Consider the following 71,356-nt stretch of genomic DNA (forward strand, 5'->3'; position numbering starts at 1 on the left):
CCTTCAGCCCTCAGCAAACGGCTGTGAATTCCCATCAGACTTTCTGAGTCTTTTAGTCTCCGTCCCAAATGGAACCCTATTCCCTATCGAGTACACTACTATAGACCAGAGTCCTATTCCCTGTATAGTGCACTACTATAGACCAGAGTCCTATTCCCTGTATAGTGCACTACTATAGACCAGAGTCCTATTCCCTATATAGTGCACTACTATAGACCAGAGCCCTATTCCCTATATAGTGGTACTACTATAGACCAGAGTCCTATTCCCTATATAGTGGTACTACTATAGACCAGAGTCCTATTCCCTATATAGTGCACTACTATAGACCAGAGCCCTATTCCCTGTATAGTGCACTACTATAGACCAGAGCCCTATTCCCTATATAGTGGTACTACTATAGACCAGAGCCCTATTCCCTGTATAGTGCACTACTATAGACCAGAGTCCTATTCCCTATATAGTGTACTACTATAGACCAGAGCCCTATTCCCTATATAGTGGTACTACTATAGACCAGAGTCCTATTCCCTATATAGTGGTACTACTATAGACCAGAGTCCTATTCCCTGTATAGTGCACTACTATAGACCAGAGCCCTATTCCCTATATAGTGGTACTACTATAGACCAGAGCCCTATTCCCTATATAGTGCACTACTATAGACCAGACTCCTATTCCCTGTATAGTGGTACTACTATAGACCAGAGTCCTATTCCCTGTATAGTGCACTACTATAGACCAGAGTCCTATTCCCTGTATAGTGCACTACTATAGACCAGAGCCCTATTCCCTATATAGTGGTACTGCTATAGACCAGAGTCCTATTCCCTGTATAGTGCACTACTATAGACCAGAGTCCTATTCCCTGTATAGTGCACTACTATAGACCAGAGTCCTATTCCCTATATAGTACAATACTATAGACCAGAGCCCTATTCCCTATATAGTGGTACTACTATAGACCAGAGCCCTATTCCCTATATAGTGGTACTACTATAGACCAGAGTCCTATTCCCTATATAGTGGTACTACCATAGACCAGAGTCCTATTCCCTATATAGTGCACTACTATAGACCAGAGCCCTATTCCCTGTATAGTGCACTACTATAGACCAGAGCCCTATTCCCTATATAGTGGTACTACTATAGACCAGAGCCCTATTCCCTGTATAGTGCACTACTATAGACCAGAGTCCTATTCCCTATATAGTGGTACTACTATAGACCAGAGCCCTATTCCCTATATAGTGGTACTACTATAGACCAGAGCCCTATTCCCTGTATAGTGCACTACTATAGACCAGAGTCCTATTCCCTGTATAGTGCACTACTATAGACCAGAGTCCTATTCCCTGTATAGTGCACTACTATAGACCAGAGCCCTATTCCCTATATAGTGGTACTACTATAGACCAGAGTCCTATTCCCTGTATAGTGCACTACTATAGACCAGAGCCCTATTCCCTGTATAGTGCACTACTATAGACCAGAGTCCTATTCCCTGTATAGTGCACTACTATAGACCAGAGCCCTATTCCCTGTATAGTGCACTACTATAGACCAGAGTCCTATTCCCTGTATAGTGGTACTACTATAGACCAGAGTCCTATTCCCTGTATAGTGCACTACTATAGACCAGAGTCCTACTCCCTGTATAGTGCACTACTATAGACCAGAGTCCTATTCCCTGTATAGTGCACTACTATAGACCAGAGTCCTATTCCCTATATAGTGGTACTACTATAGACCAGAGTCCTATTCCCTGTATAGTGCACTACTATAGACCAGAGTCCTATTCCCTGTATAGTGCACTACTATAGACCAGAGCCCTATTCCCTGTATAGTGCACTACTATAGACCAGAGCCCTATTCCCTATATAGTGGTACTACTATAGACCAGAATCCTATTCCCTGTATAGTGCACTACTATAGACCAGAGTCCTATTCCCTGTATAGTGCACTACTATAGACCAGAGCCCTATTCCCTATATAGTGGTACTACTATAGACCAGAGCCCTATTCCCTATATAGTGGTACTACTATAGACCAGGGCCCTATTCCCTATATAGTGGTACTACTATAGACCAGAGTCCTATTCCCTGTATAGTGCACTACTATAGACCAGAGTCCTATTCCCTGTATAGTGCACTACTATAGACCAGAGCCCTATTCCCTGTATAGTGCACTACTATAGACCAGAGCCCTATTCCCTATATAGTGGTACTACTATAGACCAGAGTCCTATTCCCTGTATAGTGCACTACTATAGACCAGAGTCCTATTCCCTGTATAGTGCACTACTATAGACCAGAGCCCTATTCCCTATATAGTGGTACTACTATAGACCAGAGTCCTATTCCCTGTATAGTGCACTACTATAGACCAGAGCCCTATTCCCTGTATAGTGCACTACTATAGACCAGAGCCCTATTCCCTATATAGTGGTACTACTATAGACCAGAGCCCTATTCCCTGTATAGTGCACTACTATAGACCAGAGCCCTATTCCCTGTATAGTGCACTACTATAGACCAGAGTCCTATTCCCTGTATAGTGCACTACTATAGACCAGAGCCCTATTCCCTGTATAGTGGTACTACTATAGACCAGAGCCCTGTTCCCTATATAGTGCACTACTATAGACCAGAGTCCTATTCCCTGTATAGTGCACTACTATAGACCAGAGTCCTATTCCCTGTATAGTGCACTACTATAGACCAGAGTCCTATTCCCTGTATAGTGCACTACTATAGACCAGAGCCCTATTCCCTGTATAGTGCACTAATATAGACCAGAGCCCTATTCCCTATATAGTGGTACTACTATAGACCAGAGCCCTATTCCCTGTATAGTGCACTACTATAGACCAGAGTCCTATTCCCTGTATAGTGCACTACTATAGACCAGAGCCCTATTCCCTATATAGTGGTACTACTATAGACCAGAGTCCTATTCCCTGTATAGTGCACTACTATAGACCAGAGCCCTATTCCCTGTATAGTGCACTACTATAGACCAGAGTCCTATTCCCTGTATAGTGGTACTACTATAGACCAGAGCCCTATTCCCTATATAGTGGTACTACTATAGACCAGAGCCCTATTCCCTATATAGTGGTACTACTATAGACCAGAGCCCTATTCCCTATATAGTGGTACTACTATAGACCAGAGCCCTATTCCCTATATAGTGGTACTACTATAGACCAGAGCCCTATTCCCTATATAGTGGTACTACTATAGACCAGAGCCCTATTCCCTATATAGTGGTACTACTATAGACCAGAGCCCTATTCCCTATATAGTGGTACTACTATAGACCAGAGCCCTATTCCCTATATAGTGGTACTACTATAGACCAGAGTCCTATTCCCTATATAGTGGTACTACTATAGACCAGAGTCCTATTCCCTGTATAGTGCACTACTATAGACCAGAGCCCTATTCCCTGTATAGTGGTACTACTATAGACCAGAGTCCTATTCCCTGTATAGTGCACTACTATAGACCAGAGTCCTATTCCCTGTATAGTGCACTACTATAGACCAGAGTCCTATTCCCTATATAGTGGTACTACTATAGACCAGAGCCCTATTCCCTATATAGTGGTACTACTATAGACCAGAGCCCTATTCCCTGTATAGTGCACTACTATAGACCAGAGTCCTATTCCCTGTATAGTGCACTACTATAGACCAGAGTCCTATTCCCTGTATAGTGCACTACTATAGACCAGAGTCCTATTCCCTGTATAGTGCACTACTATAGACCAGAGTCCTATTCCCTGTATAGTGCACTACTATAGACCAGAGCCCTATTCCCTGTATAGTGCACTACTATAGACCAGAGCCCTATTCCCTATATAGTGGTACTACTATAGACCAGAGTCCTATTCCCTGTATAGTGCACTACTATAGACCAGAGTCCTATTCCCTGTATAGTGCACTACTATAGACCAGAGCCCTATTCCCTATATAGTGGTACTACTATAGACCAGAGTCCTATTCCCTGTATAGTGCACTACTATAGACCAGAGTCCTATTCCCTGTATAGTGCACTACTATAGACCAGAGTCCTATTCCCTATATAGTGGTACTACTATAGACCAGAGTCCTATTCCCTGTATAGTGCACTACTATAGACCAGAGCCCTATTCCCTGTATAGTGGTACTACTATAGACCAGAGTCCTATTCCCTATATAGTGCACTACTATAGACCAGAGTCCTATTCCCTGTATAGTGCACTACTATAGACCAGAGCCCTATTCCCTGTATAGTGCACTACTATAGACCAGAGCCCTATTCCCTGTATAGTGGTACTACTATAGACCAGAGCCCTATTCCCTATATAGTGGTACTACTATAGACCAGAGCCCTATTCCCTGTATAGTGGTACTACTATAGACCAGAGCCCTATTCCCTGTATAGTGCACTACTATAGACCAGAGTCCTATTCCCTATATAGTGGTACTACTATAGACCAGAGCCCTATTCCCTATATAGTGGTACTACTATAGACCAGAGTCCCTATATCCCTGTATAGTGGCACTACTATAGACCAGAGTCCTATTCCCTGTATAGTGCACTACTATAGACCAGAGTCCTATTCCCTGTATAGTGCACTACTATAGACCAGAGTCCTATTCCCTGTATAGTGCACTACTATAGACCAGAGTCCTATTCCCTGTATAGTGGTACTACTATAGACCAGAGCCCTATTCCCTATATAGTGGTACTACTATAGACCAGAGTCCTATTCCCTGTATAGTGCACTACTATAGACCAGAGTCCTATTCCCTGTATAGTGCACTACTATAGACCAGAGCCCTATTCCCTATATAGTGGTACTACTATAGACCAGAGTCCTATTCCCTATATAGTGGTACTACTATAGACCAGACTCCTATTCCCTATATAGTGCACTACTATAGACCAGAGCCCTATTCCCTGTATAGTGCACTACTATAGACCAGAGCCCTATTCCCTATATAGTGGTACTACTATAGACCAGAGCCCTATTCCCTGTATAGTGCACTACTATAGACCAGAGTCCTATTCCCTATATAGTGGTACTACTATAGACCAGAGCCCTATTCCCTGTATAGTGCACTACTATAGACCAGAGTCCTATTCCCTGTATAGTGCACTACTATAGACCAGAGCCCTATTCCCTATATAGTGGTACTACTATAGACCAGAGCCCTATTCCTTGTATAGTGCACTACTATAGACCAGAGTCCTATTCCCTGTATAGTGCACTACTATAGACCAGAGTCCTATTCCCTGTATAGTGCACTACTATAGACCAGAGTCCTATTCCCTGTATAGTGCACTACTATAGACCAGAGTCCTATTCCCTGTATAGTGCACTACTATAGACCAGAGTCCTATTCCCTATATAGTGGTACTACTATAGACCAGAGCCCTATTCCCTATATAGTGGTACTACTATAGACCAGAGTCCTATTCCCTATATAGTGGTACTACTATAGACCAGAGTCCTATTCCCTATATAGTGCACTACTATAGACCAGAGCCCTATTCCCTGTATAGTGCACTACTATAGACCAGAGCCCTATTCCCTATATAGTGGTACTACTATAGACCAGAGCCCTATTCCCTGTATAGTGCACTACTATAGACCAGAGTCCTATTCCCTATATAGTGGTACTACTATAGACCAGAGCCCTATTCCCTATATAGTGGTACTACTATAGACCAGAGCCCTATTCCCTGTATAGTGCACTACTATAGACCAGAGTCCTATTCCCTGTATAGTGCACTACTATAGACCAGAGCCCTATTCCCTGTATAGTGGTACTACTATAGACCAGAGCCCTATTCCCTATATAGTGGTACTACTATAGACCAGAGCCCTATTCCCTATATAGTGGTACTACTATAGACCAGAGTCCTATTCCCTGTATAGTGCACTACTATAGACCAGAGTCCTATTCCCTGTATAGTGCACTACTATAGACCAGAGCCCTATTCCCTATATAGTGGTACTACTATAGACCAGAGTCCTATTCCCTGTATAGTGCACTACTATAGACCAGAGTCCTATTCCCTGTATAGTGCACTACTATAGACCAGAGCCCTATTCCCTATATAGTGGTACTACTATAGACCAGAGTCCTATTCCCTGTATAGTGCACTACTATAGACCAGAGTCCTATTCCCTGTATAGTGCACTACTATAGACCAGAGTCCTATTCCCTATATAGTGTACTACTATAGACCAGAGCCCTATTCCCTATATAGTGGTACTACTACAGACCTGAGTCCTATTCCCTGTATAGTGCACTACTATAGACCAGAGCCCTATTCCCTGTATAGTGCACTACTATAGACCAGAGCCCTATTCCCTGTATAGTGCACTACTATAGACCAGAGCCCTATTCCCTATATAGTGCACTACTATAGACCAGAGCCCTATTCCCTGTATAGTGCACTACTATAGACCAGAGCCCTATTCCCTATATAGTGGTACTACTTTAGACCAGAGCCCTATTCCCTATATAGTGGTACTACTATAGACCAGAGTCCTATTCCCTATATAGTGGTACTACTATAGACCAGAGCCCTATTCCCTGTATACTGCACTACTATAGACCAGAGCCCTATTCCCTGTATAGTGCACTACTATAGACCAGAGCCCTATTCCCTATATAGTGGTACTACTATAGACCAGAGCCCTATTCCCTGTATAGTGCACTACTATAGACCAGAGCCCTATTCCCTGTATAGTGCACTACTATAGACCAGAGCCCTATTCCCTGTATAGTGCACTACTATAGACCAGAGCCCTATTCCCTATATAGTGGTACTACTATAGACCAGAGCCCTATTCCCTGTATAGTGCACTACTATAGACCAGAGCCCTATTCCCTATATAGTGTACTACTATAGACCAGAGCCCTATTCCCTATATAGTGGTACTACTATAGACCAGAGCCCTATTCCCTGTATAGTGCACTACTATAGACCAGAGCCCTATTCCCTGTATAGTGCACTACTATAGACCAGAGCCCTATTCCCTATATAGTGGTACTACTATAGACCAGAGCCCTATTCCCTGTATAGTGCACTACTATAGACCAGAGCCCTATTCCCTACCTAGTGCACTACTATAGACCAGGGCTTTTATTGTCCACAAACTGGCCTAGTTTCTTACCTTTACAAAATGAAACACCTAAACATTGAGAAGTAGTTTGAGCCAGTTGTGGCCGTCTGGCCGAGCTCCCAGAATGCCAGCTAGATAAGGAATGCCACTCAGTATTAGTGGTCTAACACCAGCAGAAGTGCCTTTTGAAATAGTTCAGAAACAGGACGACACAGCAGGGGGCTATCCTGGACACCTGTGAGAAGACATCAAACAAGTGTTTTAGAAGCAGCTTAGCTCAGAGGCAGCTGCCAATGGTTAAGTCCCAAAATGGCACCCTATTCCCTGCATAGTGCACTACTTTTGACAAGATCCCTATGGGTCCTGGCCACAAGTAGTGCACTACATAGGGAATAGGGTGCCATTTGGGACAAAAACCAATTGGAATACAGCACTGTCTCTGATACACACACGCACGCACACACACGCACACACACACCACACACACACACACACACACACACACACACACACACACACACACACACACACACACACAGGGAGAATATTCTAGCAATGCTTAACCACTATTTTGAGTTCCACCTTCATGCTCTGGTCATAGACACTATAAGCAGTACATTAGCTTGATGTGGGAACAGTATCAAGTGTTACATTAAATACATTGAGACAACCATTACAATGCCACATGAAAACAACCAGTGTTGAAATCTACCACAATTTGAAAGCTTGGACAAACACATGGATCAGCTTGAGAGTCATTTGGCTCTCAAATGAACCAATGAACCCCATTCGCCCCTCAGGCCCTATCAGACCTTGTTTAACAAGCGGTTTCTCCTCCTCCAGAGGCCTAAGCCTTCTTAGCAGTGTCTGAAGGAACAGACATAGCACCCTTCTCAGCCAGAACCCTTAGCCGTTAGCCTGCTGCGTGCCAAGGCCTTGTGAGACCTTCATCATCTAATCCACAAAGCAGAAAAGCTTAGGCTCTCCATCCTACCCTCCCCCTGCCCTATCCTTCCTCCCTCCCCCTCCCCCTCTCCTTCCTTCCCCCTCTCCTCTCTCCTTCCCCCTCTCCTTAATCTCCTCCCTCCCCCTCTCCTTCCTCCCCTCTCCCTCCTGTCCTCCCTCCCTCCCCCTCCTCCCTCCCCTTCCTCCCTCCCTCCCTTCTCCTCCCTCCCTCTCCTTCCCCCTCTCCTCCCTCCCCCTCTCCTTCCTCTCTCCTCCCTCTCCCACTCCTCCCTCCCTTTCCCTCTCCTCCCTTCCTCCCCCTCTCCTTCCTCTCCTCCCTCTCTCTCTCCTTCTTCTCTTATTGTATGAGCTGGCTCACAGTTTGAGATTATGGAACTCAGAACCCCTCTAACCAAACAACCCTCCTTTTGTCCTGAGTTGGAGAGAGTACACTGCTTTCTTCTTCAATGAGGAGAGAAAATGATGCTGCAGGAAAATGAACTAATTGATGTGTTTGATGTTTTACGGGAACCCAAAACGTAGATGTCTGACCCGGTTCCATTCATTAAAACAGCAGAGACAGCGGTAGATGTTCTGACCCAGTTCCATTCATTAAAACAGCAGAGACAGCGGTAGACGTTCTAGCTGCTTCTTTCCGTTGTCTGCTAGTAGTAGACCATTAAATACCCAACTAGTAAACCATGGACTAAGGAGGGCTCAGATAGGCTCTTTACAGCCGCTATATTCTGGATGTAATAAATAATGACAGTTAATATTGCAGAAACCTCAGAAACAACGCTAACAGGATGCCATCATTTTCAGTGCAAAAATAAGTGAGTGTTTCAGAACCTTTCTCTCACGTATAAACTGTTAAACATTCTCTCTCTCCCCTTGCCCTGAGACCAATCCCCACAGCACAAAGCTAGCCCCTGTTAGAATAAGAGACTTTCAACCAGTGATTTTTCATCATATTAAAAGCTAAGCTCTTTGAGTAACAGGCAGTGTGAAGCGAGCAGGTTAAACCACGTTGCAGCACAGTCGTGACGTATTTCTCAATCTCACTGAGAGATCTGGTCAGCTGGAACATGTTGATTTCAGAACTGTTTTTCTGAGCTGTTGTTCAATGTTGCCCGTCAGATAGAGCAACACAGGTACAGCCTTAGGTTGCCCGTCAGATAGAGCAACACAGGTACAGCCTTAGGTTGCCCGTCAGATAGAGCAACACAGGTACAGCCTTAGGTTGCCCGTCAGATAGAGCAACACAGGTACAGCCTTAGGTTGCCCGTCAGATAGAGCAACACAGGTACAGCCTTAGGTTGCCCGTCAGATAGAGCAACACAGGTACAGCTTTAGGTTGTCCGATGAATTTATATCAACTTTATATTTATATCAACTTTATATTAACTTTATAATTATATAAACTTTATATTTATATAAACTTTATATTTATATTAAGTTTATATTTATATTAACTTTATATTTATATCAACTTGTCACGTCCTGACCAGTAAAGGGGTTATTTGTTATTATAGTTTGGTCAGGACGTGGCAGGGGGTGTTTGTTTAGAGTGTTTCGGGGTTTGTTGGTCTATGTGCTTATGTAAGAGGGGTGTTTGTTTTAAGTGTTCCGGGGTTTTTGGTTAATGTTCTATGTTAATATATTTCTATGTTCTAGTCTAGTCTTTCAATTTCTATGTTTAGGGTTTTTGACTGACCTTCAATTGGAGGCAGCTGTTCCTCGTTGCCTCTGATTGAAGGTCCTATGTATAGGGGTGTTTTTGTAATGGGGTTTGTGGGTAGTTGTTTCCTGTTTTGTGTCTGTGCACCTGACAGGACTGTTTAGTGGCGTTCGTCGTTTTGTATACGTGATTTGTTTGTTTTTCCTTCTTTTAAATTAATAAAGAAGATGAGTTTACACGTTCCCGCTGCACCTTGGTCCAATCCTTACGACAACCGTTACACAACTTTATATTAACTTTATATTTACATCAACTTTATATTAAGTTTATATTTATATTAACTTTATATTTATATTAACTTTATATTTATGTAAACTTTATATTTATGTTGACTTTATATAAAGTGAACTATCATTCATCATTATGACAGGAAGTACAGGACATGTCTTCCTGCTGCAGGAGGACCAACCTCCACTAAAACAACACCAACCCTGACGGAAACATTATCATTGGCTCCCTACTTCAATCATGAAACTGAGGTCACTAGAGGTCAAAAGGGTTTTCACCTTCATCCCTCTCGCCATCCTTCTCACACCCCTTGGCCCTGGTCTCCCTCCCTCCTGTCTTTGTGTGCTGTAGTAATCTGGGGTGTTATGTGGTTAGTGTGTGTGTGTGGAATGTATTGGGGTAAGGGTGCATGTTAGACTCTGTTGGGCTGTGTACTAAACTCCTACAGCAGGGACAACACAATTGGACACCTGACCAGAGGTCTCTCTCTCTGTACCTCAGACGCTGCACAACCTGAACTCTAAGCTACCCAACACACAGTGGAGAAAGCTACAACTCTCAATACAATTACAAATGGTCAATATTTATTGATTGGGAAGTGGTGCGCTGCGTTGGGACATAGCTGCGTTGGAGAGACGGTTGATGATCGAGAGGGGCTAGGTAGATTTCCTCTGGTTTTCACCCGTCAACGTGGACTATAGCAACAGAGACGAGGTCAAAATGAACCAGACCAAGGTGGTAGAAGAGGAACCTTATAACTACTATGACTACTCAGACTGGTACTCAAACAATATGGAACCCACCAGACCTCCAAAAGAGTAAGTATGGGGGTCAGTAAATAGTGTACTATTTAACCGAACGCTTTTTTATCCAAAGCGACTTACAGTAATACATACATTTTCGTATAGGTGGCCACAGCACAGCGGGAATCACATCTTTCAATCCTGATGTTGCATTATCATGCTCTACCAACTGAGCCACACAGGATCAGTGCAATGAATTATGGGGGACTGTGTCATAATGTTATTTTGATTTAATTTAGTCTAAGCTCCGGGTTTCTCAATCACTGACCTGCATGGGCCAAAGTATAGCTGGTTTTCAATTCTTCCAGTTTTTCCCATCTATGATTGAATTATCTATTACAAATGGCATATATCCAGTTCTTAGGTGAAACTCTTGTCAGATTCGCTACTGAGAGCACAGTCAAGATGAACAGGATTTCTAGGGAGTTTGTTTTTGCTCTGCGCAAATGGTTTCTGACGGTCATTGCTCAGCTTGTGTTACATGACTGTTTCAGAGTTATTCTCCCATGTGACCCCACAGCGGACGACCAGCTGTTTCACATATGTATCGCTTCAGTATCTGTAAGTATCGGGCCTACTGACTATTTTCAATATTTACACCGGGTGAAAACATTTTATTGAACTTTGAACAGGAAGTCATGTTGAGACCAAGGTCTCTTTTACTAAGGAGCCATGTAATTACAGAGATACACATCCAGTACACATTTACCAACAACAATAGGGGTCACAGGTCAAATTAATATCAAATATGAATGTTTGGAATGAATGAAGACAGTGAATGTTTATATAGGCCATGTTCTAAAGGGGATGTTCAGTCAGTACATTGGTGCTACTCTCTATGACCTCAGAAAGCCATCTCCCTCAACATCCTCAGTGATACATGCCATCGTTAGGCCTTGTCCAATTTGTGGTAGAGTGCTCGCTCCACTTTTCTGAGGAGACCAATGGCATGAATCATAATTGAACTGACATACTGTAGGACTATTCACTTTGTGATTCTGTCAAAATAGAGGACACTCAGAGCACTATGTAGGGTCAACCTGGACTCAGGGGTACACGTAACATAGTAAATGTAAATCCGTGACACTCAAATTGGTATGAAATGTTAAGTTTGGTATGGTATGTATTCATTTGTGGCTGTCCATCATCCATTTTGTATGATATGTTCCGAATTACAATTCGCACGATATCTTACAAATTCCAATTTGTTTTGGCTAACGCTAGCTAGGTGGCTAATTGGGGGAAGGGAAGGGTTAGCTAACATGCTATATAGTTGCAAAGTAGCTAAAAAGTAGTAAGTAGTTCCAATGTTGCTAATCAGATAAAATGCAAAAGTTGTCTGTGATGAAATTCAAACACGCAATATTTTGGATGCTAGACATTCGTGTTCAAATCAAATTAAAATCAAATCAAATGTTAACCATACACATGGTTAGCAGATGTTATTGGTCACATACACATGGTTAGCAGATGTTATTGGTCACATACACATGGTTAACAGATGATAATGCGAGTGTAGCGAAATGCTTGTGCTTCTAGTTCCAACAGTGCAGTAATATCTAACAAGTAATCTAACAATTCCCCAACTACTACCTAATACACACAATCTAAAGGGGTGAATGAGAATATGTACATATAAGTATATGGATGAGCGATGGCCGTGCGGCATAGAACAGGTGCAGTAGATGGTATAAAATACATTATATACTGTACATGTGATGTGAGTAATGTAAGATATGTAAGCATTATTTAACGTGGCTAGTGATCCATTTATTAAAGTGTCCATTGATTGGGTCTCAATGTAGGCAGCAGCCTCTCTGAGTTAGTGATGGCTATTTAACAGTCTGATGGCCTTGAGATAGAAGCTGTTTTTCAATCTCTTGGTCCCAGCCTTGATGCACCTGTACTGACCTCGCCTTCTGGATGATAGCGGTGTGAACAGGCAGTGGCTCGGGTGGTTGTTGCCCTTGATGATCTTTTTGGCCTTCCTGTGACATCGGGTGCCGTAGATGTCATGGAGGGCAGGTAGTTTGCCCCTGGTGATGCGTTGTGCAGACCTCACTACCCTCTGGAGAGCCTTGCGGCTGGGGGCGGTGCAGTTGCCGTACCAGGCGGTGATACAGCCCAACAGGATGCTCTCGATTGTGCATCTGTAAAAGTTTTTCAGGGTTTTAGGTGACAGGCCAAATTTCTTCAGCCTCCTGAGGTTGAAGAGGCGCTGTTGCGCCTTCTTCACCACACTGTCTGTGTTGGTGGACCATTTCAGTTTGTCTGTGATGTGTACGCCCACGTTATATGCCCATGTTATACATCCAAACACCCTCCTTTTCTTCTTGCTGTAAGCAACCTTCTGTCCTACGTAACCATACCAAACGTAACATATCATACTAATTTGAGTGTGGCAGGTTTTTTAAGGTTTCCTATGTTACGTGTAGTCTATGAGACCAGGCTGGAAGGGTGGGTCAGCGTCTCCACTTACCAGGGCTCATCAAAAATAACAAGACAATGTTGAGGTAGCATTCATAAGGTCCTTTCCTATGAGTATCCCCGCCATATTATTTCATGCCCTCTGGCTTGACAACAAGGTACATTAGATGATTATTTTAGTTGTACTGTAGTTAAGGAGAGGAATTAGAGTTCCTATTGTATCACTTTATGGAATATCTTGTCTCCTAGCTCGTTGTGGTGCTGATTCTAGCAGTCCTGAAGAGGAGAAAGACTCTATGTGAGAGTTTTGCCAGTGGATCAACTGGTATCTCAAGGTAAAGTGCAGGTTCATTTACCAAACATATCAACATGAAGCAACCAGGAACTCTTGTCAACATGTGACAACCCAGTGGGCAAATACTGGTTGAATCAGCGTTGTTTCCATGTAATTTTAACACCAAAATGAAATGTAATGACATTGAATCAACGTGGAAAACTAATTGGATTTGAAAAAATAAAGGGAACGTGGGGGAATTTCCTATTTTTTTCACCCAAACTTTAACCTAAAATCCAATGACATGGTGAAATTCTTTGGTGATTTCATGTTGAATTCATGTTAGTTGACAACTCAACTAAATGTAAATCAGAACTAGACGTTGAACTGATGTCTGTGCCCAGTGGGAAACCTCACAAAACACCACTGTTACAAGAACAACTCAGGCTGCCTCATCGCTGTAACATACTATGAGACAATTTATAACAATGAAAAATGTTACCATTGATTTGCGGGTGTTTGGTTGGTCTTATCTCTGGTCTCTTCCCGCTGTGTGCCCCCACCAGTCCAGTGAACTTCCTGGACCAGACGCAGCACAAAGCCCTAGCAGTAACTGTGTTTGGGCTGGTCTTCAGCAAGCTGTCTGTATTGGTCCTGGCTCCAGATCCCCTGCCCTTCTCCAAAGACACCCCCCAGGAAATCAAAGGTGAGCAGCTGTGTCCCTGTCCCATTAAAACCTCTTGAATGTAAAGTCCCCATATTTGGTGACCCTTTTTTAAAATGTTTTATTCAATTCAGTCTGGTATGAGAAAGGTAGCCCCTATCTGCAAAGGCTGGGTGTCTGCAGTCAGCTGAGTATCTTGGCTGTTGATCGGTGCCTTCAAATCTTCGGTGTGACTTACTACCATATATGGGCATACGAATTTATAAGCGCAGGTCGAGCCGATGACCTCATTTCAAGATGGCTGCTACCTACATGTCGGTTAGCGTTGTAAAGCATAAACGACTTAATCACGGAATACGTCGATAGACACCGAAAGCAGGGATCATGAGGATGTCTTATTTGTCTGCCTGTGACCTACCGTTATCGATCACCAGCCTATTGCCATGTTATCTGATGATGTATGACTTAAGGGCAACATCCAATGTCCACCGAGTGACTAGATATATGATGTTGCCTGCTTACGCTCTGTAGGCATCCATTACACAGGGGATTGGCTACTATGGCACCTTGATAGTATTGTAGCCAATGAGATAAGCTTTCCAGAGATATGCAGTTGACCTGAGTGGGACAAAGCAATGCCTAGAACCTTTAAACATCCAACGTGCAAAAACAGTGTAATTACCCCATTCTGACACTTTGGAGAGGTTGAAAGGACACTTAAAGTATCCATAACACCACCACAATGTTGGAGTGAGGTTGATATGGAAGAAACTGTGTTTTCATTCTGAACAAATAGCATTTAGGGATTGCAAATATGTAATAGCACTGGAATGATCTAATTTACAGGCATATGTCACTTTGGAGAGGTTTAGGGACACTTGGAAACGTCCCGTGACCACACCTGACACCACTTACTAAAAACATCTGCCCATTTCTTGTTGTTAGATCTATCAATCCCATTTTCCCCCTGATGTTGTCCACATGTTGTGGAAGCCATGTGTTTCCAGGTCATCAATCATTCACTTCTAGCTTGTCAATGAACGATGACTTTGTAAAAAACTAAAAACCAAAACGGTTATTGTGTGTGTGTGTTTGATCTTGTGTATTCTGAACTATAACTCCTATCTATCTTCTGATCATTTCTTCAGATGTCTTCTTTCCAAATATACCCAAGTTCTTGCATGTCAGAATAATGTAATTACAGATGAATAGCAGTTACTTTTGGGTATGTCTATTTTGGCGGAAATCTACATTTTGCCATTACATTTCAGAGGTTTTAAACAGTGACCCTCTTTATTGGCCTTTTTATTTCTCTATGCACACTGTTGCCCTACACACTCACACACACTTTCACTCCAACACACACACAAACACTCACTCCATCATCTGCTCACTCACACACAACATGCACATACGTTGGTACTGACTCTACACACGTGCACACCCACTCATATACAAGCTGCTGATACTTAAAAACATTTTTTTATCCTGTTGCCTAGTTACCTTACTCCTATACATACAGTGACAGTCAAAAGTTTGGACACACCTACTCATTCAAGGTTTTTTCTTTATTTTTTACTATTTTCTACATTGTAGAATAATAGTGAAGACATCAACACTATGAAATAACACATATGGAATCATGTAGTAACCAAAAAAAGTGTTAAATCAAAATATATTTTCTATTGATTCTTCAAAGTAGCCACACTTTGCCTTGATGACAGCTTTGCACACTGTTGTCATTCTCTCAACCAGCTTCATGAGGAATGCTTTTTCAACAGTCTTGAAGGAGTTCCCACATATGCTGAGCACTTGTTGGCTGCTTTTCCTTCACTCTGCGATTTAACTCATGTAATACATTGAGGGGAAAAAGTATTTGATCCCCTGCTGATTTTGTACATTTGCCCACTGACAAAGAAATGATCAGTCTATAATTTTAATGGTAGGTTTATTTGAACAGTGCGAGACAGAATAACAACAAAAAAATCCAGAAAAACGCATGTCAAAAATGTTATAAATTGATTTGCATTTTAATGAGGGAAATAAGTATTTGACCCCTCTGCAAAACATGACTTAGTACTTGGTGGCAAAACCCTTGTTGGCAATCACAGAGGTCAGACGTTTCTTGTAGTTGGCCACCAGGTTTGCACACATCTCAGGAGGGATTTTGTCCCACTCCTCGTTGCAGATCTTCTCCAAGTCATTAAGGTTTCGAGGCTGACGTTTGGCAACTCGAACCTTCAGCTCCCTCCACAGATTTTCTATGGGATCAAGGTCTGGAGACTGGCTAGGCCACTCCAGGACCTTAACCTTTTAAGGACAGACGTTCCGCTAGCGGAACGCCTCACCAATATCCAATGGTAGAAATACAAATACCTTAAAAATGCTATAACTTCAATTTCTCAAACATATGACTATTTTACACCATTTTAAAGACAAGACTCTCGTTAATCTAACCACATTGTCCGATTTCAAAAAGGCTTTAAAGCAAAAGCAAAACATTAGATTATGTCAGGAGAGTACCCTGCCAAAAATAATCACACAGCCATTTTCAAAGCAAGCATATATGTCACAAAAACCAAAACCACAGCTAAATGCAGCACTAACCTTTGATGATCTTTATCAGATGACACTCCTAGGACATGATGTTATACAATACATGCATGTTTTGTTCAATCAAGTTCATATTTATATCAAAAACCAGCTTTTTACATTAGCATGTGATGTTCAGAACTAGCATACCCACCGCAAACTTCTGGTGAATTTACTACATTACTCACGATAAACGTTCACAAAATACATAACAATTATTTTAAGAATTATAGATACAGAACTCCTTTATGCAATCGCGGTGTCAGATTTAAAAATAGCTTTTCGGCGAAAGCACATTTTGCAATATTCTGAGTAGATAGCTCGGCCATCACAGGCTAGCTAATTTGACACCCACCAAGTTTGGGACAACCTAAACTCAGAATTTATATTAGAAAAATTGGGTTACCTTTGCTGTTCTTCGTCAGAATGCACTCCCAGGACTTATACTTCAACAACAAATGCTGTTTTGGTTCCAAATAATCCATAGTTATATTGAAATAGCTCCGTTTTGTTCGTGTGTTCAGGTCACTATTCGAAGGGTGACGCGCGAGCGTATTTCGTGACAAAAAATGTCAAAATATTCCATTACCGTACTTCGAAGCATGTCAAACGCTGTTTAAAATCAATTTTTAATAATATTCCAACCGGGCGACGTTGTATTCATTCAAAGGCTGAAAGAAAAAATTGAGAATTCTCATGAATGCGCATCTCCAGTGTCACTGTTCCCAGGCTGACCAGTAACAAAATCTCCTGCTGTTCCTTGCCCAGAGACAGCAGACACCTCATTCCACTTTCTGGTACCTTCTGAGAGCCATTGGAAGCCTTAGAAATTGTCACATTACAGCACAGATGCTGTATTTTCGATAGAGATGCAACAGAAGGAAAACAAATTGTCAGACAGGGCACTTTCTGTATGGAATCTGCTCAGGTTTTGGCCTGCCATATGAATTCTGTTATACTCACAGACACCATTCAAACAGTTTTAGAAACTTTAGAGTGTTGTCTATCCAAATCTACTAATTATATGCAGGAGGGCAGGAGTAGTAACCAGATCAAATCGGGTACGATTTTTATCCGTCTGTTTTTTATCCACTCCCTTTAATAAGAGTGTGCTCCTAATCTCAGCTCGTTACCTGTATAAAAGACACCTGGGAGCCAGAAATCTTTCTGATTGAGAGGGGGTCAAATACTTATTTCCCCCATTAAAATGCAAATCAATTTATAACATTTTTTACATGCTTTTTTCTGGATTTTTTTGTTGTTATTCTGTCTCTCACTGTTCAAATAAACCTACCATTAAAATTGTAGACTGATCATTTCTTTGTAAGTGGGCAAATGTACAAAATCAGCAGGGGATCAAATACTTTTTTCCCTCACTGTAACTTCTGGAACAGTAAAAACACATTGAAGGATGAACTGGTGTGATACTAAATACAGACTGTGTGTGTTCCTACTGCTTCCAGAGTACATGAAGCTCATCGCCATCTTCTACTGGCCTGCCCTGTACTACCCACTCCTGGCCTGTGGTACGCTCCACAGTAAACTGGGCTATGTGCTGGGCAGTCTATTCTCCTGGACCCACTTCGCTGTCCTCGTCTGGCAGAAGATTGACTGTCCCAAAACACCAGAGGTAATATCATCTGATATTTAAAGTGGGGAAAAAAAGGGGGCACATCTTTTTTTTGTTGCGTCATATTTAACAGAATTCATATCTCAAGCTTGAAATGTTCTATAATACATTATCTTAAAATGTTGTATCTACCATAACAAACTGGTAAAAAAATCTGTACGTTTTGTATTGATATGTTTTCCATTCTCTTGTCTCCACAGCTGTATAAGTACTATTCGCTGCTGGCCAGTCTCCCACAGATAGGCTGTCTGGGATTCCTCTGTATCAAGTACCCAATACTGTTTCTCAAAGGTGCTAAGGCTAATGGTTCTGAGGTGAGGGAAGACTGCTTTTTGACCAATGAGTGTATAGTCATGAACCTACCATCCGTTGTAGTCTCTCTTTAAGGTTTTGATAAGAACAATATCAAAGTTTCATGATCCCTGCCTGCATTTAGGTAGTCAAAACGCTGGGGTTACTGTCCTGCTCGTCAAATATCTGGATGAGAACTGCCTGTATTTAGGTTGTCAAAACGCTGGGGTTACTGTCCTGCTCGTCAAATATCTGGATGAGAACTGCCCCTTGATGCTTATGGGATATCTATGTAAAAAACTAAACGTAGCCCTTCAAGAGATTTTAAAGTTATGAAACTACATCAACCACGTAACTTGTAACCAAAGGTCTGATTACGTAAACAGCTTGGATGGAATTGATTTAGTATAATATCCCAGCACAGATTATGACCCAGGAATGTTATTTCTCTCAAGGTTTACACAATGCAGTGTTTATTTCACTGTAATCTGTGGATTGTCACGCTGTAAACTGTCGGTGACAGTGAGATCATGTGAGGTGTTTAATCTGACCGTGTTGTAATCACATTTACAGTTCTAACGACATCACACATTCTTTTAATGTGAATTTTCTGCATCCAAATGATTGATTCTATACAGTGTTGCAGGTGGCCAGTGTTGCAGGTGGCCAGTGTTGCAGGTGGCCAGTGTTGCAGGTGGTCAGTGTTGCAGGTGGTCAGTGTTGCAGGTGGCCAGTGTTGTCACATCATGCAACCATAATGTTTATGTGTTAATTAAACCGTTTGATTCTGATATAATTTGGCTTCAGGACCTGGACAGCAGCTACTACACAGACTACGTGAAATTAATTCTAAAGAAGAAAAAGTCAAACATCAGGTGGGGTTTATGAGGAAAAACAAGATACTAAAACTGAATGACCAGACTGTTTTATTATGAGAGAAACAAGATACTAAACTGAATGACCAGACTGTTTTATTATGAGAGAAACAAGATACTAAAACTGAATGACCAGACTGTTTTATTATGAGAGAAACAAGATACTAAACTGAATGACCAGACTGTTTTATTATGAGAGAAACAAGATACTAAACTGAATGACCAGACTGTTTTATTATGAGAGAAACAAGATACTAAACTGAATGACCAGACTGTTTTATTATGAGAGAAACAAGATACTAAAACTGAATGACCAGACTGTTTTATTATGAGAGAAACAAGATACTAAACTGAATGACCAGACTGTTTTATTATGAGAGAAACAAGATACTAAACTGAATGACCAAACTGTTTTATTATGAGAGAAACAAGATACTAAACTGAATGACCAGACTGTTTTATTATGAGAGAAACAAGATACTAAACTGAATGACCAGACTGTTTTATTATGAGAGAAACAAGATACTAAACTGAATGACCAAACTGTTTTATTATGAGAGAAACAAGATACTAAAACTGAATGACCAGACTGTTTAATTATGAGAGAAACAAGATACTAAACTGAATGACCAGACTGTGTTTTATTCTATGACAAAAACTAAGTAATGATGGCTGCGGCGTGCAGTTATTGACATCATTGTGTTTTTGTTCAGTACCTCTATCAGATCAGATAAACCCAAACTGTTGGAGACAGTAAAAGACACAGTCAAGTCCTATATCTACACACCACAGAAAGGTAAGCCTGGAGGGTTTTGACAATTTGTCTCCTAATCTTTTTTTTTTTTACAAAATATCCTAATGATACCATTGTTTCACCATGATTTTTTTGTAGTATTCCGGTTTCCACTAAAGCTGGCGATCTCAGCATTTGTGTCCTGCATAGCAGTTTATCAGGTAAAAAATACTGCAGTTAATTAGGAATCCATCACATTTCAGCAAAACATAACAATAATCAAAGGAACATAACAACAATCCACATCAAAGGATGGTTGTGAACATGGCTGCTTTCAGATAACTTGACAAGATGCCAGTTTTTTTTTAAATAGAAATAACTCTAACAGCCATGTGGTCATCCATCCTCTAGGTGGCGCTGCTGCTGGTAATACTGGTGATCCCCACCCTCCATATAGTCCGTGCTGGTATAGATGACAAGTTCCCCTTCCTTCTGGAGAGCTTTGGTATCGTCCTATCAGAGGACAGGATGGAGGTGGTCCAGATAGTTATTCACTATACCTGGTGTCTGGAAGGTGGGTGTCTGTCCTGTATTTACTGAGATGAGCTGCAGCATCGGGTGATAAGACAGTTTCCTGTGTGGGTTGATCCTGACCTGTTCGCTATGTTGTGTAGTGTGTTACCTGTGTGGGTTGACCCTGGCCTGTTCGTTATGTTGTGTAGTGTGTTACCTGTGTGGGTTGACCCTGGCCTGTTCGTTATGTTTTGTAGTGTGTTACCTGTGTGGGTTGACCCTGGCCTGTTCGTTATGTTGTGTAGTGTGTTACCTGTGTGGGTTGATCCTGGCCTGTTCGTTATGTTTTGTAGTGTGTTACCTGTGTGGGTTGACCCTGGCCTGTTCGTTATGTTGTGTAGTGTGTTACCTGTGTGGGTTGACCCTGGCCTGTTCGTTATGTTTTGTAGTGTGTTACCTGTGTGGGTTGATCCTGGCCTGTTCGTTATGTTTTGTAGTGTGTTACCTGTGTGGATTGACCCTGGCCTGTTCGCTCACCCTGATCATGCTCATGAGGTCCATGATCCTTCACAGGTAAAAACTTTTGATCAGCCAACACAGTAACACAGTAACACAGTATCACACTAACACAGTATCACACTAACACAGTATCACACTAACACACTAACACAGTAACACACTAACACAGTAACACACAAACACAGTATCACACTAACACAGTATCACACTAACACAGTATCACACTAACACACTAACACACTAACACAGTATCACAGTAACACACTAACACAGTAACACACTAACACACTAACACAGTAACACACTAACACACTAACACAGTCTCACACTAACACAGTATCACACTAACACAGTAACACACTAACACAGTAACACACTAACACAGTAACACACTAACACAGTAACACAGTAACACACTAACACAGTAACACACTAACACAGTATCACACTAACACAGTATCACACTAACACACTAACACAGTATCACACTAACACAGTAACACAGTATCACAGTATCACAGTAACACAGTATCACACTAACACAGTATCACACTAACACAGTATCACACTAACACAGTATCACAGTAACACAGTAACACAGTAACACAGTATCACACTAACACACTAACACACTAACACAGTATCACACTAACACAGTAGCACAGTAACACAGTATCACACTAACACAGTATCACACTTACACACTAACACAGTATCACACTAACACAGTATCACACTAACACAGCATCACACTAACACAGTATCACACTAACACAGTAACACACTAACACAGTAACACACTAACACACTAACACAGTATCACACTAACACAGTAACACACTAACACAGTATCACACTAACACAGTATCACACTAACACAGTAACACACTAACACAGTAACACACTAACACAGTAACACACTAACACAGTATCACACTAACACAGTAACACAGTATCACAGTAACACAGTATCACAGTAACACACTATCACAGTAACACACTATCACAGTAACACACTATCACACTAACACACTATCACACTAACACACTATCACACTAACACAGTATCACAGTATCACACTAACACAGTATCACACTAACACAGTATCACAGTAACACAGAATCACACTAACACAGAATCACACTAACACACTAACACAGTATCACACTAACACAGTAGCACAGTAACACAGTATCACACTAACACAGTATCACACTTACACACGAACACAGTATCACACGAACACAGTATCACACAACACAGTATCACACTAACACAGTATCACACTAACACAGTATCACACTAACACACTATCACAGTAACACATATCACACTAACACATACACAGTAACACAGTAACACACTAACACAGTAACACACTAACACAGTAACACACTAACACAGTATCACACTACCAGTAACACACTAACACAGTACACACTAACACAGTACACATAACACAGTATCACACTAACACAGTATCACACTAACACAGTATCACATAACACAGTATCACACTAACACAGTAGCACAGTAACACAGTATCACACTAACACAGTATCACACTAACACAGTACACACTAACACAGTATCACACTAACACAGTATCACACTAACACAGTATCACACTAACACAGTAACACAGTAACACAGTATCACACTAACACAGTATCACACTAACACAGTATCACACTAACACAGTATCACACTAACACAGTATCACAGTATCACACTAACACAGTATCACAGTATCACAGTAACACAGTATCACAGTAACACAGCATCACACTAACACAGTAGCACAGTAACACAGTATCACACTAACACAGTATCACACTTACACACTAACACAGTATCACACTTACACACTAACACAGTATCACAGTATCACACTAACACAGTAACTATATAAGTGCACCAAACATTGTTTTCTTTTGTACGTTCAAGAAACAATGGCAAAATACAATACATGCATAAGTAATTCTGTTTCTTCATGTTTCTACCATCAGATGGAACCTTCAGGGCTTGTACAGAGGAGATATTTACAACGTGTATAATTGCCAGAAGAGCATCCGTCCGTCTCAGACAGGCCTAGTGTGTTGGATGGGCTTCACTGGATATCAGGCTGCTGTCATCTCTTTAGGTAGGCTGACCTGACAGAGTGGTTTTAATTCCTAATTAAATTATTATCCAATTACCATTTTACCCTATAGTTCTTCAGTATATACTTGGTCATTTCTGTGTGCTACCAACCTCAATTCCTTTTAAAACTTACTTTTAAAATGAATTTTATGAAAGAGGGCAGTTATATTCTTATTCTAGATTCCTCTCTTACTATTTCATATTATTTGGTCAGGAATGGTCCTCCAGACTCTGGTCTTCTTCATCTGTTTTGTGTGGTTGGTGTTCCTCATCATCATCCCCATCTTGTACGGCCAGAACCTCATACTTTTCCAGGTCGCTGCCAAGGCCTGGTGAGTGCATCTTAAATTTAACAAAATTTGGTTCTGCCTGCTTATATGGAATCATACTCTTGCCATGAAGCCTTTATCTGATTTTCAAGCACCATCTTACAGAAATATTTTGACCAGCTAGCTCATCACCACAATACACTTTGAATTGATTAAGATATTCAACAGTTGATAAGAGCCTATTCTTTTCATATTGTGTGGATTATTTTCATATTGTGTGGATTATTTTCCCATTGTGGTATCTGATCTCACCAGGCCTGTGTGGGTGACGTTGATACTGACTATTACTCTACAACACGTGACAGCCAGGTTTGCTTTCATCAAAAAGGATGCTGGGACTAGAGACTTGAACAACAGGTACTAAAATTCTAGAACTCTATAAATTATTTACTTTATGTATTTGTTTATTTTTAACTTTTTTTCTCAGAACTAGTGACATCATAGATTACACCAGGGTTTCCCAAACTCAGACTTCGTGACCCCAAGGGGTGCACGTTTTGGTTTTTGCCCTAGGAATACACAGCTGATTCAAATAATCAAGCGTTGATCATTTGAATCAGCTGTGTAGTGTTAGGGCAAAAACCAAAACGTGCACCCCTTGGGGTCCCGAGGACCAATTTTGAGGAATAACTGGATTACACACTTCTTGAGTTGAAAGAGGGGTTTCTTTTCTTTTTGGTATATTTCATGTTAACATGAAAAATGACAAAAAATTCAGATGAGGTTTTTTTTCAAGGGGGACATGCCCCCGGACCCCCTGTACTTTCTTAACACCATTGATCCATCCAAAGTAGAACTAACTAGATGTATATTGGCTGTGTTGTTCCAGAGGCAGTCTGTTCCTGCTTACCTACCTGCTCTTCCTGATCAACATTGTGGTGGGGTTGATAGCTGCCATCTGGAGGATAGTCATCACTGCCCTCTATAACATAATCCACATGGGGCGCATGGACATCAGCCTCCTCAACCGCGCTGCTGAAACTTACGACCCGGGTATGTCAACATACAGTTCAGGGAATTATATAGTAACTGTTTTGAAAGGCCTGCCACTGGTAGATTTGTTACAAAACGGATATTGTCTAGGGGTCCTAGGCCTAGTTACATTGTCTGTAACCTGAATGAATGTGTGCGTTTCTGTGAGAAATAAGGGTTTGAGGACCTTGTTGGCTGGACATATGCCTAGGGAGACAGCAACCTTACCTTGGTCCAGTGCCAGCCAGCCCTGTCTCTCTTGACCTCTTGGTTGGCCAGTCCAAGCAGATTATTTGTTCAGATGGTGATGAAACATAAATATGTAAAAAATTGAAAAATACCAAAGGCATGCCCAAACTAAAGACTCCAAAAACCCACAAAAGGCATCATGGCCACCAAACAAAACCAGCAGCCTCACAGTTTGCCAGCTGGGACACTGACTGACCATCACCCTAATTGGCAGCACCTGGTGTGCTTATCAACCAGGCTCAGCACTTAAACAAGGTTGCTACTGCCCCCTGGGGGATGTAGTGTGGAAGTGGTAGTGACTTGTTGTGGGCTGTCTAAACTACCTAACCTATTCCATAACAAATTAATGTGAAGTATTCTCACGTATGGTGACCACGTTCATTAGCAATCATCTAACAATAACCCATGTAATTGAAAAACATTTCTGAAAGATGTCCCTGATGCAATTCCATCAATGTTTTACCTGCTCTGAAATACACAGGTGAACAGGTTAAACCTAACACATTGGTTTATGAATATGAGCCCTCAATATGTCTGATTCCCTGACCTCTGACCTTCATACAGCTTATTGTTACTACACCCACTACCTGAAGGTAGAGGTCAGCCAATCCCACCCTGTGATGAAGGCCTTCTGTGGGCTGGCACTGCAGGCTGCCTCGGCTGGAGGTGCTGGGCAGAAGATGCGAGATGCGGAGGAAGGTTGTTATAGACATACACACTCATACACGGATTTGCACAAAGGGTGTGGCCTTTTATGTCCCTCGCAGACACTTCCCAGACATGACATTGACTGAACCTACTACTACACAATGTGGAATTTATATGACCAAATAATTCCATCCATCCATCCAGTGTCAGTCTCTTTCTCTGCCCTGACAGCCTGCTCCTCCTCATTCTCCATGCCTTCAGGGATCCAGCTGGTGAATCAGGAGAAGAGACAGGACAAGGTGGTTAACAGCAGGAGGGTGCGGGCACGCTGGCAGTTACTCTACACACTGGTCAACAACCCATCTCTACTGGGGTCCAGAAAACACTACCAGCTGCAGGTCAGTCGCCAAAATAGAGAGTAGAAAAGAAGGCCAGCAACCTGTGTGTGTTTGTGTGTGTGACAATTTCCTGTACTCTACAAGACAAAGTATTTTTTATTCTCCAGCCCTCTGACAGCTTCGTGAATGGAACGAACCGTAGCGCCGCGGCAGGAAGCAAGAAAGACGCCAGCAGCAAAGACGCCAGCAGCAAACCCACCGCTGCTGAGGCAGGCGCTGCCACACCCGCTGCCACCGACGCTGCTGCTGCTGCTAACTGAGACCATGACACACGGTCATGACTGATGTCATGTGGTTTACGGGGTACTGACGGGTAGCAGTTGACTGTAGAGGCCTGTATTTCTGTGGGTTGCAGTCAAGTGCCTTGGCTTGTTCAGCTCCACATGAAGTGAATCTCTATGTATGTTGCTTTCTGTGTCATATTGTTGTCTGCAATGTCGATTTCAAAATTTTCTGGTCTATTATTTAGTTTTTGTAAAGGTCGTTATGGTGAAATAGTACAAAATCTCAACGGTTGCATGTGTTTGGTTATGATGCACAGAATACATCCTGTTTTAGCATCCACTATCCACCCCTTCATTTAATGTATTGCCCTTTATCAGTTGTTTCGGTAAGTTTTCAGAGGTTGAGATATTTGCTTTCAAAATATATGCAAGAACAATGATACAACATTTACACAAAAAATAAATGTAACTGACATCACAATCCAGTGTGAAAAAATCTACTGTTTTTCTCCTAGGTTGGAGTATGTGATTAAAACTCTTATTTTGAAAGAGAGACTTCTTTTCTAACAAATAAAACAGTTTCAAAGTAAATACAGGGGAACAACAAACGTGTAAGCATGTTTTAAAGAACCATGATGACTGCGTATGGAAACCCATTTTACAGAAGCCAACATTCAGACAGTTCATTCGTTATACAACAACCCCTTTTTTTGGCATTTCACTATAGATGGAATAACACGCCATGTCAGGAAGCTGCAAATCAATAATGAACAAGCATTCCTTGTCAATACTTTATTACTTCAGGCACATATAGCAGAGGATGAACACTGAGGCAATTTACACATCTTAACACTTAAATTTAATCATACGCTATCAAAATGTAACACTTATCTTACTGTCAAAATGTAAGAGTTGCGTAACAGTGGGGGTTTTAATGGATATGAGATAGAGACATACGGATCATATATATTATTGACACAATACCAGGTTAAAGGTTACTGTGAAATGACTTACAACAATAGCTTGTGACACACAGCTTAAGGGTTTGTTGGCAACAGTGAAGTGGACATTCACTCTAGATTTAAAAACAACAAATAGTGTGCACAGCTGTCATCATGGCAAAGGGGGGGGGGGGCTACTTTGAAGAATCTAAAATCTAAAATATATTTTAAATTGGTTAATTGTTTTTTTTGGTTACTACATGATTCAATATGTGTTATTTCATAGTTTTGATGTCCTCACTATTATTCTACAATGTAGAAAATAGTTTAAAAAATAAATAAAGACCTACTCATTCAAGGGTTTTTGTGTCCAAACTTTTGTCTGGTACTGTATATTATTGACACAATAGCAGATTAAAGGTTACTGTAAAATGACTTCGAACAATAGCTTGTGACACACAGCTTAAGGGTTTGTTGGCAACAGTAAAGCGGACATTCACTCTAGATAAAAAATAGCATTGATAGCCTACAATAGATTAACACAGACATTCATAAGTGCATCTGTTACTTTAAGAAGAGACATTTTAGATACAGTTAAAAGCTTCTCGCCTTCTTGCCTGTGACAGACTACACTGAATAACTGTCACAAGTCTCAGGAAACGTCACAGTTAAGAGCACACCGGAGGGGTCTATTTTTAGAATAGGCTTACATATTTTACTACAGAGATGTTTTTTTTTAACTTAATCTTCACAGCATACATAAACTACCTTCTTTACTTTTCCATTCAAAAGCGGAAGCACCTATGACTTTGTCTACACTGTATCCAGGCCATTGATATGGCAGCCATTTTGAAAAACGACAGGTCACAGATTCTTCTCTCATGGATCGATAAACAGTTACTGTGAGACTTACATGTGATCATGACTGAAGATGACTAGAACCTGTCTAGTCAAGACAATCTATCAAATACTAACAACAACAACAACAGGATCAGTGGTGTGGCTCTTTGAAATGCCCAGAGATATTAACAGCCTCCGCCCCTAGTGGTAACCTATCGCTGAACTCTGACCCCATCTCACACTCATCCAGATTCCCTCTGTACTGAGACAGAGTGAACGACTCGGTCACCACACTCCCCTCCACGTCCTCCTCTCTCTCTCCCGCACTCTCCGATTCCCCGTCCTCTCCCTCCCCCATCTCGCTGGCTGTGATCTGCGTCTGTGACTCGGCGTACGAGTTCCTCAGGTTGAAGTTGACCACTAGGTTCCTCTCCATGTGATGCTGGTGGTCTTTAGCCTTCATGATGAGCTTGTAGGTCTTGTTCCTGTATTTGTAGACCAGGTGGAAGCAGGTGGCCCCCAGCAGGGGCACGGTGGAGACGGTGAGGAGACAGATACTGACGACTATAATGATCAACAGGTTAGGAACTCTCTTCCTGGTGGTGAAGAGGACCTGCACCTCACAGTCCTCTCCTCTGTAGGTGAGACAGAGGGAGTAGTTGGCGCCGGGGCGTAGGTCCTGGAACAGATAGGTGTTGATGCCATCCTCCATCCTGGACCACTGGATGGCTGAGTGTCTGTGGTCTGAGGTGACACACAGATACAGCCCTGAGTCCACCTGGGCTCTCCTGGTTACCTCTGATTGGTTGGGAGGCTCTTTGTTGATGGAATGGAACCCTTCTGAGGTGCTGAGACGGATGTCTGTGTTGTCTTTAGGAAGGAGGAGAGGATTGAGTCTAACTTTAGCCTCAGTCTCTGACACCCCTAAGGCTATGACTCCAAAGTCAAAGGTATACTGCCTGACATCTTCCAGGCTTATATTGACGGCCTGGTTGGAGATGTACTGTGTCTCACTGGTCAAGGTACATTTGCTAGTTGCACGGGACGGATATTTGGGCACTTGCTCCGTACGCTCAGTGTCAACTTCAATGGGAGGAAGGGTTGGGAAGATATTGTACTTTCCTTCCAAATGGGGAATATTGAATGGTTTGAAAGGGTTTTTAATGGAGGTTTTGATCACAGGTTGAAGTACTGAGGGGATTTTCTCCCCATTAATAATAACTGGTGGGTCAGTCACTTTTCCAACAGGTCGAGGTGGTGGTGGTTTTGGTACTACCACTACTATTGATAGTGAATCGTCATCTTCACCAAACTCATTGGTGGCGGTACAGCTGTAGTTGCCATTGTCCTTTTTACTAAGGCGCGGTATGACTAGAGTGCCGTTATGGAACATTTCAAATGGATTGTCTGCCGTTTTAGAATCCTCATTAGATTCATTGGATTCTGCTAATTCTTTATCTTTGGTGGACAGAGGGTACTCTACACTTTGACGGTTTGTGTGGATTTTCCAGATAACCTCTGGCTTTGGGTTCCCTTTGATCTCACAGTTCAGGATCAACACTGTGCCTTCATAGAGTGTTGTGTTCTCAAGGTTAGGCTCAGCCGTTATGCTAACATTAGGGGCCATGCACTTTGACTCAGACAGTTTCACGATCACCACTCCTCTCAACTGCTCTGGACTGTCACAGACAATCGAGTTCTGTTCTGGGACCGATATGGTGGTCTTTAGAATCCAGTCCCTCAGCCAGTCCATCCTACAGTGGCATGTGAATGGGTTGTTATAGAGCTGTAGATGAGACAGGGAGATCAGGCTGTCGAAAGTCCCCTCCGCTATAGTGGTGAACCTGTTGTTGTTGAGGCGGAGAGACCTCAGGTCCTTGAGGTTAGAGAAGGAGTCTTTAGGCAGACTGACCATCTCATTGTGGTTCATCTTCAGCAGCTGCAGGGCTGTGAGGTGATGGAGATCCTCCCAAGGGAAGTCCACCATCTTGTTGTGACTGACATCAAAGTTCCGCAGCTGGACCAGGGGAGCCAGGGTGCCCGGTTCGATGGTGACTATCTCGTTATTGGCCATCCATAAGGACGTGACATGGGTCACATTGTCGAAGCTGCCCGACTCCACCAAAGATATCTTGTTGGCAGAGAGACTCAGAGTGGTCACGTTGGGAGGCAACCTTTCAGGGATGTCAACCAAGTCTTTGTAGGAACATTCAGCGAAGTGGCGTCCGTACTTGTCGGAGCAGTCGCATAGTTCAGGGCAGCCGTGTCCGACTCCAATAACAGAGCTCCACAAGGAGAGGAAGAACACGTAGGAACGAGACATTTTCTCTTCCTGCAAAACAAATGTCACTGTGTCACTAGATATCTGTTTTAATTGTAAATGTCAAAGCTGTTTACAATTCACATTGCACACTCCCAGTCACCATTCATAAACAGTACCTGGAGAAAAGATACCTCAACATTCTCTTGAGTGTAAATGCAGCAATGAAAATATGAATATTGATGAATAGGCTAATAAATATTGCAACTGCCAACCCCTGACTTTGAAATCCATTTACAGGATTTCCATATTAACTGTAATACTTTATATTTGTCCGATAGCCTACCATGCGTTAGGAATTCTGCTTAAATTAGAACAAAAATATTGATGGTTACATTTTTTACCAGAATTATTCGTTTCGATATCCATTGACAATAATAATGTACTGTTATAAAAATATAGAAAGATTGTATTATTAAATTCGAAATTTCAACAAAACTGATCAGTTCAACTAAACCAGAGAGCTTGTGAAAAAGGTTGCCACCTTTTTGGAGCGCCTGCAATTTGTTTTTAAACTACGCCACAGCGACTGTGCCCGAGCCCTGTCCTTGGTGCTGAGACCGACAGCACCCGCACCGCTTATGATGTTGTTAACCGCGGAATCAGTACATGCGTGCAGCTGGTGTAGAATGCTATGGTCATGCATCAATCAAGGCGACATTTCACTGCAAAAAAACACAACTAAATGTAAAACCTTTAGGAAGTAAATGTTAGTTATATTTCACGATGACTCAGGTGTCCTTAGAGGTCAAAACGCAATTAAAAGAGCAATTTTACATTCTACAAATTCCAATTTCTAAGCAAACATAAACACATTCAACCTCGCCATCAAAAGCAACATAACACATCTTACCAGTGTGATGTTTTCCCCAGCGCAATGGAAGCAACGGATATTCTTGCTATTGATAGGAGTGGTCTCTTATTAGAACCCCATAAAGCTGGCTACATGATGAGTTGGGAGCAAGTTTTTAAAGGTGTGCACGTATGGCATTGCTCTTACATGATTGCTGAAACATATGTGGGTCCCTTTCCTGGTCGGATGCTGATATGTCTGTGCGTTGCGATGGGATTTTGCAGAGAGTCACAGCACACGCCAGCCTCTGGAAAGTAGACGTTGCAAAAATTAAAGTGACGCGCCCTCCCTCTTCCATGGCTTCTGTTATCTTCCATGACAACAGTGTAGGAAACCCACCCAGCCAATTATTGATGGACTGTTAATAACTGTTATGTAGGCCTAGATGTGACAAGCTGGAAAAGTGCCCGGTTCCAGGGTGTGGATTGAGCAGGCAGAGTGATGCAGAGGCAGACAACAAAAAGGACCGTTTTTTTTTACAGTTATTTTAATAAGGCAGGTTTTCAATCGTCACCGTTTCAGTAATCAAGTTAACACTTTGTCATTTCCTCTTCACAATTCAGTTAAAATGTTTTATGTCTGTATACCAATTGCTTCTTTACTTTTAACTTAAAAACCATGCTACTAAAAAAACAAACAAACATACAAACCAAAGGAACAAAGTGGCGCAGGAAGCGGACCAAGGCCAACAGACAGCTGTCCATATTTTCGCGCAGGTTAGCGTTTATTGTCATGAATGTTGTTCTGGAGGCAGCACTGCAAAGTGGTCACTAGCTGGCACAGCCACAAAGTCATAAAATCACATTTTAAACGTAACCCTAACCTTAACCACACTGCTAACCCGAATGCCTAACTATAACCTTAAATTAATTAAACATTTTACAATAGAGCTAATTTTGACTTTGCAGCTGGCCCATCTAGCAGAAATCGCCCAGTTCTGCCTCAAGGAAAAGACTCATCCCTATAAACGTCGACATGTTATTTTTTTTTTACTTCATACCAGAGAGGAAAAGGTGAAGCAAGAGGTTTTACTCCGTCCAAAATCTGTGTAGATCATCAACGATTAAGCAAGTGAAGAGTTTTGTATGGTGGGAAATGAGAGACTGTCGAATTTAGTAAAGATACAAATGAATTGCCATTTTGATACAAGAGGCTTATTTGATCGAATAGAAGTTTGGTAATGCTTAGGCTGTTAGGAGTGTACTGATATAAGTGTGATGCACGTGAAACCCCGGCAACTTTGAGAAAAAAACACTTTATATTGGAGTTGTCCCTGTTGAAATTCAAGATGGTCTAGGTGTATTCATGAGGCTAGCATAGCAGCTCACACTCCATTGAATATAGGCGGTTGACATCAACACCCCTTATCGAATTGGCTATTTTAAGAAGTATTCAAATAACAAGATGTATCCACCAATCCAAAGAAAGGAATAGGCAGGAGATTGACAGCCCGCCGTTCCGCTCTGTGGACAACGAATCTCCTTGTTAGGGCAGAGACACAAGCATCTCATCATTGTATGCGGTGTCTCTGGTCATACAACAAAGTCCATTTGCCATGTGCTCTCATCAAACATTTCAGCCATAAGGTATATTGCAACAAGGCTCCACCATGCCTCTGGACAGAATCCCTTCCTGTGGGCAGCTGCCTGGAACACACGCAATATTACGTTTCACACACTGGTTAGCAAAAGCAAATATTTCACACAAAAATAAATAAACCCCCTATATTTACTAAAAACAAACAACAAAGTCCCCTTGAACAGAAAGTTCTTCAATACCTGCTAGCTAGCAGCTCTCCCACACGGTGTCCTGAGGCAGCCAGCTAGCTAGCAGCTCTCCCACACGGTGTCCTGAGGCAGCCAGCTAGCTAGCAGCTCTCCCACACGGTGTCCTGAGGCAGCCAGCTAGCTAGCAGCTCTCCCACACGGTGTCCTGAGGCAGCCGGCTAGCTAGCAGCTCTTCCACACGGTGTCTTGAGGCAGCCAGCTAGCTAGCAGCTCTTCCACACGGTGTCCTGAGGCAGCTAGCTAGCTAGCAGCTCTCCCACAGCTCTCCCACGCGGTGTCCTGAGGCAGCCAGCTAGCTAGCAGCTCTTCCACACGGTGTCCTGAGGCAGCCAGCAGCTCTCCCACAGCTCTCCCACGCGGTGTCCTGAGGCAGCCAGCAAGCTAGCAGCTCTCCCACACGGTGTCCTGAGGCAGCCAGCTAGCTAGAAGCTCTTCCACACGGTGTCCTGAGGCAGCCAGCTAGCTAGCAGCTCTCCCACACGGTGTCCTGAGACAGCCAGCTAGCTAGCAGCTCTTCCACACGGTGTCCTGAGGCAGCTAGCTAGCCAGCAGCTCTCCCACACGGTGTCCTGAGGCAGCCAGCTAGCTAGCAGCTCTCCCACACGGTGTCCTGAGGCAGCCAGCTAGCCAGCAGCTCTCCCACACGGTGTCCTGAGACAGCCAGCTAGCTAGCAGCTCTCCCACACGCTGTCCTGAGGCAGCCAGGGCCATTCTGTTAGTGTTCTCTATCCCCTGCTTCCTGTCTCCTGGTCGACCTGGGGTATCAGGTTTCTGGTGACCAGACTTCGCTGGGCCGACGTCCTGACTGCCAGGCAACGACGGGTGTAACATCCAGCACTCCGCCCGTTTCCAGTCACCTCAGCCCCGTCGCTCATCCACTTTGAGTGGACCACTCCATCCGGCTGTCTGCGGGCTGCCATGGCAGTATTGGCCTACGCAAAGTGTCACAAGATGGAGAAGTGTCAGGTTTAAGGGTTGAGCAGGCAGAATGAAGCAGAGACAGACAAGATGGAGAAGTGTCAGGTTTAAGGGTTGAGCAGGCAGAGTGAAGCAGAGACAGACAAGATGGAGAAGTGTCAGGTTTAAGGGTTGAGCAGGCAGAGTGAAGCAGAGGCAGACAAGATGGAGAAGTGTCAGGTTTAAGGGTTGAGCAGGCAGAGTGAAGCAGAGACAGACAAGATGGAGAAGTGTCAGGTTTAAGGGTCTGGGTTGAGCAGGCAGAGTGAAGCAGAGGCAGACAAGATGGAGAAGTGTCAGGTTTAAGGGTCTGGGTTGAGCAGGTAGAGTGAAGCAGAGACAGACAAGATGGAGAAGTGTCAGGTTTAAGGGTCTGGGTTGAGCTGGCAGAATGATGCAGAGGCAGACAAGATGGAGTTAGTGTCAGGTTTAAGGGTCTGGGTTGAGCAGGCAGAATGATGCAGAGGCAGACAAGATGGAGAAGTGTCAGGTTTAAGGGTTGAGCAGGCAGAATGAAGCAGAGGCAGACAAGATGGAGAAGTGTCAGGTTTAAGGGTTGAGCAGGCAGAATGAAGCAGAGACAGACAAGATGGAGAAGTGTCAGGTTTAAGGCTTGAGCAGGCAGAGTGAATCAGAGGCCGACAAGATGGAGAAGTGTCAGGTTTAAGGGTTGAGCAGGCAGAATGAAGCAGAGACAAACAAGATGGAGAAGTGTCAGGTTTAAGGGTTGAGCAGGCAGAGTGAAGCAAAGGCAGACAAGATGGAGAAGTGTCAGGTTTAAAGTTTGAGCAGGCAGAGTGAAGCAGAGACAGACAAGATGGAGAAGTGTCAGGTTTAAGGTTTGAGCAGGCAGAATGAATCAGAGGCAGACAAGATGGAGAAGTGTCAGGTTTAAGGGTTGAGCAGGCAGAGTGAATCAGAGGCAGACAAGATGGAGAAGTGTCAGGTTTAAGGGTTGAGCAGGCAGAATGAAGCAGAGACAAACAAGATGGAGAAGTGTCAGGTTTAAGGGTTGAGCAGGCAGAGTGAAGCAAAGGCAGACAAGATGGAGAAGTGTCAGGTTTAAGGTTTGAGCAGGCAGAGTGAAGCAGAGACAGACTAAAAAAGGGTCAGTTTTCAACATTTATTTTCATGTTGCTATGGTTTCAATTGTCACCATTTCAGTAATGACATTAACACATTCTTAATTAGTTTTCACAATTCAGTTAGAGTAACTGTCCAGTGAAAATCTCACTTTTACAAGTTCATTTTCTGTTAACTCATAATGCTGCTGACTCGTCCTATAGTCCTATTTGTGGCCAAAGTATAAATTGGAAGGAAAAAGCCCTGTTAAAAATCTCACCTCAAATCTCAAACAGGGGTACACCCTCACCACTCTGTTGTTAGGGTACGCCCACACCATTCTGTTGTTGGGGTACACCCTCACCATTCTGTTGTTGGGGTACAACCTCACCATTCTGTTGTTGGGGTACACCCTCACCATTCTGTTGTTGGGGTACAACCTCACCATTCTGTTGTTGGGGTACACCCTCACCATTCTGTTGTTGGGGTACACCCTCACCATTCTGTTGTTGGGGTACACCCTCACCACTCTGTTGTTGGGGTACACCCTCACCATTCTGTTGTTGGGGTACACCCTCACCATTCTGTTGTTGGGGTACAACCTCACCATTCTGTTGTTAGGGATCGCCCACACCATTCTGTTGTTGGGGTTCGCCCTCATCATTCTGTTGTTAGGGTACACCCTCACCATTCTGTTGTTGGGGTACACCCTCACCATTCTGTTGTTGGGGTACACCCTCACCATTCTGTTGTTGGGGTACAACCTCACCATTCTGTTGTTGGGGTACAACCTCACCATTCTGTTGTTGGGGTACACCCTCACCATTCTGTTGTTGGGGTACACCCTCACCATTCTGTTGTTGGGGTACACCCTCACCATTCTGTTGTTGGGGTACACCCTCACCATTCTGTTGTTGGGGTACACCCTCACCATTCTGTTGTTGGGGTACACCCTCACCATTCTGTTGTTGGGGTTCGCCCTCACCATTCTGTTGTTAGGGTACACCCTCACCATTCCACCATTCTGTTGTTGGGGTTCGCCCTCACCATTCTGTTGTTAGGGTACACCCTCACCATTCTGTTGTTGGGGTACAACCTCACCATTCTGTTGTTGGGGTACACCCTCACCATTCTGTTGTTGGGTACACCCTCACCATTCTGTTGTTGGGGTACAACCTCACCATTCTGTTGTTGGGTACACCCTCACCATTCTGTTGTTGGGGTACACCCTCACCATTCTGTTGTTGGGGTACACCCTCACCATTCTGTTGTTGGGGTACACCCTCACCATTCTGTTGTTGGGGTACACCCTCACCATTCTGTTGTTGGGGTACACCCTCACCATTCTGTTGTTGGGGTACAACCTCACCATTCTGTTGTTGGGGTACACCCTCACCATTCTGTTGTTGGGGTACACCCTCACCATTCTGTTGTTGGGGTACACCCTCACCATTCTGTTGTTGGGGTACACCCTCACCATTCTGTTGTTGGGGTACACCCTCACCATTCTGTTGTTGGGGTACACCCTCACCATTCTGTTGTTGGGGTACACCCTCACCATTCTGTTGTTGGGGTACACCCTCACCATTCTGTTGTTGGGGTACACCCTCACCATTCTGTTGTTGGGGTACACCCTCACCATTCTGTTGTTGGGGTACGCCCTCACCATTCTGTTGTTGGGGTACACCCTCACCATTCTGTTGTTGGGGTTCGCCCTCACCATTCTGTTGTTAGGGGTACACCCTCACCATTCTGTTGTTGGGGTACAACCTCACCATTCTGTTGTTGGGGTACACCCTCACCATTCTGTTGTTGGGGTACACCCTCACCATTCTGTTGTTGGGGTACACCCTCACCATTCTGTTGTTGGGGTACACCAGTGCTTAGTGGGCAAAATTAAACCTGTCATCTAACTGGAAAGGTTTGGATTTTTTATTAGGCTATTTTTTATTAGGCTAACTCAAGCTAGAATAATTGTCTGAAATGTTTTCAAATTGATGTAAATGGTCTCTCTCAACAGCTAAACATATATAAAGAAAATACTTTCCCTGGTGGAATAATTAATTAGCTGTGAGAGAGAGACATGAAAGAGAGAGAGAGAGATAGAGAGATAGAGAGATAGATAAATAGATAGAGACATCAAAGAGAGAGAGAGATAGAGAGATAGAGACATCAAAGAGAGAGAGAGAGAGAGAGAGAGAGAGATCAAAGAGAGAGAGAGACGTCAAGAGAGAGAGAGAGAGAGAGAGAGAGAGAGAGAGAGAGAGAGAGAGAGAGAGAGACAGAGAGAGAGAGAGAGAGAGAGAGAGATCAAAGATGATAGGGCTGTACATGTCATAGAGATCATCTAATTCTATTTAATGCGGTGCATATAGTCTGGGCTGATGTAACAGATGTTAGAGATAGAAAACATGTGTTAAAATTTCACTCCACAATGATATATTAGTTGAAAATACAAAATACAGATTTAAAAGCCACATTGTGGAACCACTCAAATAGAGTTGACACACTGCATGAAGTCATAGGCAAAACATAGTACATGATGTCATTTGGAATCAGCAGATGTGATCTTATGTATCTTGCTAATCTAGCCAGGCACTGAATGGTTTCTGTTACTCAGAGGTGGCTGTGACAGATGCACCATGACACATCATCTTGGCTTTAATGAACAGGGATCATTTACAGACACAACAGCTGGTTGCTTCAGTCTTTATCTGGTAGAGAACAAATAGTGACCTCTGCTGTTAAATGTTGGTCAAACAGCTGTTCAAAAAAAATGCATCAAATATTTGTATTTAAATACACACGATAAGCCTACAATTTGACAAAGAAACCCAACCAATTTGATAAACTACATTGTTGGTTAAGGGCTTGTGAGTAAGCATTTCACGGTAATGCGCCGAATACCATCTGTTGTATTCGGCACGTGTGACAAAATGCAATTTGATTTGAATTTTGATTTGAGAGTGGATTGATAACGTTGGTTAATACTATCCCAGAAAGTAATGCCGTATGAAGATTGTAGATGTCGCTGTTGGGAGATTGAGCTTTGAGTCAAAGATAGTGAGGAAACGAGAAAGCCGACCTATTTATTTCTCTAAATTCGATAACGGCACAGTCATAAATAATACTATTTTCATAAATCACACGTATACAACTAACGTATGAATAGCTATATTTAGAATTTAGGTGCATCGTCTTGTCTGAAATCATTTATCATTGTCTGAAAGCAATTGCTGAATATTGGCTATGCGGGAATTTCTGTCGTTCGTCGAATATCTTTGCTCTTGCGGTCACGTGTCTACAAACAATTAAAACAGGAAGCGACACTGTAGCATCAAGGAACCCACAATAAAATAGACAACAATGAGATTATATAGATAGCTTCAGGCTTCAGTTGTAAAGAAGCATCCAAGCTCTCGGGAAAGATACACTCTTTCGGTCATTGAAGAGAAGAAGGGCCCTGCGGTGGAGGTTTTGTTAACAGGCTAACTTGAGTCGAAGTCGGACCAAGCCCCAAAATGACTGCATCTGTGTTCTTCGGGTGTACATTCATCGCTTTCGGCCCTGCCATTGCACTGTTCTTGTTTACTATTGCCAGGGACCCACTCCGAGTGATCTTTCTTATCGCTGGGTAAGTAGCTAGCGTAACGTTAACTAAATAAATAACAAGCAAACCATCTAGATTTGGATAGTGTAGCCATCTAGCTAACAGCAGTCAGCCGTATATGATAACCGATAACTAGTTAGCCCAAAGGCTAACGCTAAATCACAAACAAAACCTCTTTCGTATTGGTCACACATTTTCGGACATGTGCTTTTGCTGTATTGTAATTATTGACTCAGTTAAGTGTCTGCAAATGTTAAACCCAAACCACTGTTAGTTGGACAGCTACTGGTTGCGCAAGGTTTTGTTCCAGCCCAGCACTAAACCTAAATAGTCGCACATGCGCGACTACAGGTACCCCCTGTTTTTCTTTTACATTTTGTGGAGCACCCGTAGAATGTTTTATTTCACAGTACAGTAATTAATGCATGTACTAATGAGCCCAGACAGTTCGTCAAATATTTATGTGGCTATATGAGAAGTGTACAATGTGTATGACAGGGGTACCTTGCTATGTATGTATTATGTTGAGTGTGTATTGACCAGTGTCTATTTTGTATACAGCAGTACTATGTGTCTAAGACATCCTCTTTGGAGACAAGTTCATCCTAAACTCTGTCCATTTTAGTGTGTGTGACTGAACCTTATTTTATTTGAGTGTTTCTATACCTAGTGTTAAACTCGTGTGTTTCTTTTTCTCTCCCAGAGCGTTCTTCTGGTTGTGTTCTCTGCTGCTGTCTTCACTAGTGTGGTTCATCACAGTTCAGATCAGTAACAAAGAGAGTTCCTCCCAGCAGAAAGGACTGCTCATATTCGGGGTGGTTCTCTCCGTGCTGCTGCAGGAGACTTTCCGCTTTGGCTACTACAAGCTGCTAAAGTAAGTAGCAGACCTGGGCTCAAAAACTAGTAGTCATTTGCTTTAGCCTGTGTGGAGTGCTACATAGTCAGCGATGGCAGTTAAGGTCATCTATTGGTCAATTAAGCCCGACACGCTCAAGTCAAACCCAGATAAAGTATTTGAAATTATTTCAAATAGTAATTGAACCCAGTAGTAAGCCTATCCCATGACCTGCTCAGCGCTGCTGCTGCTCTACATTCTGGTCTTGTATCACTCAGGGGTTTTCCAGACTGTAACAGAGAAGAAGTACATTGTTGAGAGGAATATCAGTGCTTTCAGAAAGTATTCATACCCTTTGAATTATTCCACATTTTGTTTTAAAATGGATAACATTTATATTATTTGTCACTGGCCTTGTGGAGATGTGGATTTATGCCCACTCGTCACGAATGCGCACACTAAACTTCTGTTAGAATGCGCTATTTTATATAGGGCCTATTTCCCTTATGCATTCTGCCATTTCTTCCTAGAAGCATTATACTGCACGGCTATATTAATCTATAGCTCCTGTGTTAGCAGTTAGCATTATACTGCAGCACTATATTATTCTATAGCTCCTGTGTTAGCAGTTAGCATTATACTGCAGCACTATATTATTCTATAGCTCCTGTGTTAGCAGTTAGCATTATACTGCAGCACTATATTATTCTATAGCTCTTGTGTTAGCAGTTAGCATTAACAAGCTCCCTCACGACGCCAGGACAGCGATAGAACTGAGGATGGATCAACAACATTGTAGTTACTCCACAATACTAATCTAATTGACAGAGTGAAAAGAAGGAAGCCTGTACAGAATAATAAATATTCCAAAACATGCATCCTGTTTGCAACAAGGCACTAAAGTAATACTGCAAAAAATGTGGCAAAACGCTGAACTTTTTGTCCTGAAAACAAAGTGTTATGTTTGGGGCAAATACAACACATTACAGAGTACCACTCTCCATGTTTTCAAGCATAGTGGTGGCTGCATCATGTTATGGGTATGGCTTGTAATTGTTAAGGACTGGAGTTTTTCAGGGTAAAAAAGAAATGGAATGGCACTAAGCACAGGCAAAATCCTAGAGGAAAACCTGGTTCAGTCTGCTTTCCACCAGACACTGGGAGATGAATTCACCTTTCAGCAGGACAATAACCTTAAACACAAGGCCAAATCTACACTGGAGTTGCTTACCAAGAAGACGGTGAATGTTCCTGAATGGCCAGTTACAGTTTTGACTTAAGTCCACTTTGAAAATCTATGACCTTAAAAGACCTGAAAATGAGTGGTTATGTAGCAATGATCAACAACCAATTTGACAGAGCTTGGAAGCATTTTGAAAATAATAATGGGCACAGGTGCGTAAAGCTCTTAGAGAATTACCCAGAAAGACTCACAGCTGTAGATCACTGCCAAAGGTGCTTCTACAAAGTATTGACTCAGGGGTTTGAATACTTATGTAAATGAGATATTTCTGTGTTTTTAATTTTCTATACATTGGCAAATATTTCTAGAAACATCTTTTGCATTTTGTTATTTTGGGGTATTGTGTGTAGATGGGTGAGAATCTATTTTTATCAATTATGAATTCAGGCTGTAACACAACACAACAATACTTTCTGAAGGAGCTGTATATTCCAGTAGCTGACAGATTCTTGCTTTTTTCATAGATTTTGTTGTAAGAGAAACTTGGACACTTAATGATAGTGGATGGACACTCTGGGATTTGATGATTGTTTGACTGTTTTCTTTGTCTTTAGATGTTAAAGAAACGTGCAAACTGTAGAATAATTAAGGGTTGGGTTTGGTGCTACTATATTTGATACTGTAGTTTGATTGTTGTGCTATTTCTTTGGTTTACAGGAAGGCAAACGAAGGCTTGCTCATGTTGAGTGCAGAGGAAACGATGCCGATCTCCATACGGCAACTAGCCTATGGTATGTGGAGGAAGACAGAAAATTACCTCCTTCATAACATTATAAATAGAAGCAGATGGAAGATATTAGAGATTATGAATGGAAGCAGATGGAAGATATTAGAGATTATGAATGTATTCAGATGGAAGATATTATAGATTATGAATGGATGCAGATGGAAGATATTAGAGATTATGAATGGAAGATATTAGAGATTATGAATGGAAGCAGATGGACGATATTAGAGATTATGAATGGAAGCAGATGGACGATATTAGAGATTATTAATGGAAGCAGATGGAAGATATTAGCTTTGAGGCAGAGTTATGTAGGCCCTTGCCTTTCTCTCTGTGGTAAAGTTAGTTATCGTGGTTCATATTACATTACAATAAAACCCACATAGCTGTTATTTTAGACCATAGAGTGCCATTACATCTGTCTCTGTTGTCTGGTTTCCCCCAGTGTCTGATAGTGTCTCTCTGTTTTTCCCCCCAGTGTCTGATAGTGTGTCTCTGTTTTTTCCCCCAGTGTCTGATAGTGTGTCTGTCTGGTTTCCCCCCAGTGTCTGATAGTGTCTCTCAGTTTTTTCCCCCAGTGTCTGATAGTGTCTCTCTCTGGTTTCCCCCCCAGTGTCTGATAGTGTCTCTCTGTTTTTCCCCCCAGTGTCTGATAGTGTCTCTCAGTTTTTTCCCCCCCAGTGTCTGATAGTGTCTCTCTGGTTTTTCCCCCCAGTGTCTCTCTCTGGTTTTTCCCCCAGTGTCTGATAGTGTGTCTCTCTGGTTTCCCCCCCAGTGTCTGATAGTGTCTCTCAGTTTTTTCCCCCAGTGTCTGATAGTGTCTCTCTCTGTTTTCCCCCCCAGTGTCTGATAGTGTCTCTCTCTGGTTTTCCCCCCCAGTGTCTGATAGTGTCTCTCTCTGGTTTCCCCCCCCAGTGTCTGATAGTGTGTCTCTCTGGTTTTCCCCCCCAGTGTCTGATAGTGTCTCTCTCTGGTTTTCCCCCCCAGTGTCTGATAGTGTCTCTCTCTGGTTTCCCCCCCCCAGTGTCTGATAGTGTCTCTCTGGTTTTCCCCCCCAGTGTCTGATAGTGTGTCTCTCTGTTTTTTTCCCCCCCAGTGTCTGATAGTGTCTCTCTGGTTTTTCCCCCCCAGTGTCTCTCTGGTTTCCCCCCCAGTGTCTCTCTGGTTTCCCCCCCAGTGTCTCTCTGGTTTCCCCCCCAGTGTCTCTCTGGTTTCCCCCCCAGTGTCTCTCTGGTTTCCCCCCCAGTGTCTCTCTGGTTTCCCCCCCAGTGTCTCTCTGGTTTTCCTCCCCAGTGTCTGATAGTGTGTCTCTCTGGTTTTCCCCCCAGTGTCTCTCTGGTTTTCCTCCCCAGTGTCTGATAGTGTGTCTCTCTGGTTTCCCCCCCAGTGTCTCTCTGGTTTTCCCCCCCCAGTGTCTGATAGTGTCTCTCTGGTTTTCCTCCCCAGTGTCTGATAGTGTCTCTCTGGTTTTTCCCCCCAGTGTCTCTCTCTGGTTTCCCCCCCCCCAGTGTCTGATAGTGTCTCTCTCTGGTTTTCCCCCCCCAGTGTCTGATAGTGTGTCTCTCTCTGGTTTTCCCCCCCCAGTGTCTGATAGTGTGTCTCTCTGGTTTCCCCCCCCAGTGTCTGATAGTGTCTCTCTCTGGTTTCCCCCCCAGTGTCTGATAGTGTCTCTCTCTGGTTTTTTCCCCCCCAGTGTCTGATAGTGTCTCTCTGGTTTTCCCCCCCAGTGTCTCTCTGGTTTTCCCCCCCAGTGTCTCTCTGGTTTTCCCCCCCAGTGTCTCTCTGGTTTTCCCCCCCAGTGTCTCTCTGGTTTTCCCCCCCAGTGTCTCTCTGGTTTTCCCCCCCAGTGTCTCTCTGGTTTTCCCCCCCAGTGTCTCTCTGGTTTTCCCCCCCAGTGTCTCTCTGGTTTCCCCCCCCAGTGTCTCTCTGGTTTTCCCCCCCAGTGTCTCTCTGGTTTTCCCCCCCAGTGTCTCTCTGGTTTTCCCCCCCAGTGTCTCTCTGGTTTTCCCCCCCAGTGTCTCTCTGGTTTTCCCCCCCAGTGTCTCTCTGGTTTTCCCCCCCAGTGTCTCTCTGGTTTTCCCCCCCAGTGTCTCTCTGGTTTTCCCCCCCAGTGTCTCTCTGGTTTTCCCCCCCAGTGTCTCTCTGGTTTTCCCCCCCAGTGTCTCTCTGGTTTTCCCCCCCAGTGTCTCTCTGGTTTCCCCCCCAGTGTCTCTCTGGTTTCCCCCCCAGTGTCTCTCTGGTTTTCCCCCCCAGTGTCTCTCTGGTTTTCCCCCCCAGTGTCTCTCTGGTTTTCCCCCCCAGTGTCTCTCTGGTTTTCCCCCCCAGTGTCTCTCTGGTTTTCCCCCCCAGTGTCTCTCTGGTTTTCCCCCCCAGTGTCTCTCTGGTTTTCCCCCCCAGTGTCTCTCTGGTTTTCCCCCCCAGTGTCTCTCTGGTTTTCCCCCCCAGTGTCTCTCTGGTTTTCCCCCCCAGTGTCTCTCTGGTTTTCCCCCCCAGTGTCTCTCTGGTTTTCCCCCCCAGTGTCTCTCTGGTTTTCCCCCCCAGTGTCTCTCTGGTTTTCCCCCCCAGTGTCTCTCTGGTTTTCCCCCCCAGTGTCTCTCTGGTTTTCCCCCCCAGTGTCTCTCTGGTTTCCCCCCCAGTGTCTCTCTGGTTTCCCCCCCAGTGTCTCTCTGGTTTCCCCCCCAGTGTCTCTCTGGTTTCCCCCCCAGTGTCTCTCTGGTTTCCCCCCCAGTGTCTCTCTGGTTTCCCCCCCAGTGTCTCTCTGGTTTCCCCCCCAGTGTCTCTCTGGTTTCCCCCCCAGTGTCTCTCTGGTTTCCCCCCCAGTGTCTCTCTGGTTTTTCCCCCCAGTGTCTCTCTCTGGTTTCCCCCCCCCCAGTGTCTGATAGTGTCTCTCTGGTTTCCCCCCCAGTGTCTCTCTCTGGTTTTTCCCCCCAGTGTCTCTCTCTGGTTTTTCCCCCCAGTGTCTCTCTCTGGTTTTCCCCCCCAGTGTCTGATAGTGTCTCTCTCTGGTTTTCCCCCCCAGTGTCTGATAGTGTCTCTCTCTGGTTTCCCCCCCAGTGTCTGATAGTGTGTCTCTCTGGTTTTTTCCCCCCCAGTGTCTGATAGTGTGTCTCTCTGGTTTCCCCCCCAGTGTGTCTCTCTGGTTTCCCCCCCAGTGTGTCTCTCTGGTTTCCCCCCCAGTGTGTCTCTCTGGTTTCCCCCCCAGTGTGTCTCTCTGGTTTCCCCCCCAGTGTGTCTCTCTGGTTTCCCCCCCAGTGTGTCTCTCTGGTTTCCCCCCCAGTGTGTCTCTCTGGTTTCCCCCCCAGTGTGTCTCTCTGGTTTCCCCCCCAGTGTGTCTCTCTGGTTTCCCCCCCAGTGTGTCTCTGGTTTCCCCCCCAGTGTCTCTCTGGTTTCCCCCCCAGTGTCTCTCTGGTTTCCCCCCCAGTGTCTCTCTGGTTTTTTCCCCCCAGTGTCTGATAGTGTGTCTCTCTGGTTTTTTCCCCCCAGTGTCTGATAGTGTGTCTCTCTGGTTTTTTCCCCCCCCAGTGTCTGATAGTGTGTCTCTCTGGTTTTTTCCCCCCCCAGTGTCTGATAGTGTGTCTCTCTGGTTTGTTTCCCCCCCCAGTGTCTGATAGTGTGTCTCTCTGGTTTGTTTCCCCCCCCAGTGTCTGATAGTGTCTCTCTGGTTTGTTTCCCCCCCCAGTGTCTGATAGTGTGTCTGGTTTTCCCCCCCAGTGTCTCTCTGGTTTCCCCCCCAGTGTCTCTCTGGTTTTTTTCCCCCCCAGTGTCTGATAGTGTGTCTGGTTTTACCCCCCAGTGTCTGATAGTGTGTCTCTCTGGTTTCCCCCCCAGTGTCTGATAGTGTCTCTCTCTGGTTTCCCCCCCAGTGTCTGATAGTGTCTCTCTCTGGTTTCCCCCCCAGTGTCTGATAGTGTCTCTCTGGTTTCCCCCCCAGTGTCTGATAGTGTCTCTCTCTGGTTTCCCCCCCCAGTGTCTGATAGTGTCTCTCTCTGGTTTCCCCCCCCAGTGTCTGATAGTGTCTCTCTGGTTTCCCCCCCAGTGTCTGATAGTGTGTCTCTCTGGTTTCCCCCCCAGTGTCTGATAGTGTGTCTCTCTGGTTTCCCCCCCAGTGTCTGATAGTGTCTCTCTCTGGTTTCCCCCCAGTGTCTGATAGTGTCTCTCTCTGGTTTCCCCCCCCAGTGTCTGATAGTGTGTCTCTCTGGTTTTTTTCCCCCAGTGTCTGATAGTGTGTCTGTTGTCTGTTTCTCCCCAGTGTCTGGACTGGGGTTCGGCTTCATGAGTGGAGCGTTCTCAATGGTCAATATCCTGGCCGATTCTGTTGGCCCCGGCACCATTGGTATCCATGGAGACTCCCAACACTACTTCCTGTCCTCAGGTACTGTATGAGTCTCCCATGTTTTAAAATGTACTTAATAATCTGAAACCACACGGGAAGACATTTTATTTCACTAACTTTCCTGAAAGTAGTCATTTATTTTTGTATTTTACCCCCTTTTTCTCCCCAATTTCGTGAGATCCAATTTTCATCCAATGATCTTGCCTCATTGCTGCAACTCCCCAACGGGCTCGGGAGAGGCGGCGGTTGAGTCATGTGTCCTCCGAAACATGACCCACCAAACCGTGCTTCTTAATACACGTCCACTTAACCCGGAAGCCAGCCGCACCAATGTGTTGGAGGAAACACAGTTCAACTGACGACCGAAGTCAGCCTGCAGGCGCCCAGCCCGCCACAAGGAGTCGCTAGAGCGCGATGAGCCAAGTCAAGCCCCCCCCCCGGCCAAACCCTCCCATAACCCGGACGACGCTGGGCCAATTGTGCGCTGTCCTATGAGACTCCCGGTCATGGCCGGTTGTGACACAGCCTGGGATCAAACTCGGGTCTGTAGTGACGCCTCAAGCGCTACAATGCAGTGCCTAATACCCTGACTACACCGCTTGCATCGCGTGTGCGAGCGTTGCAAAATAAATTTAGAAATCTAGATTATTCAATTATTGCACCCACACTGCTCGCGCTCCCCAACGAGCGTCTGCGTTGCCACGGGCTAAAATAGAAGTACTTTCTATTTGTGAAGGAGGAAGGAAGGAGGAGAGATGACTAGAAACGATTCAGTTGACTGTTTTATGTGTGGATTAATTGTCGGAGTAGAGGACCTTGTGCATTTCAGGTAAAATAACAAGTCAATGTTTATATCCCAGGATAAATTAGCTAGCAACAGCAAGCTAGCTAAATAGAACAAATTAGCTAGCAAGTGCAAGCTAGCTAGCTAAATTGCCATAAATGTTTAATGCTTTTCGACCTGTCCCCAAATTAATGTAATTGGTTCAGAGTTTTTGATATTTTAACCTGCGTGTCATGATCGCGTTTGGTGTGGGGGGGACAAAATACATTTATGCACGATGGCGCACGCACGCAGCCGGTTTGGGTTCCGTGTTAGACAGTTGCACCACTAGGGAGGCCTAGTAGTCATTTTTCTGATTTGGCCTGAGGCTGTCTCTCTCTCCTCTATAGCCTTCATGACCATCATCCTGAGGCTAACTCTGTCTCTCTCTCCTCTATAGCCTTCATGACCATCATCCTGAGGCTAACTCTGTCTCCTCTATAGCCTTCATGGCCATCATCCTGAGGCTAACCGCTCTGTCTCTGTCTCCCCTATAGCCTTCATGACCATCATCCTGAGGCTAACTCTGTCTCTGTCTCCTCTATAGCCTTCATGACCATCATCCTGAGGCTAACTCTGTCTCTGTCTCCTCTATAGCCTTCATGACCATCATCCTGAGGCTAACTCTGTCTCTGTCTCCCCTATAGCCTTCATGACCATCATCCTGAGGCTAACTCTGTCTCTGTCTCCTCTATAGCCTTCATGACCATCATCCTGAGGCTAACTCTGTCTCCCCTATAGCCTTCATGACCATCATCCTGAGGCTAACTCTGTCTCTGTCTCCCCTATAGCCTTCATGGCCATCATCCTGAGGCTAACTCTGTCTCTGTCTCCCCTATAGCCTTCATGACCATGGCCATCATCCTGCTCCACATGTTCTGGGGGGTTGTGTTCTTTGATTCCTGTGAGAAACAACACTGGTGGTCTCTGGCTGTGGTCGTCATCAGCCACCTCCTCGTCTCCTGTCTGGTAAGTCAGAAAAGAGACAAAGGATGGCTGGATGGATAGACAGATACAGTAGATCAATGTGTCCATGCAGTAGGTGGACTTGACTGATGGGTTGATGAATAAATACTCAGAAGTAAATGTGTTGGCAGTAGTCTTACTGGACAACAGCCTAGTACTTTTACTTACTTAGTAATGTCTTCATCCCCATTGGGACATAATGTCACAAAGGCTCCTCCACTGATTCCTGTTCTTCACCACAGCACTTCAAATGGGACAAAACATGTCCCCAAAGGCCCTTAACTCAGCCTTTGTTGTCATGTCTCTCCCCAGACGTTCTAGAACCCTCAGTATTTTTTTCTCCCAGAGGTTCCTGAACCAGAACCTTCTGTATGAATTTCCCCCAGAGATCCATAACTCATCAGTCTTTGTTATTTCTCTCCTAGACATTCCAGAACCCTCAGTACGTGGGCAGCCTGGTTCCCACCTATATCATCGTGTTCCTCGTGGGTCTCTGGGCGTTCTTCTGCGCCGGGGGATCTCTCCGGAACCTTAAACTCTGCCTTACCTGCAAAGACAAGGACTTCCTGTTGGCCAACCACCGGCCCAGATAACAGAACACCACTGAAGACACACACACACTGTATGGGGACGCTATCCAACAGGACTCACACCACACACACAAATAAATAAATTAAAGATAAACTGGGTCGATGATGTCTCTACCCCCCCCCCATGTGTTCTGTGTATCATTGTTTCAGTGGTGCTGGGGACTGGAAATAGGCTCCAGGGATGTAGTCCAGAGAGTAAATATTGTTTAAACACCTTTTTATTTTGTGAGCAGCATTTCCAGATGTATTACAGTGCATTAGTAATAGAATAATCTAGAGGATCCTTTTGTTACCACTTCATCCCTGGCTGACACTGCTCAGAACGGTTGATAAACTGTTTACAACTGGGGGGGACAAACACATGTTATCTGTGTGTAGTTTTAAAATGTAGAGTATGTAGTTCCTTAATGAGACGGTACCTATTTGACACCAGATGGGTCTCTCTTTCTCTCTGGATCTGTGCCTTCTACAGTAATGATGAGGTAGCTAGTGTTTTGGCCCTGTATTCATAAAGCATCTGAGTAGAAGCGCTGATCTAGGATCAGACCCCTCCATGTCCATGTAATCTTATTCATTATAATCTAGGATCAGACCCCCCCCATGTCCATGTAATCTTATTCATTATAATCTAGGATCAGACCCCCCCCATGTCCATGTAATCTTATTCATTATAATCTAGGATCAGACCCCCCCCATGTCCATGTAATCTTATTCATTATAATCTAGGATCAGACCCCTCCATGTCCATGTAATCTTATTCATTATAATCTAGGATCAGACCCCCTCCATGTCCATGTAATCTTATTCATTATAATCTAGGATCAGACCCCCCCCATGTCCATGTAATCTTATTCATTATAATCTAGGATCAGACCCCTCCATGTCCATGTAATCTTATTCATTATAATCTAGGATCAGATCGATCCCCCCCATGTCCATGTAATCTTATTGGTTCTGATCTGAAAGGCTAAACTCATCCCACTGTAGATCGGCAGGTCTACTATGAGATGCTTTATAAATATACGGCCCTGGATTGTCTTTGTAAATGGACCTTTAGTGTTTAATCTATATCAGACCTGTGATGTTTTTTATCACGTTCATGTTTCTGTCTCCTGCTGTATTAGTTGTCAGTCTGGCAGGCAGCTGTATTGTTCTCCTGTTTTAGAAGGGTTGGTAGTACAATACAACAGTGTTTGCATATCAACAACTTACTTTTCATAAATTACCAAAAAAAAGCAAATCCCTTTGGAGAACAAAAGCAGCATATTAGGTCTGATAGTGTCTCTCTAAGTCATGAGCTGTTTCAAAATGAAGTTCTGATTCAAACTGAAAATATGTAAAACGTGGTGTGTTTGTTTTGATAGTCCAGATGAATATATTTGGCCTAAACTTGATGAATATAAATATTGACCTGATGATGATAATACTGTTTTTATATGAATGATGTGCTTTACATACTGATTAGTGCTGCTAAGCTTTGCTTCAGCTAAATGTTTTGTTTTTGTAATCACACTGACCTCAAGGGTTGGTCTGATCTATTTGGCTTTAGGACGTACAGGGGGAGGTTTCCCAGACCCAGATTAAACTTATTCCTGGACTGAAAAGCACTTTTAACTTTCAAAATTCTCAACTGAGAATGCTTTTTAGAAGTGGCTTAACCTTTTGTCTGAGTAAACCGACCCAAACTGTAGCACCCTTTTTTAGTCCTGACTTCCATTTTAGTTAAATATTCCCATTGACATCAATACAAACTGATGACTAAGTGAAAATTGGAAAATGCGGATTCTCCCTTTTTAAAAGAGGACATGCCCTTGAGGAACAAATGATTGAACATGTACCACGTTGTTGTTGATGAATTAGCAGATTTTTCAAGGCAGTGAGTTTGACCTGTGGAAACCAACTCCTATAGAGAGCTCAACAGAAGTTAGTTTACACCAGGCTGAAATAATTTAATGAAATGAGTCACCTCACTTGTCATGGTTTTGAATGTTTTTCTCTGACCTGTGTCGTGTATGGAGCTGTACAGCTTTAACATGCTAGTCGAGAACTCCCAGCCAATAGTATCAGCCTCTCAGGGTTGAAGGTCACTGATATGCAAATGAGCTGTATGTTCCTGTTTTGACGCGTGCCTGTGTGCACCCTGTTATTTCCCCATGCTTCTGTATTGATATAAAGTTAAAAGTAGTAGCACTTCATTCTCCATTGTCAAGTTAATTCTACCGTGCCATCAAGAGCACAACAATCTGTATGTACATAGGTGATGACAAACTGTTCCCTCTGATTTTTTTGAAATGTGTATATAATATTGTTTCTAAATGACTATTTAACCTTTATGTTACACCTCCTAGTTTCCATTGTACATAGGAAAATAAAACGGTTAAACAAAAGTTTGAGGTCCTTTAACTTCTGATGGAGTTGGGTCTTGTGTTGGGCTGATGAGGTCCTTTAACTTCTGATGGAGTTGGGTGTTGGGCTGATGAGGTCCTTTAACTTCTGATGGAGTTGGGTGTTGGGCTGATGAGGTCCTTTAACTTCTGATGGAGTTGGGTGTTGGGCCGATGAGGTCCTATAACCATCTGAGTGAACTCTCTACTCTCACCACTGTAGAGTCAGGTTCATCATAACCAACCTGAGTGAACTCTCTACTCTCACCACTGTAGAGTCAGGTTCATCATAACCAACCTGAGTGAACTCTCTACTCTCACCACTGTAGAGTCAGGTTCATCATAACCAACCTGAGTGAACTCTCTACTCTCACCACTGTAGAGTCAGGTTCATCATAACCAACCTGAGTGAACTCTCTACTCTCACCACTGTAGAGTCAGGTTCATCATAACCAACCTGAGTGAACTCTCTACTCTCACCACTGTAGAGTCAGGTTCATCATAACCAACCTGAGTGAACTCTCTACTCTCACCACTGTAGAGTCAGGTTCATCATAACCAACCTGAGTGAACTCTCTACTCTCACCACTGTAGAGTCAGGTTCATCATAACCAACCTGAGTGAACTCTCTACTCTCACCACTGTAGAGTCAGGTTCATCATAACCAACCTGAGTGAACTCTCTACTCTCACCACTGTAGAGTCAGGTTCATCATAACCAACCTGAGTGAACTCTCTACTCTCACCACTGTAGAGTCAGGTTCATCATAACCAACCTGAGTGAACTCTCTACTCTCACCACTGTAGAGTCAGGTTCATCATAACCAACCTGAGTGAACTCTCTACTCTCACCACTGTAGAGTCAGGTTCATCATAACCAAGAGAGGGAAGGAGAGGGCTAGAGAGAGGGAGAGGGAAGGAGAGGGCTAGAGAGAGGGAGAGGGAAGGAGGGGGCTAGAGAGAGGGAGAGGGCTAGAGAGAGGGAGAGGGCTAGGGCTAGAGAGAGGGAGAGGGCTAGAGAGAGGGAGAGGGCTAGAGAGAGGGAGAGGGCTAGAGAGGGAAGGAGAGGGCTAGAGAGAGGGAGAGGGCTAGAGAGAGGGAGAGGGCTAGAGAGAGAGGGAGAGGGCTAGAGGGAAGGAGAGGGCTAGAGAGAGGGAGAGGGCTAGAGAGGGAAGGAGAGGGCTAGAGAGAGGGAGAGGGCTAGAGAGAGGGAGAGGGCTAGAGAGAGAGGGAGAGGGCTAGAGGGAAGGAGAGGGCTAGAGAGAGGGAGAGGGCTAGAGAGGGAAGGGAGTGTGAGAGAGAGGGGGAGGGAAGGGCATCTGGTTTGTGTGTGTGTTGATGTTCATCTCCATCATAAAGTTTCTAATCTGACGTAACAAAGCCTCTGTCCCCTCTGCCTGTCTGTCCCCCTGCTCCCCCTGTCTGTCCCCTCCGCCTGTCTGTCCCCCTGCTCCCCCTGTCTGTCCCCTCCGCCTGTCTGTCCCCCTGCTCCCCCTGTCTGTCCCCTCCGCCTGTCTGTCCCCCTGCTCCCCCTGTCTGTCCCCTCCGCCTGTCTGTCCCCCTGCTCCCCCTGTCTGTCCCCCTGCTCCCCCTGTCCACAGTTTCCTCCTCCCTATGCTCACGTCTCCTTACAACTGATGAAACTAGACACACAATGGTGGAACGGCACAAAGCGGCCGTGGGACATGGGAGCGCCCCAGGAACTCTCTGAGGGGATTTGGTCAAAGCCCTCTTCTCTCTGTGAGAGTCAGTCACACATAGGCCCACTTCCTCTCTCTGTAACCAGAGCCCTCTGTGTGAGAAGCATCCGATTCACATTCAAATCCTACACTTGAGATCATGGCCACCAGACCACCACTACTCCACATTCTTAATGTTTTACTCGTTGGGTATTGAGTTTCATTTGAACAATTGCCCAACCTTGGCGGGATTACTACCTCTGAACTTGTCTGGCCAGAGAGAGAAGAGGATTGGTTCCTTCCCTAGGGTCTAGTTCCTCTCAAGGTTTCTTTCTTCCTATAGGTTTTTTCTCCACTGTTACCCTAGACTGGCTCTTTAGAGTGTTCAGGTCCATGTTGAGGCTGGCTCTTTAGGGTGTTCAGGTCCATGTTGAGGCTGGCTCTTTAGAGTGTTCAGGTCCATGTTGAGGCTGGCTCTTTAGAGTGTTCAGGTCCATGTTGAGGCTGGCTCTTTAGAGTGTTCAGGTCCATGTTGAGGCTGGCTCTTTAGGGTGTTCAGGTCCATGTTGAGGCTGGCTCTTTAGAGTGTTTAGGTCCATGTTGAGTCTGGCTCTTTAGAGTGTTCAGGTCCATGTTGAGGCTGGCTCTTTAGAGTGTTCAGGTCCATGTTGAGGCTGGCTCTTTAGAGTGTTCAGGTCCATGTTGAGGCTGGCTCTTTAGAGTGTTCAGGTCCATGTTGAGGCTGGCTCTTTAGGGTGTTTAGGTCCATGTTGAGGCTGGCTCTTTAGAGTGTTCAGGTCCATGTTGAGGCTGGCTCTTTAGAGTGTTCAGGTCCATGTTGAGGCTGGCTCTTTAGAGTGTTCAGGTCCATGTTGAGGCTGGCTCTTTAGAGTGTTCAGGTCCATGTTGAGGCTGGCTCTTTAGAGTGTTCAGGTCCATGTTGAGGCTGGCTCTTTAGGGTGTTTAGGTCCATGTTGAGGCTGGCTCTTTAGGGTGTTCAGGTTCCCGTTTTGCTAAAGCTTTGTAAAAAGTATGTTCAAATGAAATCTGATTGATGGATTTTTGTTTTGCAATGTACAATTCAATTTCTCTCCCACTCTCTCCCACTCTCTCCCCCCTATCTAGCTCTCTCTCTCCCTCTCCCCCTTCTCTTCCAATCTCTCCCCCTCCCCCTCTCTCTATCTCTATCCCCCCTCTCTCTATCTCTCTCCCCCTCCCCCTCTATCTCTCTGTCTATCACTCTCTCTCTCTCTCTCTCTCTCTCTCTCTCTCTCTCTCCCCTCCCCCTTCTCTTCCAATCTCTCCCCCCTATCTCTATCTCTATCCCCCCTCTCTCTATCTCTCTCCCCCTCCCTCCTCTATCTCTCTCTGTCTATCACTCTCTCTCTCTCTCCCTCTCCCCCTTCTCTTCCAATCTCTCCCCCCTCTCTCTATCTCTATCCCCCCTCTCTCTATCTATCTCCTCCTCCCCCCTCTCTCTCTCTGTCTATCACTCTAACTCTCTCTCCCTCTGCATGTTGTCCAGTAGTAATATAATAGACTGACATATGGAACACATGAGGGCGCTGTCGAGGCAGCAGATGAGTGTCTACCGGTAGGAATACCTGTAGACGTTTCAGATGTGCAACACCATCAGGTATAAAATCAAATGTCAAGTGCCTTAATTAAATGTAACATTTAGAAACACATTTAGCCTCGATTTAAAACAAAAACACGTTCCTATGGTTTGGGATACAAATTATTATTGATTTGTTGAATGTTTACTTTTCCAAAATTAGGCATACTGAATTTATAGCCAGGCGATCTATGAAAAATCACAATTAGAAGCACATTTAAACATACTTTCCCACTGGATGTTAAAGTGGTTTACTAAACATGTCCACCTAAGTGGAAATATTGCACCACATCAGAACCCGGGCCATCTCTGTCCTCGCGTCTCCAGTTTACCTGCCATCCTTGCATATATTATGCAAATAGGCAGGAGCGGCTGGTGCCTATCCAAGGAGCAGGGATGCTCCTCCGGAATAACCCGAATGGAAAAAGAGAGAGAAGGAGAGGAAATCTGTGAGGAGGAAATTATCCACATGGTATCAGAAAAAATGTATCGATGGTGCAGCTAAATTCCATTTTACCTGGCAGGGGAGAAAGCGATTCCACTGACCGTGGGTTGTATGAATCACGAATGGATCCTAATTTAATTCCGAGCAGGAAAAGATTTTTGCATTTTTTATCGTTCTATTTTATTCTTATTTATCAAGGTAAGTCCCGTGTTCATTATTGAATTGGTTTAGCCTACCGTCCTGCTCTTTGAATAAACTACATAGACTATTCATGTTTATATATTTTGTTTTATTTGTTAAGTATTTTTTTTTTAGTTTCTTACCATTTAATTATTAATTTACATTACTATTTTTTGTTGTTGTTGCAGGAATACAACCAGCCAATTGTTTTCTATATCATAGATGCGGAATATTGCAATGTACAATTATGGACGCTATTTTTGCGCACCTGTTGAATGTGTAGAACTGTACTTAATTTGTCGGTGATTGTTGTCACATTCTGATATTCTGATTTCGTATTATTGATTTATTCATAAATGTTTAATTTTTCCTTTGAATCATGTTGATCACTCATCACTTCCCTTAATTGTTTTACTCATTTATTTCAGCGCATATTTCGTGGGGCATAGACGCGCTGAATATAACACACTGGCATGATAAGTGAGTTTCATAAATCATGTATATTTAATTTGTAAAATGATGTATTATTATTATGTTATATGAAGACGTTATTACATTGTCATTTTAAAATGATTTTCATTGCGAATGTATTGAGTGTTGTGTTTATTGTCTGAGTTGTAGTCACACAGTAGTCATTTTCAGCCTCGTATTCTGTTGATGTCAGAGAAAAGGTCCTAGTCTTTTTGCGCAGTGGTTCTTTTTCCTGACCAACACAAGTGCTGATTACCTGCTAGGAACAAACCTTTCCTTGTTCTCTCTTTCTCCCAACAGCAAAAGCAGCAGTATAATGCTGGCGAAATGGGATACCGCTTCCCAAAGAGGACAGGTAGGAGAGCGAAGCCGCTGTTTTGAAACGCAGCATTGATAGAGCACGTTAAATATGTCAGGCACAGACACCAGAAATCACAACTCATGACCCTGAGCTTTTCATTCCCAGAAAAATACACAACTTATACCTGGATTTCTTTCAGTACATAAAGACCACAAGCTCGTTTTGTAGTGTCTGTGCATTAGATTAAATTGGAGGAAATATGTTAAAATATGTTTCTATGTGTATTACCTGTTTGTTTATATAAAACTACATTTCTTTACGTTGTAACATTAGTAGTGTACCTATTGGTCAAGTAGAACAAAATGCATGCAATTTGTACATGATCTGCACACTTCATTAGAGTCACAAGATGTCTTACCCATATCTGCAAACTACTCCCATTAGAAAATATCTTCCATAACAGTGTTTCTCTGTGAGAAACCATAGTTTAGGCTTCTATATAGGTTAGTAAACAATGTAGAAAACTCACACTAGCTGGGGTCACACAGGTCTCATACTGTCCCTTGGTCCTAAAGACCATTTCTTTTCAATCCAAACTCAGCTACATCCCAGGAGCCTAACATGCAGCAGTTCTATCTGTTCTATAATCTGTAGTTCCTGTCCTAATCAGCATTGTCTCAGTTTGCTGACATTACGTGTTCCATCATTGAGTTGCAACATGATAACTGCATGTTGTTGAGAGTCATTACAAAGGGACAGATACATCTGCTGTTGTACGATCAGTAATTCTCACTCAGCTCTCTGTTCACAATGACGGTCATAATAATCAATGGTTAATAATGCAGACGCAGCTCAGCCCCTCCTCTCTCCTCTCTCCTCTCTCCTCTCTCTCTGTGCCTTTGTCCCTGGTCTGGTCTGGTCTGGTCTGGTCTGGTCTGCTCTGGTCTGGTCTGCTCTGCTCTGGTCTGGTCTGGTCTGGTCTGCTCTGGTCTGGTCTGCTCTGCTCTGGTCTGGTCTGGTCTGGGAGATGAAAGCAGAGGTTGGAGGGCTCAGGTGTCTGGGCTGGGAATGAGGCTGGGTACGGGGTAGAGGTGGAGGCTGGAGCTGGGGATAGGGATGGGGTGGAGGCTGAGGCTGGGTAGAAGCTGGGACTGGGGACGGGGTAGAGATGGAGGCTGGGGCTGAGGCTGGGGAGAAGCTGAGTCTGGGGATGGGGTAGAGGTGGAGGCTGGGTAGAAGCTGAGGCTGGGGACAGGGTAGAGGTAGGGGCTGGGTAGAAGCTGAGGCTGGGGACAGGGTAGAGGTGGAGGCTGGGTAGAAGCTGAGGCTGGGGACGGGGTAGAGGTGGAGGCTGGGGAGAAGCTGGGGCAAGGGACGGGGTAGAGGTGGAGGCTGGGTAGAAGCTGAGGCTGGGGACGGGGTAGAGGTGGAGGCTGGGTAGAAGCTGAGGCTGGGGACAGGGTAGAGGTGGAGGCTGGGTAGAAGCTGAGGCTGGGGACGGGGTAGAGGTGGAGGCTGGGTAGAAGCTGAGGCTGGGGACAGGGTAGAGGTGGAGGCTGGGTAGAAGCTGAGGCTGGGGACAGGGTAGAGGTGGAGGCTGGGTAGAAGCTGGGACTGGGGACGGGGTAGAGATGGAGGCTGGGGCTGAGGCTGGGGAGAAGCTGAGTCTGGGGATGGGGTAGAGGTGGAGGCTGGGTAGAAGCTGAGGCTGGGGACAGGGTAGAGGTGGAGGCTGGGTAGAAGCTGAGGCTGGGGACAGGGTAGAGGTGGAGGCTGGGTAGAAGCTGAGGCTGGGGACAGGGTAGAGGTGGAGGCTGGGTAGAAGCTGAGACTGGGGATGGGGTAGAGGTGGAGGCTGGGTAGAAGCTGAGGCTGGGGACGGGGTAGAGGTGGAGGCTGGGTAGAAGCTGAGGCTGGGGACAGGGTAGAGGTGGAGGCTGGGTAGAAGCTGAGGCTGGGGACAGGGTAGAGGTGAAGGCTGGGTAGAAGCTGAGGCTGGGGACGGGGTAGAGGTGGAGGATTGGTAACACAGGTGGTGGAGTCCTGAGTTCCAGGGTGGAATAATAAGCCTATGTGCTGCATCTACAGGGACTGGGTTAGAACTTATAGGAGGGAACGCCACATTCTGGGGCAGAAAGGACAGACTGACTCCTTCCCTGACTAACTTTGATCATTGTTAACCTGTTAAAACCTCTTAAAGGATCAGACCCTTTTTTTTCAATTTCCAGCTAAAATGACATACCCAAATCTAACTGCCTTCCAGCCCAGGCGCAAACCTGTCTAGAGTGACCAAACTCTGTCATATTGTGGTCTAACTCAAGTAGGAGAACACCCAACACTTAGAGCCTGGTTAGGGAGTCGCAACATGACGGCAACATCCACAACCCCTTTAGCAAGAAAGTTCTTTACAACCATTCAGACAGCATAATACCTAAAGAAAACTATCTCCAAGACATCGGCTCTTTGAGTAGAAACAGTGCTACACAGATTCAGTGGTGTAAAGTACTTAAGTGAAAATACTTTAAAGTACTACTTAAGTCGTTTTTTTGGAGTATCTGTACTTTTTACTGTATATATATTTTTTACAACTTTTACTTTTACTTCACTACATTCCTAAAGGAAATCATGTACTATTTTACTCCATACATTTTCCCTGACACCCAAAAGTACTCCTTAATGGCTAGCAGGACAGGAAAATTGTTAAGTTCACTAACACAAATGCTTCATTCGTAAATGATGTCTGAGTGTTGGAGTGTGCCCCTGGCTATCTGTATAAACAAAATAAAATTATGCCGTCTGGTTTGCTAAATATAAGAAATTTAAAATTATTTATACTTTTACTTTTAATACTCATGTATATTTTAGCAATTACATTTACTTTTGATATTTAAGTATACTTAAAACCAAATACTATCTTTACTTTTACTCAAGTATTACAATTGGGTACTTATTCCACCACTGCATAGATTTTACTATTGCTCACTTCAAATAACCTCTCAATAGCCTTTTTTTCTATAAGAGTGTAGTGCTCTGTAGTTGTTATTGTGGGTGGATGACAGTTCTCTTCTCTCACCTCTAGTCATGAGGATTCTGCTTACCTGGAATTCTTTAACTCTTTATCATATCATTGTAGATTATCAATTTGAAGCCAACGTTCTCTCAGCCCTTCTACTCATTCTAGAATTCTTCTACCTGGAATTTTGTATCTCTTTATCATATCACTCCAGACTCTGATTTGGCATCAATGTAGCCTACTATAAATCTTATTGGAATTTTGTGAGACCAAAACGTATAATTGTACTATAAAACGTTTCGATGTCAAACATTTAATCAACTCGGTATTAAATCTGTCACCTGAGAGCATGGCAAGCTTCTCCAGATGATCGAGGCTTCAATGTATTCGTTATTAAACTCAGGAAACTTTAACACTGTTAATTAAAGCGAATCAGTTTCTGTTACAAAGAGCTTAGTTTTGGTTTGCTGGGAATAACCCATTCTTCACTCTCTCAAACACTGACTAGACACTCCATATGTAAATGATAACATTTAATATATTTGGTCAGGACTAGACTCTTTCAAACAGCTGCTGAGTCTGGCAAGCAGGACTCTGGTCAAGTCAGGACAGGCTCATACGGCTAGGATGAAATGATTGTCTCTTCTGAGTGCATGTTGAAGATAATTGTATTGTATTTACTTGTTCTTTCTTTTCAATCTTTCCCCATAGGAACTTCATAGAACTGCAGATACATTAGCAACCAATGTATCATCAGCCAATGGATCACTAGCCAACACGTCAACCAATGTCTCCTCAGTTCACTCATCTTCATCCAACTCTTCGTCCGTCCACCTATCATCCATCAAGCCATCTTCAGTTGGCAGATCTTCAGTCCACTACTTCAACACAACTGTAGTCGATTCATCTTCAGACTCAAAGGAAGCACTGAGGTCATCAGTAGGACTGCGTCGGCCAACAGGTAGGCTACTATATGTTTGGTGGGAAAAGCCATTTATGGACAGAAGAGATTGTGTGAACACCCGTAGGATGTTTGTGTCTAACTGTGCAAGGTTAACATCCCTCTCCCAAACTTCCCATCCTTTCCAAGAACAATTACCCCTCTGTCTGGCCTGAGTCACCTCTCTACAACAGACACTAAGAGAGGTGAGGCGGAGCCCCTTTCGTCCAGCCCAGCTTAGTCTAAGGGGGTCTCTAATGTGTAGGTCTTTAATACGGCTGGGTTAACAGGTTACCAGGGTCAGGTCCTACCACCACTCTCCATCTGTCCCTCTTTCCCTCCCTCCTCAGACCACTGGCCATATGTTGCCAGGGCAACATGAGGAGCTGCAGCTATAGGTGCTAGCCACTCAGACATAGCTCTGACATAAAGGTCAGGTGGAGGAAGAACTGACATAAAGGTCAGGTAGAAGAAGAACTGACATAAAGGTCAGGTAGAAGAAGAACTGACATAAAGGTCAGGTAGAAGAAGAACTGACATAAAGGTCAGGTAGAAGAAGAACTGACATAAAGGTCAGGTAGAAGATGAACTGACATAAAGGTCAGGTAGAAGAAGAACTGACATAAAGGTCAGGTAGAAGATGAACTGACATAAAGGTCAGGTAGAAGAAGAACTGACATAAAGGTCAGGTAGAAGAAGAACTGACATAAAGGTCAGGTAGAAGAAGAACTGACATAAAGGTCAGGTAGAGGAAGAACTGACATAAAGGTCAGGTAGAAGAAGAACTGACATAAAGGTCAGGTAGAAGAAGTACTGACATAAAGGTCAGGTAGAAGAAAAACTGACATAAAGGTCAGGAATGAAGAAGGACTGACATAAAGGTCAGGTAGAAGAAGAACTGACATAAAGGTCAGGTAGAAGAAGAACTGACATAAAGGTCAGGTAGAGGAAGAACTGACATAAAGGTCAGGTGGAGGAAGAACTGACATAAAGGTCAGGTAGAAGAAGGACTGACATAAAGGTCAGGTAGAAGAAGAACTGACATAAAGGTCAGGTAGAAGAAGAACTGACATAAAGGTCAGGTAGAAGAAGAACTGACATAAAGGTCAGGTAGAAGAAGAACTGACATAAAGGTCAGGTAGAAGAAGAACTGACATAAAGGTCAGGTAGAGGAAGAACTGACATAAAGGTCAGGTAGAAGAAGAACTGACATAAAGGTCAGGTAGAAGAAGAACTGACATAAAGGTCAGGTAGAAGAAGAACTGACATAAAGGTCAGGTAGAAGAAGAACTGACATAAAGGTCAGGTAGAAGAAGAACTGACATAAAGGTCAGGTAGAAGAAGAACTGACATAAAGGTCAGGTAGAAGATGAACTGACATAAAGGTCAGGTAGAAGATGAACTGACATAAAGGTCAGGTAGAAGAAGAACTGACATAAAGGTCAGGTAGAAGAAGAACTGACATAAAGGTCAGGTAGAAGAAGAACTGACATAAAGGTCAGGTAGAAGAAGAACTGACATAAAGGTCAGGTAGAAGAAGAACTGACATAAAGGTCAGGTAGAAGAAGAACTGACATAAAGGTCAGGTAGAAGAAGAACTGACATAAAGGTCAGGTAGAAGAAGAACTGACATAAAGGTCAGGTAGAAGAAGAACTGACATAAAGGTCAGGTAGAAGAAGAACTGACATAAAGGTGGGGTAGAAGATGAAGGAGAAGAAGAGGAGGAGAAAGGGAAGAACGGAGGGGGAGGGAGGAAGGTGGAGGTGGGGACTTTCTCCAAAGCTGCCGTCATGGAAAGTTGTGACTTCCCAGGTATTTGATCTTGAACATGCAACACAGCATGTGGTACAGCACAACGCTGGTTTCATTCTACTGTGGGACTGTTTATATATTTGGTTAAGAAGGGATTTATATTGCTATCATTAGAGAATTCATCAAATAATCTTCAATATCTTCATGGAAATAAAACTCTCTGTAGAGTTAGTGTATTTGGTATAAAGGTGAATAACATCTGTATGATACTGAATGTGACTGTGTTTCAGATCCCTGTTTGTTTCCTTGTCTGAATGGAGGTCAGTGTGTCCATCCTGAGTCATGTGACTGCAGTTTATACCAAGCTACTGGAACACGATGCCAAACAGGTTAACTGTCTTCTATTCAGAGCTTCATCTGGAGTGGGGTATAGATGGTGGAAGTGGGGGGATGACAGACAGCATAAATTGGGAATTGTATGGACTGTTCTACCAACACATTCCCCATTCACCCTCCAACTGTCTGTCTGTCTGTCTGTCTGTCTGTCTGTCTGTCTGTCTGTCTGTCTGTCTGTCTGTCTGTCTGTCTGTCTGTCTGTCTGTCTGTCTGTCTGTCTGTCTGTCTGTCTGTCTGTCTGTCTGTCTGTCTGTCTGTCTGTCTGTCTGTCTGTCTGTCTGTCTGTCTGTCTGTCTGTCTGTCCAGTTCCTAACCCAGGATTTGAGAGGGAGATGACGTGTCGGTCGTGGGGCCAGTATGACTACGAGACGTTTGATGGGCTGTACTATCACTTTCCTGGGAGATGTACCTACACTCTGCTGAGAGACTGTGAAGACACCAGCCAGGCCAGCATTCTCATACAGGTAATGCTGCTGCATGTTAATCAACATAGAGCATGACTCTCAGTAGCATATCACAGATCCATATCTGGTCTAGTAGGTGTATAAAGAATACAGGGTTGGAAAGGAAAGTGGGGACTATGGCTTGATATGGAAGGCTCAACTTGGCTTTAAAGGAAAGTGGGGAGTATGGCTTGATATGGAAGGCTCAACTTGGCTTTAAAGGAAAGTGGGGAGTATGGCTTGATATGGAAGGCTTAACTTGGCTTTAAAGGAAAGTGGGGACTATGGCTTGATATGGAAGGCTCAACTTGGCTTTAAAGGAAAGTGGGGACTATGGCTTGATATGGAAGGCTCAACTTGGCTTTAAAGTAAAGTAGAGACTATGACCTGATATGGTAGACCCAACTTGGCTTCAACAGTGAGCGCTTTGTATGAAATAAAACAATTTGATTTTCAATTCGTATTGACTGAAATGCTGATATCAGTGATTTTATTCATCATCGGCTAGCAAGGATTTCCACTCCCCGTGAGTATCATTTCCCAGAGCTGCTCTTCATCTCACAGTGTTTCTAAGGGTTATCGGCTCTCAGTACAGTCTTAGAGTAGAAGAGTACAGTCTTGGCCTCGGGGTAATATTTGCTCTGAAGATTAACTGAAAGCCGTCTCATTACTAGACTAATTTATGTCAATTACCGTTAGGCTACTGCAATTACCCACAATGCATCTCAACCGTCCGCAACAAACCTTGACTTTGTTCCTGAAACAAGCTGAGTAACCGAGAGGAAGTCGCTCCAGGAGAAAACTAGAATAAGGAACAACTTTACCTGGAACTTCCTTTTTCTTTGACTTCTAGCTGCGTTCTGTTTTGTGTGCATATGGAGTCCCCTGGGGGGCCACAACGGTCTATCCATCAAATCCACTCATTAGTTATTCATAGTAGTAAACAGGGACTGGTCTCGAAATTAAATTATCTGCTTAATAAAATGACTAATAAACCAATCCCTTCCCATGCCTCATGGACGAGAGACCTCTCCGTGGGTAGTACTGTGACCTGATGGACCAGAGTTTGGTCCAACATATGAACTGAATCGAGCAACCTCGTAAAGTTTAACTGCACACCACACTAACCATTCAAGATGAAAGCTAGACAATCCCCAAATTGCTCACTGTGCCCTCAGGGGGGCTCCTGGCACATTTTTTCACATGATTTGGGAATGCCCTGGGGTTTTACAACTGTTGCTCTTGTTTGCTCTGGTCACTTGTTTCTCGGTTCATGTTTTGTGTACGATAGCAATGTCATTGATCTAAATGTCTCTGTATTTATCTATTGTATTTACTTATTTGTTATTATTAACTAACTAACTAAAATGTTTTCTAAATGAACAAATAGTCTATTCTGTTGATTTTACAGGTCCACAATGACCCAGACTGCCGCTCGTCTCCCTACTCCTGCACGCGGTCAGTTAGTCTCTTCCTGCCCTGGGAAGGAGAGATCAGGTTGCACAGGTCCAAAGTTACCTTCAAGGGACAGAGGTAATCGATTGATTTGATCGACTCATTGATTGGTTGATTGATTGATTACAGGTCTGTTTAATAAATGTTTCATAAGCAGGTGTAAATGAAGAGTTCTCCGTTGTGTCTATGTAACTCAGTGTTGTAGTGAGTCTGGTATCCGTTGTGTCTATGTAACTCAGACAGTGTTGTAGTGAGTCTGGTATCCGTTGTGTCTATGTAACTCAGACAGTGTTGTAGTGAGTCTGGTCTCCGTTGTGTCTATGTAACTCAGACAGTGTTGTAGTGAGTCTGGTATCCGTTGTGTCTATGTAACTCAGACAGTGTTGTAGTGAGTCTGGTCTCCGTTGTGTCTATGTAACTCAGACAGTGTTGTAGTGAGTCTGGTCTCCGTTGTGTCTATGTAACTCAGTGTTGTAGTGAGTCTGGTATCCGTTGTGTCTATGTAACTCAGACAGTGTTGTAGTGAGTCTGGTCTCCGTTGTGTCTATGTAACTCAGTGTTGTAGTGAGTCTGGTCTCCGTTGTGTCTATGTAACTCAGGCAGTGTTGTAGTGAGTCTGGTCTCCGTTGTGTCTATGTAACTCAGACAGTGTTGTAGTGAGTCTGGTATCCGTTGTGTCTATGTAACTCAGACAGTGTTGTAGTGAGTCTGGTATCCGTTGTGTCTATGTAACTCAGTGTTGTAGTGAGTCTGGTATCCGTTGTGTCTATGTAACTCAGACAGTGTTGTAGTGAGTCTGGTCTCCGTTGTGTCTATGTAACTCAGACAGTGTTGTAGTGAGTCTGGTATCCGTTGTGTCTATGTAACTCAGTGTTGTAGTGAGTCTGGTCTCCGTTGTGTCTATGTAACTCAGACAGTGTTGTAGTGAGTCTGGTATCCGTTGTGTCTATGTAACTCAGTGTTGTAGTGAGTCTGGTATCCGTTGTGTCTATGTAACTCAGACAGTGTTGTAGTGAGTCTGGTATCCGTTGTGTCTATGTAACTCAGACAGTGTTGTAGTGAGTCTGGTATCCGTTGTGTCTATGTAACTCAGTGTTGTAGTGAGTCTGGTATCCGTTGTGTCTATGTAACTCAGACAGTGTTGTAGTGAGTCTGGTCTCCGTTGTGTCTATGTAACTCAGTGTTGTAGTGAGTCTGGTCTCCGTTGTGTCTATGTAACTCAGGCAGTGTTGTAGTGAGTCTGGTCTCCGTTGTGTCTATGTAACTCAGACAGTGTTGTAGTGAGTCTGGTATCCGTTGTGTCTATGTAACTCAGACAGTGTTGTAGTGAGTCTGGTATCCGTTGTGTCTATGTAACTCAGTGTTGTAGTGAGTCTGGTATCCGTTGTGTCTATGTAACTCAGACAGTGTTGTAGTGAGTCTGGTCTCCGTTGTGTCTATGTAACTCAGTGTTGTAGTGAGTCTGGTCTCCGTTGTGTCTATGTAACTCAGTGTTGTAGTGAGTCTGGTATCCGTTGTGTCTATGTAACTCAGACAGTGTTGTAGTGAGTCTGGTATCCGTTGTGTCTATGTAACTCAGTGTTGTAGTGAGTCTGGTATCCGTTGTGTCTATGTAACTCAGACAGTGTTGTAGTGAGTCTGGTATCCGTTGTGTCTATGTAACTCAGTGTTGTAGTGAGTCTGGTATCCGTTGTGTCTATGTAACTCAGACAGTGTTGTAGTGAGTCTGGTATCCGTTGTGTCTATGTAACTCAGACAGTGTTGTAGTGAGTCTGGTATCCGTTGTGTCTATGTAACTCAGTGTTGTAGTGAGTCTGGTATCCGTTGTGTCTATGTAACTCAGTGTTGTAGTGAGTCTGGTATCCGTTGTGTCTATGTAACTCAGTGTTGTAGTGAGTCTGGTATCCGTTGTGTCTATGTAACTCAGTGTTGTAGTGAGTCTGGTCTCCGTTGTGTCTATGTAACTCAGACAGTGTTGTAGTGAGTCTGGTATCCGTTGTGTCTATGTAACTCAGTGTTGTAGTGAGTCTGGTATCCGTTGTGTCTATGTAACTCAGTGTTGTAGTGAGTCTGGTCTCCGTTGTGTCTATGTAACTCAGACAGTGTTGTAGTGAGTCTGGTATCCGTTGTGTCTATGTAACTCAGTGTTGTAGTGAGTCTGGTATCCGTTGTGTCTATGTAACTCAGACAGTGTTGTAGTGAGTCTGGTATCCGTTGTGTCTATGTAACTCAGACAGTGTTGTAGTGAGTCTGGTATCCGTTGTGTCTATGTAACTCAGACAGTGTTGTAGTGAGTCTGGTCTCCGTTGTGTCTATGTAACTCAGACAGTGTTGTAGTGAGTCTGGTCTCCGTTGTGTCTATGTAATTCAGACAGTGTTGTAGTGAGTCTGGTATCCGTTGTGTCTATGTAACTCAGACAGTGTTGTAGTGAGTCTGGTCTCCGTTGTGTCTATGTAACTCAGTGTTGTAGTGAGTCTGGTATCCGTTGTGTCTATGTAACTCAGTGTTGTAGTGAGTCTGGTATCCGTTGTGTCTATGTAACTCAGTGTTGTAGTGAGTCTGGTATCCGTTGTGTCTATGTAACTCAGTGTTGTAGTGAGTCTGGTATCCGTTGTGTCTATGTAACTCAGTGTTGTAGTGAGTCTGGTATCCGTTGTGTCTATGTAACTCAGACAGTGTTGTAGTGAGTCTGGTCTCCGTTGTGTCTATGTAACTCAGTGTTGTAGTGAGTCTGGTATCCGTTGTGTCTATGTAACTCAGTGTTGTAGTGAGTCTGGTATCCGTTGTGTCTATGTAACTCAGACAGTGTTGTAGTGAGTCTGGTATCCGTTGTGTCTATGTAACTCAGACAGTGTTGTAGTGAGTCTGGTCTCCGTTGTGTCTATGTAACTCAGACAGTGTTGTAGTGAGTCTGGTCTCCGTTGTGTCTATGTAACTCAGACAGTGTTGTAGTGAGTCTGGTATCCGTTGTGTCTATGTAACTCAGTGTTGTAGTGAGTCTGGTATCCGTTGTGTCTATGTAACTCAGTGTTGTAGTGAGTCTGGTATCCGTTGTGTCTATGTAACTCAGACAGTGTTGTAGTGAGTCTGGTATCCGTTGTGTCTATGTAACTCAGACAGTGTTGTAGTGAGTCTGGTCTCCGTTGTGTCTATGTAACTCAGTGTTGTAGTGAGTCTGGTATCCGTTGTGTCTATGTAACTCAGACAGTGTTGTAGTGAGTCTGGTATCCGTTGTGTCTATGTAACTCAGACAGTGTTGTAGTGAGTCTGGTATCCGTTGTGTCTATGTAACTCAGTGTTGTAGTGAGTCTGGTCTCCGTTGTGTCTATGTAACTCAGTGTTGTAGTGAGTCTGGTATCCGTTGTGTCTATGTAACTCAGACAGTGTTGTAGTGAGTCTGGTATCCGTTGTGTCTATGTAACTCAGTGTTGTAGTGAGTCTGGTATCCGTTGTGTCTATGTAACTCAGTGTTGTAGTGAGTCTGGTCTCCGTTGTGTCTATGTAACTCAGACAGTGTTGTAGTGAGTCTGGTATCCGTTGTGTCTATGTAACTCAGTGTTGTAGTGAGTCTGGTATCCGTTGTGTCTATGTAACTCAGACAGTGTTGTAGTGAGTCTGGTATCCGTTGTGTCTATGTAACTCAGACAGTGTTGTAGTGAGTCTGGTCTCCGTTGTGTCTATGTAATTCAGACAGTGTTGTAGTGAGTCTGGTATCCGTTGTGTCTATGTAACTCAGACAGTGTTGTAGTGAGTCTGGTCTCCGTTGTGTCTATGTAACTCAGTGTTGTAGTGAGTCTGGTATCCGTTGTGTCTATGTAACTCAGTGTTGTAGTGAGTCTGGTATCCGTTGTGTCTATGTAACTCAGTGTTGTAGTGAGTCTGGTATCCGTTGTGTCTATGTAACTCAGTGTTGTAGTGAGTCTGGTATCCGTTGTGTCTATGTAACTCAGTGTTGTAGTGAGTCTGGTATCCGTTGTGTCTATGTAACTCAGACAGTGTTGTAGTGAGTCTGGTCTCCGTTGTGTCTATGTAACTCAGTGTTGTAGTGAGTCTGGTATCCGTTGTGTCTATGTAACTCAGTGTTGTAGTGAGTCTGGTATCCATTGTGTCTATGTAACTCAGACAGTGTTGTAGTGAGTCTGGTATCCGTTGTGTCTATGTAACTCAGACAGTGTTGTAGTGAGTCTGGTCTCCGTTGTGTCTATGTAACTCAGACAGTGTTGTAGTGAGTCTGGTCTCCGTTGTGTCTATGTAACTCAGACAGTGTTGTAGTGAGTCTGGTATCCGTTGTGTCTATGTAACTCAGTGTTGTAGTGAGTCTGGTATCCGTTGTGTCTATGTAACTCAGTGTTGTAGTGAGTCTGGTATCCGTTGTGTCTATGTAACTCAGACAGTGTTGTAGTGAGTCTGGTATCCGTTGTGTCTATGTAACTCAGACAGTGTTGTAGTGAGTCTGGTCTCCGTTGTGTCTATGTAACTCAGTGTTGTAGTGAGTCTGGTATCCGTTGTGTCTATGTAACTCAGACAGTGTTGTAGTGAGTCTGGTATCCGTTGTGTCTATGTAACTCAGACAGTGTTGTAGTGAGTCTGGTATCCGTTGTGTCTATGTAACTCAGTGTTGTAGTGAGTCTGGTCTCCGTTGTGTCTATGTAACTCAGTGTTGTAGTGAGTCTGGTATCCGTTGTGTCTATGTAACTCAGACAGTGTTGTAGTGAGTCTGGTATCCGTTGTGTCTATGTAACTCAGACAGTGTTGTAGTGAGTCTGGTATCCGTTGTGTCTATGTAACTCAGTGTTGTAGTGAGTCTGGTATCCGTTGTGTCTATGTAACTCAGACAGTGTTGTAGTGAGTCTGGTATCCGTTGTGTCTATGTAACTCAGTGTTGTAGTGAGTCTGGTATCCGTTGTGTCTATGTAACTCAGACAGTGTTGTAGTGAGTCTGGTATCCGTTGTGTCTATGTAACTCAGTGTTGTAGTGAGTCTGGTATCCGTTGTGTCTATGTAACTCAGACAGTGTTGTAGTGAGTCTGGTATCTGTTGTGTCTATGTAACTCAGTGTTGTAGTGAGTCTGGTCTCCGTTGTGTCTATGTAACTCAGTGTTGTAGTGAGTCTGGTATCCGTTGTGTCTATGTAACTCAGACAGTGTTGTAGTGAGTCTGGTCTCCGTTGTGTCTATGTAACTCAGACAGTGTTGTAGTGAGTCTGGTATCCGTTGTGTCTATGTAACTCAGACAGTGTTGTAGTGAGTCTGGTCTCCGTTGTGTCTATGTAACTCAGACAGTGTTGTAGTGAGTCTGGTCTCCGTTGTGTCTATGTAACTCAGTGTTGTAGTGAGTCTGGTATCCGTTGTGTCTATGTAACTCAGACAGTGTTGTAGTGAGTCTGGTATCCGTTGTGTCTATGTAACTCAGTGTTGTAGTGAGTCTGGTATCCGTTGTGTCTATGTAACTCAGTGTTGTAGTGAGTCTGGTATCCGTTGTGTCTATGTAACTCAGACAGTGTTGTAGTGAGTCTGGTATCCGTTGTGTCTATGTAACTCAGACAGTGTTGTAGTGAGTCTGGTCTCCGTTGTGTCTATGTAACTCAGTGTTGTAGTGAGTCTGGTATCCGTTGTGTCTATGTAACTCAGTGTTGTAGTGAGTCTGGTATCCGTTGTGTCTATGTAACTCAGACAGTGTTGTAGTGAGTCTGGTATCCGTTGTGTCTATGTAACTCAGTGTTGTAGTGAGTCTGGTATCCGTTGTGTCTATGTAACTCAGTGTTGTAGTGAGTCTGGTCTCCGTTGTGTCTATGTAACTCAGTGTTGTAGTGAGTCTGGTATCCGTTGTGTCTATGTAACTCAGTGTTGTAGTGAGTCTGGTCTCCGTTGTGTCTATGTAACTCAGACAGTGTTGTAGTGAGTCTGGTCTCCGTTGTGTCTATGTAACTCAGACAGTGTTGTAGTGAGTCTGGTATCCGTTGTGTCTATGTAACTCAGTGTTGTAGTGAGTCTGGTATCCGTTGTGTCTATGTAACTCAGACAGTGTTGTAGTGAGTCTGGTATCCGTTGTGTCTATGTAACTCAGACAGTGTTGTAGTGAGTCTGGTATCCGTTGTGTCTATGTAACTCAGACAGTGTTGTAGTGAGTCTGGTATCCGTTGTGTCTATGTAACTCAGACAGTGTTGTAGTGAGTCTGGTATCCGTTGTGTCTATGTAACTCAGACAGTGTTGTAGTGAGTCTGGTATCCGTTGTGTCTATGTAACTCAGACAGTGTTGTAGTGAGTCTGGTCTCCGTTGTGTCTATGTAACTCAGTGTTGTAGTGAGTCTGGTATCCGTTGTGTCTATGTAACTCAGTGTTGTAGTGAGTCTGGTATCCGTTGTGTCTATGTAACTCAGTGTTGTAGTGAGTCTGGTCTCCGTTGTGTCTATGTAACTCAGACAGTGTTGTAGTGAGTCTGGTATCCGTTGTGTCTATGTAACTCAGACAGTGTTGTAGTGAGTCTGGTATCCGTTGTGTCTATGTAACTCAGACAGTGTTGTAGTGAGTCTGGTATCCGTTGTGTCTATGTAACTCAGACAGTGTTGTAGTGAGTCTGGTCTCCGTTGTGTCTATGTAACTCAGTGTTGTAGTGAGTCTGGTATCCGTTGTGTCTATGTAACTCAGACAGTGTTGTAGTGAGTCTGGTATCCGTTGTGTCTATGTAACTCAGTGTTGTAGTGAGTCTGGTATCCGTTGTGTCTATGTAACTCAGTGTTGTAGTGAGTCTGGTATCCGTTGTGTCTATGTAACTCAGACAGTGTTGTAGTGAGTCTGGTATCCGTTGTGTCTATGTAACTCAGTGTTGTAGTGAGTCTGGTCTCCGTTGTGTCTATGTAACTCAGTGTTGTAGTGAGTCTGGTATCCGTTGTGTCTATGTAACTCAGTGTTGTAGTGAGTCTGGTATCCGTTGTGTCTATGTAACTCAGACAGTGTTGTAGTGAGTCTGGTATCTGTTGTGTCTATGTAACTCAGTGTTGTAGTGAGTCTGGTATCCGTTGTGTCTATGTAACTCAGTGTTGTAGTGAGTCTGGTCCCCGTTGTGTCTATGTAACTCAGTGTTGTAGTGAGTCTGGTATCCGTTGTGTCTATGTAACTCAGACAGTGTTGTAGTGAGTCTGGTATCCGTTGTGTCTATGTAACTCAGTGTTGTAGTGAGTCTGGTCTCCGTTGTGTCTATGTAACTCAGTGTTGTAGTGAGTCTGGTATCCGTTGTGTCTATGTAACTCAGACAGTGTTGTAGTGAGTCTGGTATCCGTTGTGTCTATGTAACTCAGTGTTGTAGTGAGTCTGGTATCCGTTGTGTCTATGTAACTCAGACAGTGTTGTAGTGAGTCTGGTATCCGTTGTGTCTATGTAACTCAGTGTTGTAGTGAGTCTGGTCTCCGTTGTGTCTATGTAACTCAGACAGTGTTGTAGTGAGTCTGGTATCCGTTGTGTCTATGTAACTCAGACAGTGTTGTAGTGAGTCTGGTATCCGTTGTGTCTATGTAACTCAGACAGTGTTGTAGTGAGTCTGGTCTCCAGACAACATATTGAGGTCTTGTCTCTGTGTTTTTACTCGGTCTTGACTCTGTCTCGGACAGTGAGGTCTCGTAATGTCTTGCTGAGTCTAACCGGGGCCAGCGGAGTGAAAATGAAATAATTAGCAGCTGTCATTCAGTCAGCCCGTAAAACCTCTTCACCAGGCCAGATATCCACACTCCTTTCATGAAACAATATCTTATCGACTATTGAAACCTGCTTGGGCTTTCTACTTTACTCGTAACATTACTGTCCTTTACTTTTGTTGAAAGATATCCTGAAACTTTGTGACGCTGGTCAGGATTTCCTTGATTGGCTGGTAGATAAGAGTGGGGGACATTGTTTCTCTATTTAGTTAGGGGAGACCGGGGGAAGTTGGAACATTCTTAAGCCTTTTTATCTATTATAGGTCTGTTTGGGTTAGTGATTATGTGTAGAGTGTCTCTCTGTTTGTCCTGCGCATCCATTTCATCACCATTCTGAATATCTAAAGAATCCATTTGTTCTTCTGAAATATGAACACAGA

The 71,356-nt window shown here is 43.8% G+C and overlaps 4 protein-coding genes across 4 annotated transcripts in view; 3 read left to right on the forward strand and 1 right to left on the reverse strand.

The window, feature by feature from the left end:
• Positions 1-10,431: 10,431 nt before the first annotated feature.
• Positions 10,432-26,822, forward strand: LOC106587923 (receptor for retinol uptake stra6). Its single transcript, XM_045708763.2, has 18 exons — positions 10,432-10,857; positions 11,337-11,403; positions 13,519-13,604; positions 14,110-14,249; positions 18,263-18,429; positions 18,630-18,743; positions 19,528-19,595; positions 20,309-20,391; positions 20,488-20,549; positions 20,740-20,902; positions 21,339-21,414; positions 23,371-23,504; positions 23,718-23,835; positions 24,088-24,189; positions 24,662-24,825; positions 25,618-25,752; positions 25,963-26,099; positions 26,207-26,822. The coding sequence occupies exons 1-18, from the start codon at positions 10,760-10,762 to the stop codon at positions 26,357-26,359; spliced, it is 2,067 nt and encodes a 688-aa protein (XP_045564719.1). The 5' UTR covers positions 10,432-10,759; the 3' UTR covers positions 26,360-26,822.
• A 278-nt stretch (positions 26,823-27,100) lies between these two features.
• LOC123730793 (immunoglobulin superfamily containing leucine-rich repeat protein 2) lies at positions 27,101-31,550 on the reverse strand. Its single transcript, XM_045708761.2, has 2 exons — positions 31,278-31,550; positions 27,101-30,436 (listed from the first exon to the last, which is right to left on the reverse strand). Exon 2 carries the CDS (start codon positions 30,425-30,427, stop codon positions 28,256-28,258), a length of 2,172 nt encoding a protein of 723 aa, XP_045564717.2. The 5' UTR covers positions 30,428-30,436; positions 31,278-31,550; the 3' UTR covers positions 27,101-28,255.
• A 6,848-nt stretch (positions 31,551-38,398) lies between these two features.
• On the forward strand, positions 38,399-50,400 carry aph1b (APH1B gamma secretase subunit). The gene is made up of 6 exons (XM_014176632.3): positions 38,399-38,717; positions 39,397-39,567; positions 41,429-41,502; positions 45,748-45,870; positions 47,496-47,623; positions 48,046-50,400. Exons 1-6 carry the CDS (start codon positions 38,605-38,607, stop codon positions 48,211-48,213), a joined length of 777 nt encoding a protein of 258 aa, XP_014032107.1. The 5' UTR covers positions 38,399-38,604; the 3' UTR covers positions 48,214-50,400.
• An 11,318-nt stretch (positions 50,401-61,718) lies between these two features.
• Positions 61,719-71,356, forward strand: part of LOC145864303 (otogelin-like) — a 194,394-nt gene continuing 184,756 nt past the window's right edge. Inside the window, exons 1-2 of the mRNA XM_082969904.1 lie at positions 61,719-61,850; positions 63,241-63,362. Coding sequence (XP_082826030.1) covers positions 61,719-61,850; positions 63,241-63,362 — 254 coding nt within the window. The remainder of the gene's footprint in view (positions 61,851-63,240; positions 63,363-71,356) is intronic.

The sequence above is a fragment of the Salmo salar genome, chromosome 26 (assembly GCF_965601325.2).
Source record: "Salmo salar chromosome 26, fSalSal1, whole genome shotgun sequence".
In the NCBI taxonomy this organism is placed as follows: Eukaryota; Metazoa; Chordata; class Actinopteri; order Salmoniformes; family Salmonidae; genus Salmo; species Salmo salar.

Bases quoted from the DNA above. Each gene is read 5' to 3' on its own strand.
- LOC106587923 (XM_045708763.2), top strand. From the start codon at position 10,760: ATGAACCAGACCAAGGTGGTAGAAGAGGAACCTTATAACTACTATGAC. The intron at 19,596-20,308 runs GTGGGGTTTATG...GTTTTTGTTCAG, and splicing joins AAGAAAAAGTCAAACATCAG to TACCTCTATCAGATCAGATA. The intron at 23,505-23,717 runs GTAGGCTGACCT...TTATTTGGTCAG, and splicing joins GGCTGCTGTCATCTCTTTAG to GAATGGTCCTCCAGACTCTG.
- LOC123730793 (XM_045708761.2), bottom strand. From the start codon at position 30,427: ATGTCTCGTTCCTACGTGTTCTTCCTCTCCTTGTGGAGCTCTGTTATT.
- aph1b (XM_014176632.3), top strand. From the start codon at position 38,605: ATGACTGCATCTGTGTTCTTCGGGTGTACATTCATCGCTTTCGGCCCT. The intron at 45,871-47,495 runs GTACTGTATGAG...TCTCCCCTATAG, and splicing joins ACACTACTTCCTGTCCTCAG to CCTTCATGACCATGGCCATC. The intron at 47,624-48,045 runs GTAAGTCAGAAA...TTTCTCTCCTAG, and splicing joins ACCTCCTCGTCTCCTGTCTG to ACATTCCAGAACCCTCAGTA.